Here is a 72,089-nt window from a genome sequence, read left to right as displayed (position 1 = left end):
TGGAACTTTGGGATCTGTTGTGTATAAATGTAGTAAATGATACAAATGGACTTCAAGAGAAAACTTATATGCTCCCTCCAATATGTGCATAAAAGGCCTTTGACAAAATTCAACATACCTTCGTATCAGTCATAGAAGGACTTCATCATTACATATCTTCTGCAAATAGGGATAGTCCAACTGTTTTCCTGACTCGAGCCCCACTTAATTTGTGCCCCCTCTGTTATTACTCTAGATAGTGCTCCAAGTACACTATTGCAAGAGTGGGGAGGGTGACCAGCCTTGTCACTCCTGAGTGTAACAGGATGGCTTCAAGTTCTTCTCCATTTAAGATGATGTTGCTGTGGATTTGTCACATGGGGCCTTTATTTTTGTTGATGTGAGTCTGCTGATGTCCTTCTACAACTTATATTATGAACACTTAGTGAATTTTTGTCAAAGAACTTTTTGGCATTTGTAGAGATGAGCATATGATTTTTGTCTTGACATCTGTATGATTTATTAAATGATCTGAGTTACTTATCAATCCTTGCATCTCCAGGAGAAAGTCAACTTAATAGTGGTGGATGGTTTTTTAAATGCATACCCATATTCAGTTTGCCATTAGTTTGTTGAGGATTTTTGCATCTATGTTCACTGTGGAAACTGGCCTGTAGTTTTCTTTATTGTTATATCTTTGCCTGGTTTGTATATAGAGTAACATTGGCTTTGTAGAAAGATATTAGAAGTGTTACTTCGGTTTCGATTTTAACAAAAATTTAAGAAGTGTTGTGGTAGATCTTTGACAGTCTGGTGCAATTCTGCTGTAATTCTGTCTTGGCCTGGATTATTTTGTTTTGGTCAGTTTTTTATTTGTATATATATTGTTATTGCTGTTTCCATCTCCTTATTTGTTATGGGTCTAGTTTAGTTGTTTATCTTTTCTTGGTTTATGGTTAATGGTTTGGGAGAATCTAGAAATTTGTTTATTTATTTTCTTACATAATGGTGTGTAGATTTTGAAGGTATTCCTTTATGATCTTCTAATCTCTTTGGTGTCTGTTATAATGTTTTCCCTTTCATATCTGTTTCTGTTGAGTCATCTCCCTTCTTTCAGTCCATTGGGCCAGGGTTCTGTCAATCTTTATCTTCTCAGAGCACTACCTCTCAGATTTCTTGATTCTTTGTACTGTTTTATTTATTTCTTCTCTCATATCTAAAATTTTAAGTAAACTAAATTATAAAAATCTTACAAAACAGCTACACACTAAAGTTAACCAGACCCAACATCTAGACAGCTCAATGAACTTTTCCATAGTTAGTCTATCCATTTGGAATGGAAGTTGTATACCTTCATTGGACTTTAAACTTTCACTACTGAATTTTATACACATATCTACCATCAAAATATAAAAATCCATGACAGAGGTGTAACTAAACATTTAACTTCATATCCTATTTCATAACTCATATCCATCACCTGCATTCAGTCCTTCCTCTTCCTTATATTTAGTCATCCTTGTTTTCTTTTCTACTTTGTTTACATCTATGTATATATTGTTGTTAAATTCCAAATATGAGAGGGAATATGCAGTTTTTTTAATCTGAGATTTATGATCTCACTTAAGATTATACATGAGAAGTCCATTCATTATCCTTTTAATTTTGTAAATACATTTTTCTTCAAAGCTGAATAGTGTGCCCATGTAGGTGTGTGTGTGTGTGTGTGTGTGTGTGTGTGTGTGTGTGTGTGTGTGTAGTTGTCTGTACCTCAAATTTGCAATATCTATTCACTGTTGAAATCCAGCAGGAAAAGACTGTGCAATCTACAGAATTAGGTCTGTACATGTAGAAGGCAATGTTGTAGTCTTGTAGTAGACCTGTTTTCTTAAGCCTCCTAAAGTCTCACTGCCCGAGGCAGCCAAAGAGCATTATAGCTGTGTCATATGGTCGATTTCTCTGGCATGTGCCCCAGCATGCACACTCTCTCTCCTCAGGCCCATATGACATCACTGTGTCCTCTTCCACAGATGATTTTATTCATTCCTCAGTTGTGCTATTTTTGTTTTCTTTTGTTGATTTTTTGAGACAGGGTTTCTCTGTGTAACAGTCCTGGCTGTCCTGGAACTCTCTCTGTAGACCAGTCTGGCTTTGAACTCACAGAGATCTGCCTGCCTCTGCCTCCTGGGTCCAGGGATTAACTTCATGCACCATGACTATACACAGATTCTTTGTTTTAGCTCAAAATGTCTTTTGTGACCATGCTTTTAGAATGATTCCTCATTTTTCTATCTCTGCACATGTTGAGTTTCCTGAGGACATTCATTCCCCCATAGTAGTCGTATTTTATTTGCTGTTTGCTCATTATGGCCCATTTGTATTCTCATAAAGTCAGATATCGTAGGTAGTATCTTCTCCCTCGAGCATAGGGACAGGGACTGCATTTTGACTTGAGTGAGCCATTTCTCTAAATCTCTGAAAGAGTGACCTCAGGAGAAAGGACAATTTTCATTATTCATGGGACAGGCCTTGGTAGGGTTCACATAGTGTTCTATACTGGTTCCTCCAACACTGAGAAGGTACTCACAACTTGTTTTTATTTGTTTGCATGTCTTTTTTTTTTAAGCTGGGAAGCCTTTCATCTCTCTGAAGAGTCCAGATCAGAGGACAGCCACTTCTAATTCCGTGCCTTTTAACTGCACCGCTGGCCCTTTTAGCTTTGGGTACTTCAGTGTTACCTGGTTGAAAGACAATCATAAACATCCAGCTTCAGCCTCACAACTGGTGCCTATCAGCAAAGATGTTTACTATGTCACAAGCAAGGCATGGGTGGCATTGGCCAAACAAGATATCTTTTCTCAGATCACCTGTGAAGTCAACCATGTGGACCTCAATGAGCCCCTAAAAATGACCATCAGTGTTTCTCAAGTGCTCCTAGGTGAGTAATCACTGATATATGTGGTGGGGAAACACTGGTAGCATGGAGGTTTTGCAGAGTGCCCCATTTTCCAAATGGGGAATAGAAATTGATCACTGCCAGGTTGAACACATGAATATGGATTAAAAGTATAGGGTCCAGGTGCTAGACAGCTGGGCTTTGATCTTAACTGTATCATTTCATAGGCTACAGAATATTGGCCGCGTGTCTTAAATATTCTTTGCTTAAGTTTCCCTAAAAATTAGAAATAAAACCAACCCCTAATTTGTAAGCTTCCTCTGAAGATTAAACCAGCTGTTCTTCTAGAACAACAAGAACCATGCCTAACAAACTTCAAGTTGTTTATGAATGTTTGTCTTGCTATTGTATAGGCCTAGCATACCTCTCTAAACATATTTGTTCTATTTATATCATTGCTAATGTTTAAAATTTCTAAATATTTATTATTAGCTGGAGCTTGTGATATATAACATGTAATGTCAGCTCCTTGGGGGAACAGGCAGGGATATAACAAGTTCCAGTCCTGTCAGGGTTAAGACTGAGTTCAAGACCGGCCTGGAAAACTTAGTGAAATCAAATAAAATAAGTGAAAAATGGAGCTGAGGATGGACTTCAGTGGTAGAGTGCTTGTCTTCTCTGCATAAAATCCTGAGTTCCGGAAAATCTCCAACATTGTGTAAAATATTATTCACTCAATAAACAATGAACAGTTACTGTCTGCTAGGCACTGTTGTAGGTGTTTTAATTATAAATTTCCTGTTCTTGTGGAGAAATTCATTTTAATAATTCCTATAATTATATGTCATGATGTCATGATATGGAATATTTAACTCTGACCGGATTAGACACCCATGTGTTTCCAGCTGTGTTTAATGAATATTTATACTTGTCCCTATTTGTCTTACATGAAACATATACAAAGTTGTTTATTTTTAAAAGAGAGTGAACTTGTGAACTCTCTTCACTTGTGAACCCACAACACCTGTACAAGAATTGCACAAGATCAAGCCACTTGACATTCCAGCATGAAATGGAGGTCCTCATGGACACCAACCTTCTAGCTGTGACCTCCTGACAGCTTGTAGTATCTGAAGGAATAACAGTGAGGTTTCTTCATGGGCATGGCCCTGGTAGGTCAAGCATGTTCCACTGTCCCTAACCCATGAGTATATAGGCAGCACAAATTTGACTGGCTGGATTATAAGCAAAGAAAGAGGGACAGATGGGATGGCTTAGTGGAGGCAGAAGGATCAGGAACTCAAGGTCATCCCTGGCTACGTAGTGAGTTCAAGGTCATCTTGGAATTTTGGGACCCTGCCAATCAACCACTCAGTTGAATCTTAACAAAATGACTGAGAGACATTGGGACAGGGAAATAAGATAGTACCAATATTTCACCTCTGTTCAATTATTTTTCCTGTCTAGTTATCCCCACACTGAAGATCACAGTGATTCGTGATAAGGCTCATCAAAGAGTGAACCTGACTTGCCATGTAAACCACTTCTATCCCCAAAACATGCAACTCACCTGGACTAAGAATAAGAACAAGATCCTGACTCCTGAGTTTCCTCAAGCCACCAGAAACTCTGATGGGACATACTCTCTAAAGCACACATTGCAGGAAGATGACAAATCAGATGAGAGCATCTTTAGCTGCTGGGTGTTCCAGTATGACCAGCCTCCACTGAGGGTCAACATCACCCTGGGCACACAGGCCTCCCATAAGGGGAATGGTGTGTTTCTCGTCTCCTTTGTATCCTCAAGGCATTGTTGCTGTGGGATGATCCTTCTGTATGCTGTGACTCTGTATTACACCTATTGGTTAATAATATAAAGCTGTTTGTTCAATAGCAGGGCAGGACAATCAAACTGGGGACTGGGATGAAGGAGGGCAGAGTTCAGAGCCAGCAGCCCAAGAAACAAGATGCTAGAGGACCAGTAAAGCTATGGACTATGTGACAATACATAGATAAATAGAAATGGGTTAATTTAAAAGTAAGAGCTAGTTAATAATAAATCTGAGCTACTGGCCAAGTATTTTGTAATTAATATAAGCTTCTGTGTGTTTATTTGGGACCAGGTGGTCAGGACAGAAAAGCTTTCCCTCTGTTTACACATTGTGGCTGAATGGCTAGAGATTCATGGAAACCTTTGGGGGAAATGGAGAAAGGAAGCCCTCCCTTTAGAGAATACTATTGGACCTGCCACTCAGCCCCCTTTTTTCCAGATACTTCCACCAAGAAATGAGTCTCCTTTGATGTACTCATCATTGTAGTGTGATCCTAATTAGTCTTAATAATAATAACCCAGAGTCAGAGATCAGGGTAAAAGCTGAAAGATTAGAGAAAGAAAGGAGCAGCCACAGTCATTCTTACCTCTCCAATTACTCAAACAGAAAAGGGGCAAGCTCCTGTCTCCAACCCATCTTATCATTTCCTCTCTCTGCCCAGCCATATTACTTCCTGTTCCCTGCCTGTACAGACCTCCAGATCTCTATGGTTAACTAGTGGCTAACTTTACCCTCTGATCTTCAGGCAAGCTTTATTTGTCAGAACACAAACAAAATATAACAATGTTTCCCCCTTTTTGTCTAAAATAATATAACTAACATAGAAAAACTATATATAATAAATATAATAACTATATACAAATATTTACAGACAATAATTATATCAACAATGTCTAGTTCATTAACATTGGACAAATTCAGAGAAAATAATCTATTATCTATCCTTTCTTGGTGAGGCCAAATGTTTGTACCTAATTCACCTTCTATTCTAATTTTTTTTTTACCAACCCTAAACTATCTCCTGATGTCTCTCAACTCTATACACTTTACACCTCTTTAGTGAATTTTTTTCCTGAATTTGTTAACAAGGAAAACTATAACTATCTAGTCTTCAACCACATCAGAGACACAAGAAGTAACTAATAATACCTGAATAAGCAGGAAATGCAAGCAAGAGACTTCCAAAGAATTTGAGAAATGATAGAAATAGCTGGCTGCTTGGACAGTCACCCAAGGTTCCTCTGTAACTTTGGGGCATCCATATTTGGCCTACAGGCCTAGAATATCTGCCAGATTTTTTTGTGAAGCAGGATATTCAGAAGGGCTTTCCTACCTTGTCTTGACAAGGTGCAGCAGTCCTTTCCTTTGTGTCCTGCTTGTCGAATTTGGACAGCATATGTCAGCAGTTGAGGCAAGGGCACATTCTTCTTCAGTGGCTGACTTTTGCCACAAAAAGAGTAAATTCCATATGGAGTTTCTTCAATGTCCATCATCTTTTCTGATGTAGATTGGTGCTGCCAGGTACAGACATGTCTCATTACCATAAGAAAGAACCTATGTTATTAAAACATATTAAATGTCATATTCTGTAGATCTCTGAAGTGTTTGAAAACCACCTGTCTACATGAAATGTATCTGTTTGACCTTGAAATCATACCTAATGTGACTATAAGTTTAATTGCAATCGGTTACTAACTACTAACCTGCTTTTCCTTATTACCCTAAATAGTTTGTAATAATAACTTTCAAGGACTAGAAATTTGTATTACATTGTTAAATGAGCTGTATAGGTACAATACCTTGAACAAGAGTAGAAATGTATGTGCAGTATGTTCTAATATAAATAACCCCAAATTTGTATCAATATACAAATTCAATATAAATGAAAATATTTAAAACTAGTTGTTGCTTTTTTGGTTTAAAAGTATATTTAGTAATCTGTCTTTTTATCCTATCATTTCTCTAACATACACACAGTATAACAAAAATAATCTTAATTTTGTATCAATATAAAAAATCAAAGCCAATGTAAAATATTTAAAACTAGTAGTTACTTTTTTGGTTTAAAATTAGATTCAGCCGGGCGGTGGTGTTGCACGCCTTTAATCCCAGCACTCAGGAGGCAGAGGCAGGCGGATCTCTGTGAGTTCGAGGCCAGCCTGGGCTACCAAGTGAGTCCCAGGAAAGGCACAAAGCTACACAGAGAAACACTGTCTCGAAAAACCAAAAAAATAAAATAAAATAAAATAAAATAAAATAAAATAAAATTAGATTCAATAATCAATCCTTTTATTCTTTTTTTGGTTTTTTTCAAGACAGGGTTTCACTGTGTAGCTTTGTGCCTTTCTTGGAACTCACTCTGTAGCCCAGGTTGGCCTCAAACTCACAGAGATCGGCCTGCCTCTGCCTCTCGAGTGCTGGGATTAAAGGTGTGCACCACCACTGCCTGGCTCAATCCTTTTATTCTATCATATCTATTTCCCCTTTTTTCTTTTCAGAATAGATTCAATAATCTACCCTTTTATTTTATCATTTCTATAATCCACTTTTTTTTCTTTTCAAAACAAGAACACTGAATCTAATCTCTTTTCTTCAGCTTTTTTTTCCTGACCATTACCAATTACAACTTGTAACCAATCACTCTAAACAATGACAAATATCTACAATCTACTGAACAGCCAGAAACCACCCAGCCCACCTCTTGGGAATATGCTGGGAGTCGCAGAAATATGAAGCAGGATTTCAGCTGATTATGACAAGCTAATCCCTGGAAGAAGCCAAGGGCCTTCAAGGGGATAAAGCCAAAGCTCAAGGAGTCTTGGTGATATTGGCTCTTGAATATTAGCAGTTTTCCTGCAACAAATTTCTTGCATGTTATCATAGCTTTTCTATTCAATTCTTTTTCTAAGAACAGTATGTTTGATCATTCATTGGGCACAATTTTCCCACTACTATTGGAATATTTGGATAACCTTCTTCCAACTGAGCTAACAACAGACAGTCAAAGCAGTTGCCCAATGAAATCCTGAATGTGTATCTATGGTATGGTGTACATATTTTAATTTTCCAAATTCTACAAAATGAAACACACCCATCTGCCAGAATTCATTTCTTTGAGTACCCTTTGGGTTACTTCCTGAAGGTAAAGGAGTTTGGTTATATAAAGAACAAGTAGGACATTTTCTCATAATTTCCTTGGCTTGTTGCCAAGTGATGGAAAAATCTTTTTTCAAACTTTTGCATTTGACATGTTTTTTTTTATGAAATTCTGAGGCCTCCATCACATTTCCTACCAATAGTTGATCAATTTCATTATTACCTTGTGCTAGAGGGCCTGGTAGACTCGTATGGGATACAATATGTGCTATATATAAGGGATGACTTCTATTTCTGATTGTTTCTTGTAACTGAATAAATAATAATGTCAATTCTGTGACATCTGGTATAAATTCAGCAGTTTCAATATGTAAAACAACTCTTTCTCCATATTGAGAACCAGTAACTATATTAAGAGTTTCTGGAAAATCTAATAATACCATGAGAACAGCATATAATTCTGACTTTCAAACAGAGTCATAAGGCCTTTAAGCTACTTTATTCAAATTTCCTGATTTATAACCTGCCTTTCCTGATTTGTTTGCATCAGTATAGAATGTAAGGGCTCCAGAAATTGGTGTTCCCCATACAGTGTGAGGAAGGATCTAGTTAGTTCTCTATATAAATTGAATTTTCTTGCTTTGGGGGATATTTTTTGTTAATCTCTCCAAAAAAAATTACTACAGGCTCTTTGCCAATGTTCATTTTCTGCCTATAATGAGTCAATTTCAGCATTAGTAAAAGGTACTACAATTTGTGCTGGGTTTATTCCTGCTAACTGATGAAGTCTCAGTTTTCCTTTTAGAATCAACTCAGAAACTTTTTCTACGTAAATTTTAATTTTTTTTACTCTGTTTATGTGGCAAAAATATCCATTCTAAGATAATATCTTCCATCTTCATTAAAATCCCTGTAGGGGAGTGTGTAGAGGATAAAATAACCAGAATGCAACCAAACGTGCATCCACATTTCAGATCCACATGTGCATCCTGTAATTTCTTTTCCACCAAAACAAATGCTCTCTCAGCTTCAGCTGATAATTCTCTTGGACTATTTAAGTCCCTGTCACCTTTCAAGGTTTGAAACAAATTACTCAGCTCTTGAGTTGTTACTCCAATAGTGGACTGTAGATAGATAATGTCTCCCAGCAAGTTTCAAAAGTCATTAAGAGTCCACAATTGATCTCTTCTTATTTGTACCTTTTGGGGTTGAATTTTTGTAAGCCTATTTTATATCCTAGGTAATTAATAGAATCTCTTTTTATATTTTTTTCAGGAGCAATTTGTAATCCCCAACAAGGCAAAATTTTCTTTACTCCTTCAAACATTTTCTCTAAGGTATTTGAACCAGCTAGAAAAATATCATCCATATAATGGTAAACTATAAATTCAAGAAACTGCTTACATATCATTTCCAATGGCTGTTGTACAAAATATTGGCATGGAGTCAGGCTATTTAACATTCCCTGTGGGAGAACCTTCTATTGATATCTCTTAACAGGGTGGGAATTATTATAAGTGCACACTGTGAAGGTAAATTTTTTTCTATCCTTCTCTTGTAAAGTTATAGTGAATGAACAGTCTTTTAAATCAACAACTACAAGAGGCCATTCTTTAAGTAATAGAGAAGGCAAAGGAATTCCAGGTGGTAGAGAACTCATTGGCTGAATCACCATATTAACAGCTCTTAGATCTGTTACCATTCTCCTTTTTCCAGATTTCTTTTTAATAACAAGTACAGGAGAATTCAAAGGGCTGGTTGATTCTTTAATATGCTGAGCATTTAGCTGCTCTTGTACCAGCTCTTCCAAGACCTGTAAATTCTATGATGTCAAGAGCCATTGCTCAACCCATACAGGTTTGTCCATCAACATTTTGAAGGTAGGACTGTTGGTGCTTTTGAAAGATCAGGAGCTGTTGTGCCCTGTTCTTATACAACCTGAATGGTCGGTGACTATTGTTTATAATACCTTTTAATATTTTCCCCAGAAACATATGTTAGTTTACAGTTTGTTTCTGAGACTGGAAAAATATTAATTTGTGTATTCCATTCCTTATCAAATCACATATCTATAAATTCATTGCTATGTTAGCCACACATAGCTTTAATTTTCCTCTCTGTCCTTCTATCTCTATACATTAGAACCATCTTATGCTTTGTTTTACCTGAGATAATGTTCCAGTCCCTAAAAGCTGAACATATACCTCCTGAAGATGCCAATTTTGATGCCATAGTTCTGGTGCAATTATCATTACATCCTCACTTTTGTCTATAAGACTTTCAACGACAATGTCATTTTATTCATATTTTTAACTTTGGTCTTTGATCATTTATAGAAGTTTGCCAAAATATTTGCTTTACAGTTTCTCCTGAAATTTTTGTTTTATCTTTAATAGCTGTTCTAGCATCCAGAGCAGTATGGCTTTTTTTTTTTTTACAGTAGGCATTAGGTTTTTTAATTGCTCTGGGAAGACATTTCCCCCATGGTCACAATAAATGACTGAACCAAATTTGATACGGGGGCCTTTAAGAGGACCCCAAAGTGTTTCCTGATGGTAAAGGGTTACCTTGTCTGTCCTTTGTTGATCTACATTCACTGGTGCAATGTCATCCTTTATCATACCTTGTGCATACTCCAGAAGTGAGAAGCATTCTGTTTGGATTATTCTTAGAAAAAGCACTGTTTCTAGGAATGTCCTGCCTACAATCCCTTTTCAGGTGACCTTGTTTACTACAATTAAAATACCTGACATTTTGATTTTTCAAGTCTCTGGAAATCACCTCTCCTATCCAAGCATCATCATTGTTATGAGATCAATATTGACTGTATCTCAGATCCATACCTCAATGGGAATTGATCTTACCTTTAAAAGGCCCTTTTGCATTGTAAATTAGCATTTTCAAAAGCCAGAGATTCAATTATTATTTGTCTAGCATCTGAATTTGATATCGTTCTATTTACTGCTGAAGTCAATCTTTGTTAAAAAAATAAAAATAAAATAGTGAAGGTTTCTTTTGGGCCTTGTATAACTTTAGTAAATGACTCAGTCCTCTTTCCAACTTCTTCAATTCTGTCTCAAGCATTCAAAGCTGCTGCACAGCATAGAGCCAGGGTGTGATCATCATATAGAGACTGTCTTTGTACATCACCATAATTCCCCTCTACAAGAAGTTGGTCTTGGGAGATTTCAATACCTCTAGCCCTACTTCATTGTTCAATGGTCTTAGCTGCTTCTTTTCACCAGGTCTTCCACTGTAATTGAGGGCCAGGCTCCAATACTGCTGTTAAAGTCTCTCCAGTCTTGTGAGATAATTCTATTACTAGTTGACCATGAATTTAACATCTGCCTCACAAAAGGTGAATACATACCACATGAGACTATCACTTCTTTAAATCTCAAGTCTAACATTTCCACAGGAGTTGATTCAGCTCTTGCATAGCCTTGGGAATACCTGTCATTTGGCAGTTCCTGTAAGATAACTGGACAAATTAAGGTTTGTTGTTTGAAAACCTTAGGCTGTTCCTCTCTAAACTTATAATGCAGTGCTGAGATTGGTTCTCCTTTAAATTCCTCTGTCTGGGTCTCAATATCTCTATGATCTGTTTTAATAAGTTTTTCTAAAATTTGTATCTTGGCACTCACATTAACCAACTTTTTTAGGGATAAAACAAGAATGATGAAACTGATGCTGTTTATAATTGACATTATGTAAATCCCATTTAAGTTAATTATCCTCTCATTTAATTGTTCCATTTTTAAACCATCCATTGTGTAATCATACAGAGACCTAACGCCCTCCACCATAACAGTGATTCCCATTTTTTAATGTGGGAAAACACTCCCCATCATTTTTTTAACTCTTTTTTTTAAAGATTTATTTATTTATTATGTATACAGCATGTATGACTGCAGGTTAGAAGAGGGCACCAGATCTCATTATAGATGGTTGTGAGCCACCATGTGGTTGCTGGGAATTGAACTCAGGACCTCTGGAAGAGCAATCAGTGCTCTTAACCTCTGAGCCATCTCTCCAGCCCTCATTTTTTTTTTTAGCTAATTCTCCCCTTTAAGAAATACCAATTATTGTCTCAGTAAATCTGATGATGATGATGATGGTGAAGATGCAAAGCTGACAGTTGCTATATAGAACAGTAGAAACCCAAGTGGGTTTTCAAGGCAGCTACCTAGTTTGGCAGCAGGCCAAGGAGGGGGTCCAGGGAAAACCCACAACCCAAAGGGAAAGGAAGCCCACTACCTGCAAAGTGCACATGAGATTGTGAGGGAAAAGCACATACAGCAGGAGATGCCTAAAGGCAGAGCTGGCTGGTGGTTAAGTGCTAACTCTGGTAGCATGGAGCCCAAACGCATGTGGAATTTGCTGCAGAGGCTAAAACAGAAAAAATATCAGACTCGCTCAGAGGGCTTGGGGGAATAAAAGGGAAACGTAGCTGGAGGAGCAGTGACTCTGGCCATTTTCAGCTCCAGCCTATGCCAGTGGCTCCAAAGCAACAGGCATGTGGCTTTTTTGTGAATTTCTGCTCCAAAAGTTGGATGCCAGATGATGTGCCTAATTAGTCTTAATAATAATAATAAAAAAAAAAAAAACAGAGTTAGGTATCGGGGCAAAACCTGAAAGATCAGAGAAGTAAAGGAGCATCCACAGTCACCTCTTACCTCTCCAACTCCTCAGACTGAAAAGGGCTGAGCACCTGTCTCTGTCCCACCTTAATACTTCCTCTCTCCACTCAGCCTTATCACTTCCTGTTTCTTGTCTGTACAGACCTCCAAACCTCTATGGCTAACTAGTAGATAGCTCCATCCACTGGTCTTCAGGCAAGCTTTATTTGTCAGAACACAAGCAAAATGTCACAACACATCATATTGTAAGTTTTTGTTCTTAACCCTTAGTTGCAAGAAATTGCCAAGGTTAAGGATAGCTGGGCTCCAAATAATTTCTGGGAAGGAAATTAATCAAGACAGTGAATTCAGCTGGATGTTTCTGGAAAGTACCTTTGAAGAGCTCCAGAACTATTGATTCCCTTAGCTAGAAAAAAGGGTCACACAAAGTGGTTGTAAATTCCTCCCCCCTGTTATTCCCTTCTCTCTGCTCCTTTTACTTTTTTCTATGCACACACATTCCTGATGGTAATTTCTTCCATTTCCTCCCCATTTCACTTTTTCCAGATCATACTATTTCTCCCACAAGGGGGCACTGTGACATTACAAGCCAGAGCTTCCTTGTTTGATCCAGATGTGCTTCATACTCTTGGGAGAAGGAACCACTGTTCTGAGCAGAGGTGTTGGTGCAGAAGCACAGTCACAGAGAGATAGAATAATAGTCGGGCATGGGCAAGCCAGGGGTAAGGCAGCGTGTGGGCTCTCTGCACTGTGTTGCAGGGCAGGTGGCTACCAGGGAAAGAGTGGAGGTGCCAGGCAACCCAACAGCCCGTTCTCACAGCAGGCTTCCACCTTGATTTCTGTCTAGCCCTGTGGCAGAACCAGCCCTTTTCTGGGTGCTGTAAGATTTCTCAAAGGGAACTCTGTCCCAGTTGCTGGCCAGTAGGCAGGGCTCCTGCGGGAAGGCCCCCTTTCACCAAGACCCCTCACCGGACCCTGAAATCTACACACCCTACCCCCATACCCATCTGCCTGAGACCCCAGCCAGTTCCTGAGGCACAAAAACTAAACTGCCAGCTCTCATTGGACCAAGAGTAACTTTCTGAGGCAGGGAAACCAAACTGCCAGCTCTCATTGGACCAAGAGGTGAGTGACTCTGCTCATACCCAGAGAGTCCTGCCCCTAGGACCCATCCCTGGGACACACCTGTCCCCAGGAAACCCCGCCCAACTCTGTCCCAGTTGCCAGCCAGCAGGCAGGGCTCCTGGGGGAAGGCCCCCCCTCACCAAGACCCCTCACTGGACCCTGAAATCTACACACCCTACCCCATACCCATCTGCCTGAGACCCCAGCCACTTCCTAAGGCACAAAAACCAAACTGCCAGCTCTCATTGGACAAAGAGTATCTGAGGCACAGAAACGAAACTGCCAGCTCACATTGGACAAAGAGCTGTCATTGGACCAAGAGTAACCTCCTGAGACAGAGAATCTGCCAGTACTCATTAGACCAAGAGTGGCTTTCTGAGATGTAGAATCTGCCACCTCTCATTGGACCAAGAGAGGCTTCCTGAAACACAGAATCTCAGCTCTGACTAGACCAAGAGCCCTGATAAGACTAAGAGCGACTCCATGAGTCACAGAATCAACTAGCTTGGGTTAACCCAAGAGCAGCTCCCTGAGACACAGAATCTGCCTGCTCCAATTAGACCAAGAGCTAAGATTGGACCCAGAGGGGTCCCCTGAGTCACAGACACAACAAGTTCAGAGTGGACCAATAGCAACTCGCTCAGACACAAACACCTCTTATACCTATTAGAGGAGGAGATGGGCAGACGTCAAGGCAAAAATACATACAACAACATAAAGAGCAATACAGCATCACCAGAACCTAGCCCTCCTCCAACAGCAAGACCTGAATATCACAAGGTAGAAGAAGCAGAAGAAAGCAACCTTAAGAATAGCATCATGTCACTGGCCACACCAGTGGAAGCCCATGAACTGTAGACTAGTGGCTGTGGAGCCCCCATGGGACTGGACTAGGCCCTCTGGATATGGAAGATAGTTGTTTGGCTCAAACTGTTTGGGGGGGGCACCCAGGCAGGGGATGGGGATCTGTCCCTGGTACATGGGACCCCAATGACTGTGGTGTACCTTGGTGCAGTGGGGAGGGGCTTGGACCTGCCTAGGCTCAGTGTGCTGGGCTCTGCTGACTCCCCATGGGAGACCTTAATTTGGGGGATGTGGGGATGTGAAGTAGCTAGGGAAGATGGACTGGAGGGTGGGAGGAGGGAGGAGGGTGGATCTGTGGGTGGTATGTAAAGTGAGTAGAAAATTTCTTAATAAAGAAAAAAAATAACATCATGAAGATGCTAGAGGCCTTTCAAGAAAAAATGAAAAATAAAATTGAGTAAAAGACAAACAAAAAACTGGAAGAAATCAATAAAGAAGTTGAGAAAAAGACAAACAAAAAATTGGAAGAAATCAATAAAGAAATAGAGGAAAAGACAAATAAAAAATTGGAGTAAATCAATAAATCCCTTAAAGAAAACCATGAAAAAGCAATTAAACATGTGAGGGAAATAGTTCAGGACCTGAAAAGGGAAATAGAAACAATGAAGAAGACACAGAGGAAATGCTGGAATTGGAAAATCTGAGTAAATGAACAAGAAACACAGGTGCAAGCATAACCAACAGAATACAAGAGATGGAAGAGAGGATCTCTGGTGTAGAGGATATAATAGAGGAAATAGATTCATCAGTCAAAGAAAATACCAAAGCCAAAACGTCATAACACAAAATGTCCAGGAAATCTAGGACACCATGAAAAGGCCAAACCTAAGAATAATAGAGATAGAAGAAGGAGAAGAATACCAACTCAAAGGCACAGAAAATATATTCAACAAGAACATAGAAGAAAACTTTCCCAACAAAAAGAATGAAATAACTATGAAGATACAAGAAGCCTATAGAACACCAAACAGACTAGACCCCCCCAAAAAAGTTCCCTTGCCACATAATAATTAAACAACTAAACCTACAGCATAAAGAAAGAATATTAAGAGCAGCAAAGGAAAAAGGCCAAGTGACTTATAAAGGGAAACCTATCAGAATAACACCCAATTTCTCAATGAAGACTTTGAAAGCCAGAAGGACCTAAACAGATGTAATGCAGACACTAAGAGACCATGGATGCCAGCCTTAACTAATATACCCAGCAAAACTTTCAATTACCATAGATGGAGTGAACAAGACATTCCAAGAAAAAACCAGATTTAAACAATACCTATCCACAAATCCAGCTCTACAGAAAGCACTAGAAGGAAAATTCCAACCTAAGGAAGTCAGATACACCTATGAAAACACAGGCAATATATAACCCCACAGCAGTAAATCCCAAAGAAGAGAAATACAAACACACTAACACCAAAAGATAACAGGAATTAACAATCACTGTTCATTAATATCCATTAATATCAATGGACTTAATTCACCTATAAAAAGACACAGGCTAACAGAATGGATACGAAAGCAGGACACATCTTTCTGCTGCATATTAGAAACACACCTCAATTTTAAAGGCAGACAACCTCAAAATAAAAGGCTGGGAAAAGTCTTTACAATTAAATGGTCTTAAGAAGCAAGCTGGTATAGCCATCTTAATATCCAGCAAAAGAGACTTCAAACTAAAATCAATCAAAAGAGATCAAGAAGGACATTACACACTCATCACAGGAAAGATCCACCAAGACGAAGTCTCAATTCTGAACATTTATGCCCCAAACACAAGGGCACACACATATGTAAAAGAAACATTACTAAAGCTTAAATCACACATGAAACCCCACACATTAATAGTGGGAGACTTCAACATCTCACTCTCACCACTGGACAGATCTGCCAAATCAAAACTTAGCAGAGAAATAAGGATGTTATGACTCAAATGGACTTAATCGGTTATCTACAGAACATTCCACACTAACCAAAAAGAATATACCTTCTTCTCAGCACCCCATGGAACCTTCTCTAAAATTGACTACATACTCGGTCACAAAGCAAATCTCAGAGATACAAAAAAAATTGGATTAACCTCCTGTATTCTACCAGACCACTATGGTTTAAAGTTAGACTTCAACAACCACAAAAATTACAGGAAGCCTACAATGTCATGGAGACTGAATAATGCTCAACGGAATCACCAATGGGTCAAGGAAGAAATAAAGAAAGAAATTAAAGAATTCCTAGAGATCAATGAAAATGAATAAACTACATACCCAAACTTATGGGACACTATGAAAGCAGTGCTAAGAGGAAAGTTCATAGCACTAAAAGCCCACATAAAGAAGTTGGAGAAATCTCACACTAGTGACTTAACAGCACACCTGAAAGGTCTAGAACAAGAAGAAGCAAAGTCACCCAGGAGGAATCGACAACAGGAAATAATCAAATTGAGAGCTGAAATCAATAAAATAGAAACAAAGAGAACAATACAAGGAACCAATGAAACAAAGAGTTGGTTCTTTGAGAAAATCAACAAGATAGACAAGCCCATATCCAAACTAACCAAAAGGCAGAGAGAGAGCATCCAAATTAGCAAAATCAGAAATGAAAAGGGAGCTATAACAACTAACAGTGAGGAAATCCAGAGAATCATCAGGTCATATTTCAAAAATCTGTACTCCACAAAAATGGAAAATCTCAAAGAAATGGACAATTTTCTGGATAGGTACCACATACCTAAGTTAAATTAAGACCAGATGAACTATTTAAATAGACCTATAACCCCTAAGGAAATAGAAGCAGTCATTAAAAGTCTCCCAACCGAAAAAAGCCCAGGACCAGATGGTTTCAACGCAGTATTCTACCAGATCTTCAAAGAAGAGTTAATACCAATACTCTTTGAATTGTTCCACACAATAGAAACAGAAGGAATGCTACCAAACTCCTTCTATGAGGCTACAGTTACTCTGATTCCCAAGTCAAACAAAGATGCAACAAAGAAAGAGAATTACAGACCAATCTCCCTCATGAACATTGATGCAAAAATACTCAGTGAAATATTGGCACATAGACTCCAAGAACACATCAAAACAATTATCCACCATGATCAAGTAGTCTTCATCCCAGAAATGCAAGGTTGGTTCAACATACGAAAGTTTGCCAATGTAATACACCATATTAAAAAAAACTGAAAGAAGAAAAAACACATGGCCGGGTGGTGGTGGCGCACGCCTTTAATCCCAGCACTCGGGAGGCAGAGCCAGGCGGATCTCTGTGAGTTCGAGGCCAGCCTGGGCTACCAAGTGAGTTCCAGGAAAGGCACAAAGCTACACAGAGAAACCCTGTCTCGAAAAACCAAAAAAAAAAAAAAAAAAAGAAAAAACACATGAACATTTCATTAGATGCTGAAAAGTCCTCTGAAAAAAATCTAACACCCCTTCATAATAAAGGTCTTGGAGAGATCAGGAATACAGAGAACATACCTAAACATAATAAAGGTAATTTACAGCAAGCCAACAGCCAACATCAAAGTAAATGGAGAGAAACTCAAAGCGATTCCATAAAATCAGGAACAAGACAAGGCTGTCCACTCTCCCATATTTATTCAATATAGTACTCGAAGTTCCAACTAGAGCAATAAGACAACAAAAGGAGTTCATGGGAATACAAATTGGAAAGGAAGAAATCAAACTTTTACTATTTGCAGATTACATGATAGTATACATAAGTGACCACAAAAATTCGACCAAGGAACACTTACAGCTGATAAACTCCTTCAGTAAAGTGGCAGGATACAAGATTAACTCAAAAAAAATCAGTAGATCTCCTATATACAAATGAAAAATGGGCTGACAAAGAAATCAGAGAAACATCACCATTTACAATATCCACAAATAATATAAAATACCTTAGAGTAACACTAACTAAGCAAAAGAAAAAGACCTGTAAGACAAGAACTTTAAGTCCCTGAAGAAAAAATTGAAGATATCTGTGGTGGTATTTTACTTGTACTGAAATGTGATTTTAATTTTATGTTAATAAATAAATTTGCCTGGGGGTCAGAGCTATTAGAGCCATAGCAAGTGCGTGACAGTGGTGGCGCACGCCTTTAAGGACCTGGAGGGCGGTACATACAGGCAGTGACAAGGCAATGAGAAGGCAGAACAGCTAGACTATATAAAGACATACACACAGGAAGTAGGTCCCTTTCGGAGAGCTCTCTTGACTGAAGAGGATCACTGAAGCAGGAAGGGTGAGGCTCTTAGCTCTGACCTCTTGTCTTTCTTCTCTGAATCGGCTCTGTGTATCTTATTTAATAAGATGGTTGGTTACATCTACAGATATCAGAAAATGGAAAGATCATCCATGCTCATGGATAGGTAGGATTAACATAGTGAAAATGGCAATCTTACCAAAAGCAATCTACAGATTCAATGCAACCCCCATCAAAATCCCAACACAATTCTTTACAGACCTGGAAAGAACAATACTCAACTTCATATGGAAAAACAAAAAACCCAGGATAGCCAAAAGAATCTTGTACAATAAAACAACCACTGGAAGCATCACGATCCCTGACTTCAAGCTCTACTATAGAGCTACAGTAGTAAAAACAGCTTGGTACTGGCATAAAAACCAACATGTGGACTAATGGAATTGAATTGAAGACTCTAACATTAATCTGCACACTTATGAACATATAATTTTTGACAAAGAAGCCCAAACTGTACAATAGAAAAAAGAAAGCATCTTCAACAAGTGGTGCTGGCATAACTGGATGTCAACATGTAGAAGATTGCAAATACATCCCTATCTGTCACTGTGCACAAAACTTAAGTCCAAGTGGATCAAAGACCTCAACATAAATCCAGTTACTCTGAACCTGATAGAAGAGAAAGTAGGAAGTAGTCTTGAATGCATTGGCACCAGAGATCACTTCCTAAATATAACACCAGTAGCATAGACACTGAGAGCAACAATTAATAAATGGGACCTCTTGAAACTGAGAAGCTTTTGTAGTTCAAAGAACACGGTTAATAAGACAAAATGACAGCCTACAGGGTAGGAAAAGATCTTCACCAACCCCACATCTGACAGAGGGCTGATATCCAGAATATATAAAGAACTCAAGAAACTAGACTTCAAAATACCTAACAGTCCATTTAAAAAATGGGTTACAGAGCTAAACAGAGAATTCTCAACAGAAGAAGTTCAAATGGCTGAAAGACATTTAAGGAATTGCTCAACATCCTTAGTCATCAGGGAAATGCAAATCAAAACAACTCTGAGATACCATCTTACACCAGCCAGAATGGCTAAGATCAAAAACACTGAAGACAGCTTATGTTGGAGAGGATGTGGAGCAAAGGGAAGACTCCTCCACTGTTGGTGGGAGGGCAAACTTGTACAGCCACTTTGGAAATCAGTATGGCGCTTTCTCAGGAAATTGGGAATCAATCTCTCTCAAGACACAGCTATACCACTCTTGGGCATATACCCAAGGAATGCTCAATCATACCATAAGGACACATGCTCAGCTATGTTCATAGCAGCCTTATTTTTAATAGCCAGAACCTGGAAACAACCTAGATGCCCTTCAACTAAAGAATGGATAAAGAAAATGTGGTACATATACACAATGGAGTACTATTCAGCAGAGAAAAACAATGACATCATGAGGTTTGCAGGCAAATGGATGGAACTAGAAAATATCATCCTGAGTGAGGTAACCCAGACTCAGAAAGACAAACATGGTTTGTACTAACTCATAAGTGGATACTAGATGTAAAGCAAAGAATAAACAGACTGCAACTCACAGCTCCAGTGAGACTAGCTAGTAAAGAGGACCCTATGAAAGACACAGGGATCACCCAACAACAGAGAAATGGATGAGATCTACATGAGCAAACTGGGGGTGAGGGGTGGGTAATGGAGGACAAGGGTCGAGGTAAAGAGAGCTTAGGGGAGCAGGAGGTCCTAGCTGGATCAGGAACAGATTGGGAGAACAAGGAAAGAGATACCATGATAAGTGAAGACACCATGGGAATAGGAAGAAGCAGAGTGCTAAAGAGGCCCCCAGGAATCCACAAAGATGACTCCACTATAGACTACTGGCAATGGTCGAGAGAGTGCCTGAGCTGACCTACTCTGGTGATCAGATGGCTGAACACCCTAATTGTCATGATAGAACTCTCATCCAGTGACTGATGGAAGCAGATGCAGTGACCCATGGTCAAGCCCCAGGAGTCCAATCGACGAGAGAGAGGAGGGATTATATAAACAAGAGATATTGAGACCATGATTGGAAAAAGTACAGAGACAACTAGCCAAACTAGTGGAAACACATGAACTGTGGACCAAGAGCTGAGGAGCCCCATTGGAACTGGACTAGGCCCTCTGGATAAGTGAGACAGTTGTTTAGCTTGAACTGTTTAGGAGGCCCCCAGGCAGTGGGACCAGGACCTGTCCTTGGTGCACGAGCTGGCTTTTTGGAACCTAATGCCTATGCTGAGACACTTTGCTCAGCCTTAGTGCAAGGAGGAGGGGATTGTATCTGCCTCAACTGAATGTACCAGGCTCTGCTGACTCACCATGGGAGACCTTGCCTTGGAGGAGGTGGGAATGGGGGGTGGGTTGTGGGGAAGGCTGGGGGTGTGAGGAGGGAGGACAGGGGAATCCCTGGTTGATATGTAAAACAAATAGAAAAATCTCTTAATAAAAAGAAAAAGAAAGAATTCTCAAAGGTAATCATCCCACAAACCTTCAAATATCCTTGGGTCCTAATTTAGTTGACAAGTAGAAATAAGAAAAATATCCCCCTAGTGGGATGTCCAGATCTGGGGGACAAACTCCAAAATAATGCTTTTTATGGGAAGCAAGTTGTATCATTTCTTGAAACTTTTTTTAAAAATTTATTACTATTTTGAGATTTATATACAGGACTACTGCATTTACGTTATTTCCACTCCACACTTTCCCCCAAACTGCTCCCAAGACCCCCATTCCCTCTCAGCTTCACAATCTCTTTATTAATGTCATATATGTATGTATGTATACTTACATAAATACGACCTGTTAATAACTCATACTAGGTTTTTCTTTCTGTCTTATTTTCCTCCTACACCTGCATTTAGTATATCTGACCCCCCACTGAAAGATAAACCCATGGCAGCATCACATTGATAGTTCCAGACACCACAGGGTCTACTGTGGTAGTTTACTCTCTTGACACTGAGGCCCCTTCTATTTGGTTCTAGCACATCTTTGTAGCTGTACCTTCCCAAGCCTTCCCAGATCCCTTTCCTCAGAGCCCTGACTCCAGTGCACATCTACTCACACACCTGTTCTGTGTAGTTGGTGCCCTCAGAGCACTCACTACATGTCACCTACAGAGCACTAACTGAACATCACCCACAGAGCACTTCCTGCACAGCACTGTTCCCACTGACTCCTGTCTCACACTTGAGAGCTGGAAGGCAGCAGACAGAGTAAGACATGAGTGACCGTCACAGCACTAGGCTTACAATGCAGCTGTCACATCACAAACCAACTGTGGCGTTTCTGTGATTCTCTTCTTTGTCACCTGAGAATACAGACCTTAGGTTTGTCACAGAACACTTCTCAGATCCTGTTGGAATGTATTTACTTTTCTGGAAATGTCACATCTGTCTATGCCATTCAGCTCCCTCAATCACGTATTTAAACTTCAGTGATGTCTGAGAGCCCAGGCCTGTGACTTTATCATGTATGTCCCTCTCTGCATGTCCCCTCCCCAGTTCTTGGAGCTTATGTGTGAACTTTGTAGTTGAATGGACCAGTGTCATACTGAGTATCAGTGTGGCCCATGGTTCTCTGTGTGACCCCAGGTAAACAATTCCCCTTTTAATTTGTTTCATTGATCAATGAGAGATGCAAGGCTCCTTGGCTCCTGCATGGCATCTGAACACTGGGACACAGTTGAGCTTCTGTAATGATTACTCCAAGTTTACATGGTGCCTGTCCCAGAGCTGGGCTAAAAGCAAGACAATATGAAAATCAGAGACGTGGAGGCAGCTTTCTTTGTTGTTATGGGTATATAAGGTTTTTTTTTTTTTGTAAGTTGATCTTGTATTCTGTCATTTTGCTGAAACTGCTGAAAATTTCTAGAAGGTTCCTGATGAAATTTTGGAATCTGTTATGTATAAATGTATAAATCATATAAATGGACTTCAAGACAAAACTTGTATGCTCATCCCAATATGTACAGAAAAGGCCTTTGACAAAATTCAACATACCTTCGTATCAGTCATAGAAGGACTTCATCATTACATATCTTCTGCAAACAGGGATAGTCAACTGTTTTCCTGACTTGAGCCCCACTTAATTTGTGCCCCCTCTGTTATTACTCTAGCTAGTGCTCCAAGCACACTATTGCAAGAGTGGGGAGGGTGACCAGCCTTGTCACTCCTGATTGTAACAGGATGGCTTCAAGTTCTTCTCCATTTAAGATGATGTTGCTGTGGGTTTGTCACATGGGACCTTTATTTTTGTTGATGTGAGTCTGCTGATGTCCTTCTACAACTTATATTGTGAACACTTAGTGAATTTTTGCCAAAGAACTTTTTGGCATCTATAGAGATGAGCATATGATTTTTGTCTTGATGTCCATATGATTAATTAAATACATTGAGTTACTAATTAATCCTTGTGTCTCCAGGAGATAGACAACTTGATAGTGGTGGATGGTTTTTTAAATGCATACCCGTATTCAGTTAGCAATTAGTTTTTTGAGGATTTTTGCATCTATCTTCACCATGCATATTAGCCTATAGTTTTCTTTATTATTATATCTTTGCCTGATTTGTATACAGAGTAACAATGGCTTTGTGGAAAGAGATTGGAAATATTACTTCTCTTTCTATTTTTAAAAAATAATTGAGGAAGTTTTGTGGTAGATCTTTGACAGTCTGGTACTGTTGTGAGTCTGTATTTGGCCTGGATTGTTTTGTTTTGGTCAGTTTTTTTATTTTTATTTCTACTTCCATCTCCTTATTTGTTATGGGTCTAGTTAAGCTGTTGGTCTCTTCTTGGTTTATCTTTGGTGGTTTGAGAGAATACAAAATTTTGTTTACTTATTTTCTAACATAATGGAGCATAAATTTTGAAGGTATTCCTTTACAATCTTTTAAATCTTTTTGGTGTCTATTATAATGTTTTTCCGTTCATATATGGTTCTTTTGAGTTATCTCCACTCTTTCAGTTAATTGGCTACGGGTCTGTCAATCTTTATCTTCTCAAAGTACTACCTCTCAGATTTTTTGATTCTTTGTACTGTTTTATTTATTTCTTCCTTTATATCTAAATTTTTAAAGTAAACTTTATTATAAAACTTACAAAAAAACACACACCAAAGTTGTCCAGACCCAACCTCTAGACAGTTCAATGAACTTTTGTATAGAGTTAGACTATTAATTTTGAATAGAAGTTGTATACCTTCAGTGGACTTTACAGTTTCACTACTGAATACATTTTATACAATTATCTACCATCAAAATAAAAAAATACATGGCAGAGGTGGAACTAAAACAATTAACTTTATATCCTATTTCATAACTCATATCCATCACCTGCATTCAGTCTTTCCTCTTCCTTATATTTAGCCTTTCTTGTTCTCTTTTCTACTTTGTTTACATATATGCATATATTATTGTTAGACTCAACATATGAGAGAGATATGCAGTTTTTTTCTATCTGAGATTTTTGTGATCTCACTAAAGATTATACATGAGAAGTCCACTCATTTTCCTTCAAATTTTGTGAATACATTTTTCTTCAAAGCTGAATAGTGCATCCATATAGGGTTTGTGTGTGTGTGTGTGTGTGTGTGTGTGTGTGTGTGTGTGTGTGTGTATCCCAAATTTTCATTATCCATTCACTATTGATGTACAACTAGGTTGATTTCCATTCTTTGCTATAGTGAATAAACCAGCAATAATCCATGAGTGCAAAAAACTCTTTGGGAGGGTGTGATGTTGTCTGGTATATACCCAGGAGTGGAATACCTAGGTCATACGGTAGTTCTATTTGTAATTTTTTTTTGAGAAATCTCAAAATTAATTTGTATCTCTGTCAACAGTGACTAGGGTCCTTTCTTTCACATCCCCTCCAACATTTGTTGTCAGGTTTGTTGATGACAGCCACTGTCACTGGAGCGAGGCGGTGTCTCCAAGTAGTTTTAATTTACATTTTACTAATGGCTAGAAATAGTAAAACTTTAATAAATAGTTATTGGCCATTTGTGTCTCTTTTGTTAAAAACTTTCTACTTAGTTCTTTTGCCCATTTGTTGGTTGGCAGTTTTGTTTCCTTGGTACATAAATTTTGCAGTTCTTTATAAATCTGGATCTTTGTCCAGAGTCTGAAGTACAGCTGGTAAAGATTTTCTTCCACTCTTTGGGCTGTTGGACTGCTGACTGTTGCCTTTGCTGTAGAAAACCCTATGTTTGTGCAGTCCCAACTGTTGACACTTGGGGTTGGTTCTTGTGTGGTTGGTGGTCTACTCAACAAGTTCTTGTCTCTCCAGGATCTCCAATATGTTTTCTTCTGGAAATTTCAGTCTCAGGTTTTAAATTAAGGTGTTTGGTGTATTTTGATTTGATCTTTCTACAAGATAAAAGATAAGAATCTAATTCTTCTACAGGTAGAAATCACGTTTTGCCAGCATCATTTATTGAATAGGCTACCTTTTCCAATGTACAATTTTGCTTCCTTTGTCAAAAATTAAGTAGGCACAGCTATTACTTTTTATCCCCGGGCCTTCTATTCCTCTCTATTGATCTCTCTTCTATTTTTATGCCAGTACTAGGCTATCTTTATCACAATAGCTATGTGCTATAGTCTGAGATCAGAAATTATAATGTATTCAGTGGTGTTTTTACTCCTTATTTGTTGTTTTCCTTATTTTTCCACAAATTGTAAAAGGTTTTATATACAAAGTCACCAAACCTGTCCCTCTCACAACTGGTGAATTAAGATAATCAAATGCATTTGTCTCCTTAAGTTTATAAATTAGTTCACAACATGGGCATTTAGATAGATAGATAGATAGATAGATAGATAGATAGATAGATAGATAGATAGATAGATAGATAGATGGATGGATGGATGGATGGATGGATGGATGGATGGATGGATAGATAGATAGATAGATAGACCGACAGATATGAATGGATGGATGGATAGTTATATGATACACACACACACACACACACACACACACACACACACACACACACATTCTATCTACCAACAGAAGGTTCAAGAATCCAGTAATTGTTCAGTCCACGAGCTAGATGCCTCAGCTGGTCTTCATTATGTGCTGGAATTCTGAAGAAGTAGGCTCCAAGCCAGTGAAGGAATGGACTTGCCAGGTGATAACTTTTAGGCTTTCTGAAGGCCTCTCTGCTGACACAGCAAACTGAATCAGACCAAATTGGAAAGACCAGGTTTAATGGGTAAAGAAGCACTCCTGGGCGATTCCCTGGCCTGCAGAGAGGAGACAAGGACGCGAGACTGGAAGAACCATGTGTCTATTTTATGCAATGACGCTTATATGCCCTGTGGAATTGGTCTTGAGCCTCTCTGGGGGAGGAGTTCTGTTTGGTGGCTTTGAAATGGAGGGTTTGGGGAGGAGCTGTGTTTGGCAGGCTTTGAAGGGGCAGGTTAAGGGAAAGAGATGGAGAGGGGAGTTGAGGTGGATCTTCCACCAGAATAGTTCCAGACATCCCACACAAACACTACTGAGAACAAGGAAGCAAAGAGAGCAAGCTTCCTTCTTCCATATCTTTATAGAGGCTGCCAGCAGAAGGTATGGCCAAGATCAAAGGTGGATCTTCTCACATCAAAAGATCTGGATTAAAAGATGGTCTTCCCACTTCCAATTACTTAATTAAGGAAAACCCCTCACAAGTGAATTCAGTCACTTGGGTTTAAGTAAATTCCAGATGTATTCAAGTTGACAATCAAGAATAACCATCACAAGTCCACCCCTTGTCAAGTTGACACATAATCTATCTCCTTATGTCATGCTTAATTTCTAAATGATAACAATAACCAGACAATAATTATGACTAATATGGTTTAACTATCCCATGTGCAATAAGATAAGCATTATACATTTTACTGGGTCATAATTATGTCTAATATAACTATCCCTCATACAATCACAAACACTATAAATTTTAGAATGGGGGAATGTCTCTTGAGAGACATTCTTTGAGTATCTCAAACTTAAACATGAGAACCACTGATATTCTCTTAATTGATGTTACATTACATGATAAAGAAATTGAAAGAAAACACAAATAACTGTACAAATACATTCCTAGCAAAATATGGCAGAAACACTCATGTCAATTATAATCTTCAAGTCTGCAGCTGATCAAGTGGTCTTAGCCTGTATTTATAATTTCCTTTCTCTACTACCCATTCTGCATTTCCTCCACTCCCAGCAAGCACCTTAGCCAGTCTTGGCTCTTTTCCTGGAGATGTGACTGATACCCTCATCCCTAAAGGATCTGTGTCCTTTGTCATCCTGCCTGGATTAGGTTATCTGACTCAGCTCCTCTGCTCCAACCTTGGAATCCAAGCTGAATCTTTGCTTCTGGGACCTCTTGTGGGGAGCCAGTACCCCAGAATATGTTCTTCCTTTACACAGGCTTCTCCACCTCCCTCCCCCTCACTCCCCCTCACTCTGCCCTGAGGAAGCAGGCTGTTCTCTTTCCATTGTATTTCCCCACTAGGTTGCCTCTTCTCACTTCCTCCTTTCTCTCCCTGATCAACAGGGCAGGAAGATACAGTCCAATAAACCTGTACCAGAAGAGAGAACCCACTTCTTCCTCCTGAGAGCACCTGGGTCTCTGGGAGTTCTCTTTCTTGGAGTGCCCAGCTTAGTTGAGTGGTGGTAGTTGGAAGAAAGGGAGAAACTTCCATAAAGGTTTCCCTCTCAGGCTGATAATTCCACTCAGTCCCCTCCCACATTAGCTGAGTGGACACTGGGGGGGGGGGGCGAGTGGGATGTGATATGAGAGGGGACAGAAGGAGGGCCTGCTTCATCATCACTTCTGAGGACACACCTGACACCAAGGGTCTCCTTAATATTATGACATTTCTTCTGTGCACCCAGGATATTCAGTGTCTTTCATGTCAAATTATTTTTCATAGGGAAAGAAGATAAAATCAGTTAAGGTTGGTGTTGTATCTCGGTAATAGCATAATTACTTAATACGCATAAAATCATTACATCAGTTCCTACTACGACAAACGAACCAAACCAAAGCCATCAAAACAACAAACCAGACCATATGTCCAAGTGAACAACTGAGAAGTCAAACACAGCAGAGTAAGGGATGGTGAGAAACCCAGGGGAGAGGTTTTCCCATCAGTCAGAGAAACAGGCTGCTATGTCTTGGGTTCATTTTTCTGTAGCTTTGTGACAGGAAATGACTAGGCAACATTTATGAGCCCAGTTGAGTGGAGACCAAGGGGTGGGTTTTAAAGTATGTGTTCTATCTTCCTCGTGTCTGGTTGTACTCACAAGGTTCACTGTACCTGCCTTTCTGGGACTCAGCATCCATTCTACATTTCCAGAAGTTGTCCTAGGGCTGTAATAGAGTAGACTCTGAGTGGCAGTGATGTCTGTTGGACGTGTTGGTCCCTCCAGGAAGGGACAATCTAAGGCTCAGTGCATTAGAGACCAGCCCTGTGGCTAGATGCTGGGGGTGAGCTCAATCCCTCCCTAGTCTGGCTTATTGGGTTCCAGAAAATCAGCACCCAGGCAACATGGTAAACTTTCTGTGGCTGTGGTCTTGGGGGATGGACAGAGATATTAGCCACAATGACCACTTCCCTCACTGTGGCTCAAATTTCTGCCCAGGTTCTGCTAAGTGTGGGCAACAAAGATATACAAGACAGCCGAGGTTGGGAAGAGACCAGCCAGAGGCTCCTGGGCTCATGAAGAGCTTCATCCAGGCTTGTCACCCAGCACGTTCTTACCATGGCTTCTACACTTTGGAAGGCTCTGGTCCTGGGGCCTGTTCTGCCAACACTTCTGTTGGCATTTACAGGTGAGTCTTGGCCATGGAGACCCTCAGAACACACAGGGCAGCACTCAGAGGTGGCAAGATCCTGTTCTAGACAGGAGCTGAGTCCCAGGGAACTTTCCTGGGCTGTGGCACCTTTTCCATACTGTAGACCCTTTTAGGGACAGGGAGGTAGTGGGATTCAGGGACCAGAGGAAGAACATGTGACATAGAGGTGGGGGGCTGGGTGCCTGGTGGTAAGGAAGGAGTCTGGGTTCTGTGATGTCAGCTCTGGACCTCATGGCTATCAGGTCTAGAAGTATGAAATATATATATGAAGAGAGAGAGAGCCGGGCAGTGGTGGTACATGCCTTTAATCCCAGCACTCGGGAGGCAGAGCCAGGTGGATCTCTGTGAGTTTGAGGCCAACCTGGTCTACAGAGCGAGATCCAGGACAGGCACCAAAACTACGCAGGGAAATCCTGGAGAGAGAGAGAGAGAGAGAGAGAGAGAGAGAGAGAGAGAGAGAGAGCGATATGAGGGAAGGGAGAAGGAGGGAGGATAGAAGGACAAGGACAGAGGGATAGTGATAGATAGGGGAGAGAAAGAGACAGAAAAAGAAAGAAAGAGAGGGAGAGGGAGAGAGAGAGAGAAAGAGAGAGAGAGAGAGAGAGAGAGAGAGAGAGAGAGAGAGAGAGAGAGAGAGGAATTAACCCGAGTAATGAATCCTGGATCCAATGTCAGGTGAACCTGCTAAACCTTCCTCAGTCACTGACAGACTATGTGACTTGGACCAAGTTCCTAAAGCTCTCTGAGTCTCTGCTCCCCCGGAAAGCAGAGGCAACAATCCTCTCCTCCCAGAGTTGGGTTGTGGGTGAAATGAGCCCCTGAACCTGGCCATGATTTCTAACCCATCAGGCGCCATGGGGAAGGCATCAGAGCCCGGGGACTGCTCTCTACCATCTGTCTTCCTGTGTCACTGCAGGACTACTCATCTTCCTCTTACAACTTGACTTTGAAAAGAGGGTTCTTGTCGCTGGAACCCTAGAATACAACTCACAGTCTGAGCACAGTAGGGGTGCACACAGCATGACAAGAAAACCACTGCTCAGAATCTCCAAAACTGTCCCCAGGAGAAGGGCAACCTTCTTACTCCAGGGGAAAGACCCTATGTTAGGAGTAGTGAGTGCTTTGTCACAGGTCTGGCTGCATGAGGCTGAATGAAACATCCTTGGATGGAATGTGCTCCTCACTTTAGGTTGTTCTCAGCTCCTAACTATGGGACTAGAGCAAAACTGAACCTGGTTGAGCACGTATCTGTGGGGCAGGATGTTGAATCCATTGGGCATATGCCAAAGAGCTTGTCATAGAGAGTATTTATTTTTAGCTTCTTGAGAATTCCCCCACAAGGTTTTTTTTTTTCTCCTCTGATTTTGAGGGACAACAAAGTTTGCAATTCCATCAACAGTGACTGAGCATTTCCCTTTCCCCATGTCCTCACCTGCCTTTGTTGTCAGTTCTTTTCCTGATCTTAGCTGTCTGGTCCTGAGAAGGGGTAATTGTGGGGTCACTTGTCCTCTTTCTATAGTCATGTGATGGTGCTTTTTCCTCTTCTGTTGAAATCTTGCTCCCAGTATTCTCAGGGGCCGTTTTGATGAACATCAATTATTTTAGCTTGTTTCGTGTTGGAGAGGCTTTCTTTCCACTGCAGGTAGAGGGTACAGATGCCAATCTAGATTGGCATTTGTCGTCCTTTAGAAGCTGAAGAGCATTGCTTCAGGCTTTTGAATTTTCTGCTGAGAAATGAGCAGTTAATATGATGGGGTTTCCTTCATACATGAGTCGGGAATGTTTCTCTTTCTGCTTTTTGTACCCTCTCTTTGTTCAGTATATTTAATGTTTTAACTATAACACATATGAAGAGGTTTTTTTTTCTGGGTCCTGTCTATTTGCTGGACTGTGTGTTCTTGTATCTATGTGGTTAAACCTTTCCTTAGTTTGGGGCAGTTTTCTCCTATGATATTGTTGACGATGTAGTCTTTGCCAGTGACTTGGGATTCTTCTTCATCTGTTTCCATAATTAGAACAGTTGGTCTTTTTTATGTTGTTCCTTAGTTTCTGAATGTTCCTTTATGTATTTTAAATTTTTATAATTATTATTTGATTGAGTGTTCTAATTTTTCTACTTTACCTCCAAAACATGATATTTTATCTTCTACTTGATCCATCCTTTTTGTTTTTTTGTTGTTTTTTTTATTTTGCAATACAATTCAGTTCTACATATCAGCCACGGATTCCCTTGTTCTCCCCCCTCCCACCCCCCTCACCTTCCCCCCAGCCCACTCCCCATTACCACCTCCTCCAGAGCAAAGCCTCCCCCACGGACTGAGATCAACCTGGTAGACTCAGTCCAGGCAGGTCCAGTCCCCTCCTCCCAGGCCGAGCCAAGCGACCCTGCATAGGCCCCAGGTTTCAAACAGCCAACTCATGCAATGAGCACAGGACCCAGTCCCACTGCCTGGATGCCTCCCAAACAGATCAAGCCAATCAACTGTCTCACCCATTCAGAGGGCCTGATCCAGTTGGGGACCCCTCAGCCATTGGTTTATAGTTCATGTGTTTCCATTCGTTTGGCTATTTGTCCCTGTGCTTTATCCAACCTTGGTCTCAACAATTCTCGCTCATATCAACCCTCCTCTTTCTCACTAATTGGACTCCCAGAGTTCCACCCGGGGCCTAGCCATGGATCTCTGCATCCAGTTCCCTCAGTCGTTGGATGGGGTTTCTAGCACGACAATTAGGGTGTTTGGCCATCCCATCACTAGAGTAGGTCAGTTCGGGCTGTCTCTCGACAATTGCCAGCAGTCTGTTGTGGGGGGTATCTTTGTGGATTTCTGTGGGCCTCTCTAGCACTTTGCTTCTTCCTATTCTCATGCGGTCTTCATTTACCATGGTCTCCTATTCCTTGTTCTCCCTCTCTGTTGTCGATCCAGCTGGATCCATCCTATTTGTAAGGCTTTCCCCGAGTTTTCTAGTTGTGTTATTGATTATTCAATTCTATCTTTGTTACAGTCTGAGTTCTCTTCAATATTTCTTTACTGAATTCTGGGTTTCTTCCTCATTTCATTTAGCTACAGATATTTTCTTGTGCATTTATTGTTTTCCTCTTCAAATTCATTGAGTTGTGGTTTGGGGTCTTCCTTAAGTTTCATGATTTATTTGATAAAGTTTATGATTGTTCTTTTAAGTTCTGTGTTCTGGGATTCAACTATGTGATTCACCCTGGAGAGCATTTATGTGGGGCTGGTGGGTTTGGAGAGGGGCATACTTTCTTGTCCTTTCATATTTTTACGTGTTTTTGCGATGTATCCTGGGCATGTGGACTTGTTTCTTTGGTGTGTGTCTGTTGTGAGATTCTAGGTTGCATTAGATTGGGTCAGTGCAGGGACTGAATAAATGGAGGTACGATGGGAATATCTGGTGTATGATCAGCTCATGTAGAATTAGGTTTGGGAATGTGGAGAGGATGCAGGGTCAGTGTGGGTCAGGGGAACTCAGTATGCAGTGGCTGTATGTGAGGTAAGTGTCCAGACACATGCCTGTGAGTATAGACATAATACTGGTGCAGGTGAGGGTCAGAGGATGCCCTAGACAAAAGGGTATGTAAGATGTATTCCTGAAGCTAGTGTTCAGTGTGTGGCGTGTGTGAGGAATTGAGTCTGCAAAGGTGATGCACAGGCTGTATATCCAGAACAAAGCCTGTGAGAATGGACACAATGCAGGAGTAAGTGTGAATCAGAAAAACCCAGGAGTAAAAGACTGCACAAGCTACAGAATTAGACCTCTACATGTGGATAGCAATGTTGTAGTCTTGTAGTAGACCTGTTTTCTTAAGCCTCCTAAAGTCTCACTGCCTGAGGCAGCCAAAGAGCATTACAGCTGGGTCATATGGGCGATTTCTCTGGCATGTGCCCCAGCATGTGCACTCTCTCTCCTCAGGCCCATATGACATCACTGTGTCCTCTTCCACAGATGATTTTATTCATTCCTCAGTTGTGCTATTTTTGTCTCCTTTTGTTGGTTTTTTTGAGACAGGGTTTCTCTGTGTAACAGTCCTGCCTGTCCTGGAACTCTCTCTGTAGACCAGGCTGGCCTTGAACTCACTGAGATCTGCCTGCCTCTGCCTCCTGGGTTAACTTCATGCACAATGACTATACACAGATTCTTTGTTTTAGCTCAAAATGTCCTTTTTGACCACCCTTTTAGAATGATTCCTCATTTTTCTATCTCTGCACATGTTGAGTTTCCTGAGGACATTCATTCCCCCATAGTAGTCATATTTTATTTGCTATTTGTTCATTATGGCCCATTTGCATTCTCCTCAAAGTCAGATATCATGGGTAGTATCTTCTCCCTTGAGCATAGGGACAGGGGACTGCATTTTGACTTGAGTGAACCATTGCTCTAAATCTCTGAAAGAGGTGACCTCAGGAGAAAGGACAATTTTCATTACTCATGGGACAGGTCTTTGTAGGATTCACATACTGTTGTATATTGGTTCCTCCAACACTGAGAAGGTATTCACAACTGGTTTTTATTTGTTTGTTTGTTTTTGTTTTTATAGGTGGGAAGCCTTTCATCTCTCTGAAGGGCCCAGAGCAGAGGACAGCCACTTTAAATTCAGTACCTTTTACCTGCACCGCTGGCCTTTTCCGCTCCAGGAACCTCAGTGTTAACTGGTTTAAGGACAATAATAGACATCCAGCTTCGGCCCCACAACTGGTGCCTATCAGCAAAGATGTTTACTATGTCACGAGCAAGGCATGGGTGGCATTGGCTAAACAAGATATCTTTTCTCAGATCACATGTGAAGTCACCCATGCAGACCTCAATGAGCCCCTAAAAATGACCATCAATCTTTCTCAAGTGCTCCTAGGTGAGTGATCACTGATATATGTGGTGGGGCCACACTGGGAGCATGAGTTTTTGCAAAAGGCCCCATTTTAAAAATGGGGAACAGAAATTGATCACTGCCAGCCCTGAACACATGAATATGGATTAAAAGTACAGGTTCCCTGGCTGGACAGCTGGGCTTTGATCTTAACTGAATCATTTGATAGGCGGCTTAATATTGGCCATGTGTCTTAAATATTCTGTGTCTCAGTTTCTCTAAAAATTCAGAATAAAACCAACACCTATTTTTTAAGTTTCCTCTCACAATTAAACCAGGGTTCTTCTAGAACACCAAGAAGCATGCCTAAAACACTGTAAGTTGTTTATGAATGTTTGACTTGTTGTTGTATGGACATAGCATATCTCTCTAAACATATTTGTCCTATTTATATCATTGCTAATGTTTAAGACTTTCTAAATATTATTATTATCTGGAGCCTTTGATATACAGCATGTAACTAACCTCAGCTCCTTGAGGAACAGATAGGGATATAATTAGTTCCAGTCTTGTCAGGGTTAAGATTGAGATCAAGGCCAGGCTGGACAACTTAGTGAAATCAAATAAAATAAGTGAAAAATGGGGCTGAGGACGTACTTCAGTCTTGGAGTACTTGTCTTCTATGCATAGGATCCAGAGTTCTAGGAAATCTCTAGCATTGTGTAAAATATTATTCGCCCAATAAACAATGAACAGCTACTGTGTGCCAGGCACTGTTGTAGGGGTTGTGATTATAGAGTCCATGTTCTTGTGCTACAATTAACTTCAATAACTCCTATAATTATATGTCATGATGTCACGATATGGAATATTTCACTCTGACCAGATTAGATACCTATGTGTTTCCAGCTACATTTCATGAACATTTATACATGTCCCTATTTGTCTTACATATAACGTATACAAAGTTGTTTATTTAAAAAGAGAGTAAACTTGTGACTCTCTTCACTTGTGAACTCACAACACCTGTACAAGAATTGCACAAGATCAAGCCACTTGACATTCCAGCATGAAAGGGAGGTCCTCATGGACCCCTGCCTTCTAGCTGTGGACCTCCTGACAGGTTATAGTTTCTGAAGAAATGAGAGTGAGGTTTCCCCAAGGGTGTGGCTGTGGTAGGTCAAGCATGCTCCACTGTCCCAAACCCATGAGTATATGGGCAGCACAAATTCAACTGGCTGGATGATAAGAAAAGAAAAGAAGGGCTGAAGGGATGGCTTAGTGGAGGCAGAAGGATCAGGACCTCAAGGTCATCCCTGGCTATCTAGTGAGTTCAAGGTCATCTTGGAATTCTTGGAACCCTGCCACAAGTTAGTTGAATCTTAACTAAATGACTGAGAGACCTTGGGACAGGGAAATAAGACAGTACCAAGATTTCATCTCTGTTCATTTATTGTTCCTGACTAGTTATCCCCACAATGAAGATCACCACGGAGCCTCTGGAGATCCGGGATCATGGGCACCAAAGAGGGAACCTGACTTGCCATGTAAACCACTTCTACCCCGAAAACGTGCAACTCACCTGGGCTAAGAATGGGCACAACATCCTGACTCCTAAGCTCTCTCAGGCCACCAGAAACTCTGATGGGACATACTCTCTAAAGCACACATTGCAGGTAGAAGCCATATCGGATGAGAGCATCTTTAGCTGCTTGATGTACCAGTATGATCAGCATCCACAGAGCATCAGCATCACCCTGGGAGCACAGGCCTCCAGTAAGGGCAGAGGTATGTACCTTGTCTCCTTTGTATCCCAAGGGCATTGTTGCTGTGGATTGATCCTTCTGTATGCTGTGAATATATATTATTCTCATTGGTTAATAATAAAGCTATTAGGCCAATAGCAAGGCAGGATAAAATTAGGCAGGACAATCAATTGGGTACTGCAATGAAGGAAGGCAGAGTCCAAGGAGACATGAGCCAGTTGCCCAAGAAGCAAGATGCCAGAGAATGGTAAAGCCATGGACCATGTGGCAATACATAGATTAATAGATATGGGTTAATTTAAAAGAAAGAACTACTTAATAATAAGCATGAACATCTGACTGAGCATTTAGTAATTAATATAAGCTTCTGTGTGTTTATTTGGGACCAGGCAGTTGGTAGAGAAAAGCTCCAAGTCTGTTTACACATTGTGGCTGAATAACTAAAGACTCAGGGAAACTCTTGGAGAAAGTAGAGAAAGGAAGCCCTCCCTAGTAAGAAATCTATTGCATAGCCATGCCCAACTGCACCCCCTTCTTCCAGATACTTCCACAAAGAAATGAGTCTCCTTTGCTGTACTCATCATATTGCAAGTTTTTCTTCTTAACCCTTGGTTGCAAGAAATTGCCAAGGATAAGGATAGCCAGGATCCAAATAATTTCTGGGAAAGCAATTAATCAAGACAATGAATTCAGCTGGATGTTTCTGGAAAGCAGCTTTGAATTGCTCCAGAATTATTGACTCCCTTAGCTAGAAAAAAGGGTCAGACAAAGTGGATGTAAATCTCTGTCACTCCCCTCTCTCTGCTCCTTTTACTTTTTTTCTATGCACACACACTCCTGCTGGTATTTTTTTCTATTTTTTCCCCATTTCACTCTTTCCAGATCATACTATTTCTCCCACAAAGGGGCACTGTGACATTACAAGCCAGAGCTTCCTTGTTTGATCCAGATGTGTTTCATACTCTAGGGAGAAGGAACCACTGTTCTGAGCAGAGGTGTTGGTGCAGAAGCACAGTCACAGAGAGATAGAGTAATAGCCCGGCATGGGCAAGCCAGGGGTAAGGCAGTGTGTGGGCTCTATGCAGTGTATAGTAGGGCAGGTGGCTAACAGGGAAAGAGTTGAGGTACCAGGCAACCCAACAGCCCGTTCTCACAGCAGGCTTCCACCTTAATTTCTGTCTAGCCTTGTGGCAGAACTGTGGTGGTATTTTGTTCCCCCAAAATATTGTGCACCCTAATAAACTTATCTGGGGTCAGAGACAGAACAGCCACTAGATACAAAGTCTAGAAAATGGTGGCACTCACATTTTTAATCCTAGCACTCTAGAGGTAGAAATCCCTCTGGATCTCTGTGAGTTCAAGGTCACATTGGAAACGGCCAGGCATGATGACACACGCCTTTAATCCCAGGGAGTGGTGGTAGAAAGCAGAAAGGTATATAAGGCATGAGGATCAGAAACTAGAAGCATTTTAGCTAGTTAAGCATTCAGGCTTTCGAGCAGCAGTTCAGCTGAGAGCCATTCGGATATGAGGACAGAGAGGCTTCCAGTCTGAGGAAACACGATCAGCTGAGAAGTTGGCCAGGTGAGGTTAGCTGTGGCTTGTTCTGTCTCTCTGACCATCTAGTATTTCACCCCAATAACTGGCCCCAGGTTTGATTTTATTAATAAGATCTTTTAAGATTCGTGCTACACAGAACCAGTCCTTTTCTGGTTGCCATAAGAATTCCCAAAGGTAATGATCCCACAAACCTTCAAATTTCTTTGGGTTCTATTTTCATTGCCCAGTAAGAATGAGAGTAATATTCACCTAGTGGGATGTAAAGATCTGGGTGACAAACTCCAAAATCATGCTTTTTCATGAGAAACAAGTTGCATCATTTTTATTAAAGTTTTTCTATTATAATACTGTTCTGAGAATTGTACACACAACTAGTGTTTACATCAATTCTACTCCACACTTTCCCCTCAACTCCTCCAATGTCCCCCATTCCCTCACAGTCTTCATTATTGTGTATGTATAACTCATACTAGGTTTTTCTTTCTGTCTTATTTTCCTCCTACACCTACATTTAGTATATCTGACCCCCATTGAAGGATCAGCCCATGGCAGCATCACATTGATAGTTCCAGACACCACAGGGTCTACTGTGGTAGTTTACTCTCTTGACACTGAGGCCCCTTCTATTTGGTTCTAGCACATCTTTGTAGCTGTACCTTCCCAAGCTTTCCCCGATCCCTTTCCTCAGAGCCCTGACTCCAGTGCACATCTACTCACACACCTGTTCTGTGTAGTTGGTGCCCTCAGAGCACTCACTACATGTCACCTACAGAGCACTAACCGAACATCACCCACAGAGCACTTCCTGCACAACACTGTTCCCGCTGACTCCTGTCTCACACTTGAGAGCTGGAAGGCAGCAGACAGAGTAAGACATGAGTGACAGTCAGAGCTCTAGGCTTACAATGCAGCTGTCACATCACAAACTAACTGTGGTGTTTCTGTGATTCTCTTCTTTGTCACCTGAGAATACAGACCTTAGGTTTGTCACAGAACACTTCTCAAATCCTGTTGGAAGGTATTTACTTTTCTGGAATGTCTCATCGGTCTATGCCATTCAGCTCCCTCAATCAAGTACTTAAATTTCAGTGATGTCTGAGAGCCCAGGCCTGTGACTTTATCATGTATGTCCCTCTCTGCATGTCCCCTCCCCAGCTCTTGGAGCTTATGTGTGAACTTTGTAGTTGAATGGACCAGTGTTATACTGCAGGATTAGTGTGGCTAGTGCCTCTCTGTGTGACCCCAGGTAAACAATTCCCTTTTTATTTTGTTTCATCTATGCCAAGGCTTCTCTTCCTTGGCTCCTGCATGGCATCTGAACACTGGGCACAGTTGAGCTTCTGCAGTGATTACTCCAAGTTTACATGGTGCCTTTCCCAGAGTTGGGCTGAAAGCAAGACAATATGAAAAGCAGAGATGGAGAGGCAGCTTTCTTTGTTGTTATGGGTATATAGATTTTTTTGTAAGTTGATGTTGTATTCTGTCATTTTGCTGAAATTGCTGACAATTTCTATAAGGTTCCTGATGGAACTTTAGAATCTGTTATGTAATAATGTATAAATCATATAAATAGACTTCAAGACAAAACTTGTATGCTCATCTCAATAGGTGTAGAGAAGGCCTTTGACAAAATTAAGTATGTCCTTTTATCAGTCATAGAAGGACTTCATCATTACATATCTTCTGCAAATAGGGATAGTCCAACTGTTTTCCTGACTCGAGCCCCACTTAATTTGTGCCCCCTCTTTTATTACTCTAACTAGTGCTCCAAGCACACTATTGCAAGAGTGGGGAGGGTGACCAGCCTTGTCACTCCTGAGTGTAACAAGATGGCTTCAAGTTCTTCTCCATTTAAGATGATGTTGCTGTGGGTTTGTCACATGGGGCCTTTATTTTTGTTGATGTGAGTCTGCTGATGTCCTTCTACAACTTATATTATGAAGACTTAGTGAATTTTTGCCAAAGAACTTTTTGGCATCTATAGAGATGAGCATATGGTTTTTGTCTTAATGTGCACGTGATTTATTAAATGCATTGAGTTACTTATCAATCCTTGCATCTCCAAGAGAAAGCCAACTTGATAGTGGTGGATGGTTTTTTAAATGCATACCCATATTCAGTTAGCCATTAGTTTTTTGAGGATTTCTGCATCTATGTTCACCATGCATATTAGCCTATAGTTTTCTTTATTATTGTATCTTTGCCTGGTTTGTATACAGAGTAACACTGGCTTTGTAGAAAGAGATTGGAAGTGTTACTTCCTTCTCTATTTTGGAAAAATAATTGAGGAAGTTTTATAGATCTTTGACAGTCTAGTACAATTCTGTTGTGAATCTGTCTTGGCCCGAATTGTTTTGTTTTGGTCAGTTTTTTGTTTTTATTGTTATTTCTGCTTCCATATCCTTATTTTTATGGGTCTAGTTAAGTTGTTGATCTTTCCTTGGTTTATCGTTGGTGGTTTGGGAGAATCTGGAAATTTGTTTTCTTACATAATGGAGTATAGATTTTGAAGGTATTCCTTTATGATCTTCTAAATCTCTTTGGTGTCTGTTATAATGTTATCCCGTTCATATCTAGTTCTGTCATCTCCTTTCTTTCAGCTCACTAGGCTGGGAGTCTGTCTTCTCAGAGCACTACCTCTCAGATTTTTTGATTCTTTGTTCTGTTTTATTTATTTCTTCTTTGATATCTAAAAATTTTAAGTAAACTATATTATAAAAATCTTACAAAAAAAACCCCACACACCAAAGTTTACCAGACCCGACATCTAGAGAGCTCAGTGAACTTTTCTATAGTTAGACTATCCATTTGGAATGGAAGTTGTGTAGCTTCAGGAGACTTTACACTTTCACTACTGAATATATTTTATACACTTATCTACCATCAAAATAAAAAATCCTTGAAAGAGGTGGATGTAAAACAATTAACTTTATATCCTATTTCATAACTCATATCCATCACCCCCATTCAGTCCTTTCTCTTCCTAATATTTAACCTTTCTTGTTCTCTTTTCTACTTTGTTTACATATATGCATATATTGTTGTTAGACTCCAGGTATTATAGGGGATATGCAGTTTTTCTATCTGAGACTTGTGATCTCACTTAAGATTATACATGAGAAGTCCATTCATTATCCTTTAAATTTTGTGAATTACATTTTTCTTCAAAGCTGAATAGCTCTTCCTTGTAGAATGTGTGTGTGTGTGTGTGTGTGTGTGTATGTATGTATTTATGTATGTATGTACGTGTCTGTAGCTCAAATTTGCATTATCTATTCACTGTTGAAACCCAGCACGAAAAGACTATGCAAGCTACAGAATTAGGTCTGCACATGTAGAAAGCAATGTTGTAGTCTTGTAGTAGACCTGTTTTCTTAAGCCTCCTAAAGTCTTGCTGCCCGAGGCAGCCAAAGAACATTACAGCTGTGTCATATGGTCGATTTCTCTGGCATGTGCCCCAGCATGTGCACTCTCTCTCCTCAGGCCCATATGACATCACTGTGTCCTCTTCCACAGATTATTTTATTCAGTCCTCAGTTGTCCTATTTTTGATTCTTTTTGTTGGTTTGTTTGAGACAGGGTTTCTCTGTGTAACAGTCCTGGCTATCCTGGAACTCTCTCTGTAGACCAGGCTGGCCTTGAACTCACAGAGATCTGCCTGCCTCTATCTCCTGGGTTAACTTCATGCACCATGATTATACACAGATTTTTTTTGTTTTAGCTCAAAATGTCCTTTTTGACCACCCTTTTAGAATGACTCCTCATTTTTCTATCTCTGCACATGTTGAGTTTCCTGAGGACATTCATTCCCCCATAGTAGTCATATTTTATTTACTGATTGTTCATTATGGCCCATTTGCATTCTCCTCAAAGTCAGATATCATGGGTAGTATCTTCTCCGTTGAGCATGGGGGCAGGGTCTGTGTTTTGACTTCAGTAAGTCATTGCTCTAAATCTCTAAAAGAGAAAGGACAATTTTCATTATTCATGGGACAGGCCTTGGTAGGGTTCACATAGTGTTCTATCCTGGTTCTTCCAACACTGAGAAGGTACTCACAACTGGTTTTTGTTTATTGTCTGCTTGTTTTTAGTTGTTGTAGTTGGGAAGCCTTTCATCTCTCTGAAGGGCCCAGAGCAGAGGACAGCCACTTCAAATTCCGTGCCTTTTACCTGCACCGCCGGCCCTTTGAGCTCCAGGAACCTCAGTGTTAACTGGTTTAAGGACAATGATGAACTTCCAGCCTCAGCCCCACAGCGGCTGCCTATCAGCAAAGATGTTTACTCTGTCACAAGCAAGGCATGGGTGGCATTGGCCAAACAAGACATCTTTTCTCAGATCACCTGTGAAGTCAACCATGGGGACCTCAATGAGCCCCTAAAAATGACCATCAATCTTTCTCAAGTGCTCCTAGGTGAGTGATCACTGATATATGTGGTGGGGCCACACTGGGAGCATGGAGATTTTGCCACAAGCCCAATTTTACAAATGGGGAATAGAAATTGATCACTGCCAGCCTTAAACACGTGAATATGGATTAAAAATAAGGGTTCCACAGGCGGGCCAGCTGGGCTTGATCTTAGCTGTATCATTTCATAGGGTACAGAATATTGGCCATGTGTCTTAAATATTCTGTATCCCAGTTTCCATAAAAATGGAATAAAACCAACACCTACTTTGTAAGTTTCCTCTCATGATTTAAACCAGCTGTTCTTCTAGAACAACAAGAACCACGCCTAAAACACTGTAATTTAATTACGAATGTTTGACCTTGCTATTGTATGGACGTAGCATTCCTCTCTAAACATATTTGTCCTATTTATATCATTGCTAATGTTTAAAATTTCTAAATATTTACTATTAGCTGGAACTTGTGGCATAAGGCATGTAATCTCAGCTCCTTGGGGAACAGGCAGGGATATAAAAAGTTCCACTCCTGTAAGGGTTAAGATTGAGTTCAAGGCCATCCTGGACAATTAGTGAAATCAAATAAAAACAGTGAAAGACGGGGCTGAGGATGTACATCAGCCTTGGATTGTTTGTCTTCTATGCATAAAATCCTGAGTTTTGGGAAATCTCTAGCACTGTGTAAAATATTATTCGTTCTATAAACAATGAACAGCTACTGTGTGCCAGGCAAGGTTGTAGGTGTTGTGATTATAGAGTCCCTGTTCCTGTGGGGTAATTCATTTTAATAATTCTTATAATTATATGTCATGAAGTCACGATATGGAATATTTCACTCTGACCAGATTAGATACCCATGTGTTTCCAGCTACGTTTCATGAATATTTATACATGTCCCTCTTTGTCTTACATGAAACGTATACAAAGTTGTTTATTTAAAAGAGAGTGAACTTGTGAACTCTCTTCACTTGTGAACTCACAATACCTGTACAATAATTACACAAGATCAAGCCACTTGACATTCTAGCATGAAATGGAGGTCCTCATGGCCCCTTGCCCTCTAGCTGTGACCTCCTGACAGCTTGTATTCTCAGAAAGAAAGAGTGAGGTTGTTTTATGCGTGTGGCCGTGGTAGGTCAAGCATGCTCCACTGTCCCCAAACCCATGAGTATATAGGCAGCACAAATTCAACTGACTGGATTATAAGAAAAGAAAAGAGGGGCAGAAGGGATGGCTTAGTGGAGGCAGAAGGATCAGGACCTCAAGATACCTGCCTATGTAGTGAATTCAGTGTCTTCTTGGAATCTTGGGGACCTCACCAATCAACAACATAATCGATATTTAACAAAATGACTGAGAGACCTTGGGGAGGGAAATAAGACAGTACCAAGATTTCACCTCTATTCACTTAATATTCCTGTCTAGTTATCCCCACACTGAAGATCACCATGATCCGTGATAAGGCTCATCAAAGAGTAAACCTGACTTGCCATATAAACCACTTCTACCCCCAAAACGTGCAACTCACCTGGACTAAGAATAACAACAAGATCCTGACTCCTGAGCTCCCTCAAGTCACCAGAAACTCTGATGGGACATACTCTGTAAAGCACACATTGCAGGAAGATGCCATATCAGATGAGAGCACCTTTAGCTGCTGGGTGTTCCAGTATGACCAGCCTCCACTGTGGGTCAACATCACCTTGGGAGCACATGCCTCCCATAAGAACAAAGGTATGTGCCTTGTCTCCTTCATATCCTCAGGGCATTGTGGCTGAATGGCTAGAGACTCAGGGAAACCCTGGGTGAAAGTGGAGAAAGGAAGCCCTCCCTAGTGAAAACGCTATTGCATACCCATGCCCAACTGCACCCCATTTCCTTCAGATACTTCCACAAAGAAATGAGTCTCCTTTGCTGCACTCATCATATTGCAAGTTTTTCTTCTTAACCCTTCCTTGCAAGAAATTGCCAAGGATAAGGATAGCCAGGATCCAAATAATTTCTGGGAAGGCAATTAATCAAGACAGTGAATTCAGCTGGATGTTTCTGGAAATCAGCTTTGAAGAGCTCCAGAATTATTGACTCCCTTAGCTAGGAAAAGGGTCACACAAAGTGGGTGTAAATCTCCTCTGTCACTCCCCTCTCTCTGCTCCTTTTTTTCTATGCATACACACTCCTGATGTTAATTTCTTCTATTTCTTCCCCATTTCACTCTTTCCAGATCAAACTATTTCTCCCACAAGGGGGCACTGTGATGTTACAAGCCAGAGCTTCCTTGTTTGATCCAGATGTGCTTCATACTCTAGGGAGAAGGAACCACTGTTCTGAGCAGAGGTGTTGGTGCAGAAGCACAGTCAGAGAGAGACAGAATAATAGTCGGGCATGGGCAAGCCAGGGGTAAGGCAGCGTGTGGGCTCTCTGCACTGTGTTGCAGGGCAGGTGGCTACCAGGGAAAGAGTGGAGGTGCCAGGCAACCCAACAGCCCGTTCTCACAGCAGGCTTCCACCTTGATTTCTGTCTAGCCCTGTTACAGAACCAGCCCTTTTCTGGGTGCTGTAAGAATTCTCAAAGGTAATGATCCCACAAACCTTCAAATTTCTTTGAGTCCTATTTTTGTTGCCCAGTAGAAATAAGAACAATATTTACCCAGTGGGATGTCCAGATCTGGGGGACAAACTCCAAAATAATGCTTTTTCACGGGAAGCAAGTTGTATCATTTCTTGAAACTTTTTTTTTAATTTTATTACTATTTTGAGATTTGTATACAGGACTACTGCATTTACATTATTTCCACTCCACACTTTCCCCCAAACTGCTCCCAAGACCCCCATTCCCTCTCAGCTTCACAATCTCTTTATTATTGCCATATATGTATGTATGTATACTTAAATAAATACGACCTGTTAATAACTCATACTAGGTTTTTCTTTCTGTCTTATTTTCCTCCTACAACTGCATTTATTATATCTGACCCCCCACTGAAAGATGAACCCGCCGGGCGGTGGTGGTGCATGCCTTTAATCCCAGCACTCGGGAGGCAGAGCCAGGCGGATCTCTGTGAGTTCGAGGCCAGCCTGGGCTACCAAGTGAGTTCCAGGAAAGGCGCAAAGCTACACAGAGAAACCCTGTCTCAAAAAACCAAAAAAAAAAAAAAAAAAAAAAAAGAAAAAAAGAAAGATAAACCCATGGCAGCATCACATTGATAGTTCCAGACACCACAGGGTCTACTGTGGTAGTTTACTCTCTTGACACTGAGGCCCCTTCTATTTGGTTCTAGCACATCTTTGTAGCTGTACCTTCACAGATTTCCCCAATCCCTTTCCTCAGAGCCCTGACTCCTGTGCACATCTACTCACACACCTGTTCTGTGTGGTTAGTGCCCTCAGAGCACTCACTACATGTCACCTACAGAGCACTAACCGAACATCACCCACAGAGCACTTCCTGCACAACATTGTTCCCACTGACTCCTGTCTCACACTTGAGAGCTGGAAGGCAGCAGACAGAGTAAGACATGAGTGACAGTCACAGCACTAGGCTTACAATGCAGCTGTCACATCACAAACCAACTGTGGTGTTTCTGTGTTTCTCTTCTTTGTCACCTGAGAATACAGACCTTAGGTTTGTCACAGAACACTTCTCAAATCCTGTTGGAAGGTATTTACTTTTCTGGAATGTCTCATCTGTCTATGCCATTCAGCTCTCACAATCAAGTACTTAAACTTCAGTGATGTCTGAGAGCCCAGGCCTGTGACTTTATCATGTATGTCCCTCCTCTGCATGTCCCTCCCCAGCTTTTGGAGCTTATGTGTGAACTTTGCAGTTGAATGGACCAGTGTCATACTGCAGGACCAGTGTGGCCAATGGCTCTCTGTGTGACCCCAGGTAAACAGTTCTCTTTTTAATTTGTTTCATCTATGCCAAGGCTTCCCTTCCTTGGCCCCTGCATGGCATCTGAACACTGGGCACAGTTGAGCTTCTGCAGTGATTACTCCAAGTTTACATGGTGCCTGTCCCAGAGTTGGGCTGAAAGCAAGACAATATGAAAATCAGAGATGTGGAGGCAGCTTTCTTTGTTGTTATGGGTATATAGAAAGGCATATATAGATTTTGTAAGTTGATCTTGTGTTCTGTCACTTTGCCGAAATTGCTGACAATTTCTAGAAGCTTGCTGATGGAACTTTGGAATCTGTTATTTATAAATGTAATAAACTATATAAATGGACTTCAAGAGAAAATTCACATGCTCATCTCAATAGATGCAGAGAAGGCCTTTGACAAAATTAAGTATACCCTTGTATTAGTCATAGAAAGACTTCATCATTACATATCTTCTGCAAATAGGGATAGTCCAACTGATTTCCTGACTCGAGCCCCACTTAATTTGTGCCCCCTCTGTTATTACTCTAGCTAGTGCTCCAAGCACACTATTGCAAGAGTGGGGAGGGTGACCAGCCTTGTCACTCCTGAGTGTAACAGGATGGCTTCAAGTTCTTCTCCATTTAAGATGATGTTGCTGTGGGTTTGTCACATGGGGCCTTTATTTTTGTTGATGTAAGTCTGCTGATGTCCTTCTACAACTTATATTATGAAGACTTAGTGAATTTTTGTCAAAGAACTTTTTGGCATCTATAGAGATGAGCATATGATTTTTGTCTTGATGTCCATATGATTAATTAAATACATTGAGTTACTAATTAATCCTTGTGTCTCCAGGAGATAGACAACTTGATAGTGGTGGATGATTTTTTAAATGCATACCCGTATTCAGTTAGCAATTAGTTTGTTGAGGATTTTTGCATCTATGTTCACTGTGAAAACTGGCCTGTAGTTTTCTTTATTGTTATATCTTTGCCTGATTTGTATATAGTGTAAAACTGGCTTTGTAGAAAGACTGGAAGAGTTACTTCTGTTTCTATTTTTAACAATAATTTAGAAGCCGGGTGGTGATGGTGCATTCCCAGAACTTGAGGGGCAGAGGCAGGTGAATCTCTGTGAGTTCAAGGCCTGCCTGGTCTACAAAGTGAATTCCAGGATAGGCTCCAATGCTAACCAGAGAAACCTTGTCTCAAAAAACAAAAACCAAAATCAAGCAAACAAAAAAACCACAATAATTTGGACGTATTGTGGTAGATCTTGACAGCCTGGTACAATTCTGCTGTGATTCTGTCTTGGCCTGGATTTTTTGGTTTTGATCAGTTTTTTATTTTTTTATTATTTCTGCTTCCATCTCCTTATTTGTTAGGTGTCTAGTTAAGTTGTTTATCTTTTCTTGGTTTATCGTTGGTGGTTTGGGAGAATCTAGAAGTTTGTTTATTTATTTTTTTATATAATGGTGTATAGATTTTGAAGGTATTCCTTTATGATCTTCTAAATCTCTTTGGTGTCTATTATAATGTTTTCCTGTTCGTATCTGGTTTTGTGGAGTTATTTCCTTTCTTTTAGTTTGTTGGGCTAGGGGTCTGTCAATCTTTATCTTCTCAAAGAACTACCTCTCAGATTTGTGGATTCTTTGTACTGTTTAATTTATTTCTTCTTTGATATCTAAAAATTTTAAGTAAACTTTATTATTAAAAACTTACAAAAACCACACCCCAAAGTTTACCAGACCCAACATCTAGAGAGCTCAATGAACTTTTCTATAGTTAGACTTTGCATTTGGAATGGAAGTTGTGTAGCTTCAGGGGACTTTACACTTTCACTACTGAATATATTTTATACAATTATCTACCATCAAAATAAAAAAATCCATGACAGAGATGGATGTAAAACAATTAACTTTATATCCTATTTCATAACTCATATCCACCACCTGCATTCAGTCCTTTCTCTTCCTTATATTTAACCTTTCTTGTTCTCTTTTCTACTTTGTTTACATATATGCATATATTATTGTTAGACTCAACATATGAGAGAGATATGCAGTTTTTTTCTATCTGAGATTTTTGTGATCTCACTAAAGATTATACATGAGAAGTCCATTCATTTTCCTTAAAATTTTGTGAATATATTTTTCTTCAAAGCTGAAAATTGTGCATGTGTATGTGTCTGTATGCCAAATTTTCATTTTCCATTCACTGTTAATGCACACCTAGATTGATTCCAATTCTACCAGCAATAACTCATTGGTGCAAATATCTCTTTGGGAGGGTGTGATGTTGTCTGGTATATACCCAGGAGTTAAATACCTAGGTCATACTGTAGTTCTATTTGTAATTTTTTTTGAGAAATCTCAAAATAAATTTGTGTCTCTGCCAACAGTGACTAGGGTCCTTTCTCTCACATCCCTTCCAACATTTGTTGTCAGGTTTGTTGACGACAGCCACTCTCACTGGAGTGAGGTGGTGTCTCCAAGTAGTTTTAATTTACATTTCACTAATGGCTAGAAATTGTAACACTTTAATAAATAGGTATTGGCCATTTGTGTCTCTTTTGTTGAAAACTTTCTACTTAGTTCTTTTGCCCATTTGTTGATTGGCAGTTTTGTTTCCTTGATATTTAAATTAAGCAGTTCTTTATAAATCTGGATCTTTGTCCAGAGTCTGAAGTACAGCTGGTAAAGATTTTCTTCTACTCTTTGGGCTGTTGGACTGCTGACTGTTGCCTTTGCTGTAGAAAACCCTATGTTCGTGCAGTCCCAACTGTTGACACTTGGGGTTGGTTCTTGTGTGGTGAGCGGTCTACTCAACAAGTTCTTGTCTCTCCAGGATCTTGAATATATTTTCTTCTGGAAATTTCAGTCTAAAGTTTTAAATTAAGGTGTTTGGTGTATTTTGATTTGATTTTTCTACAAGATAAAAGATAAGAATCTAATTCTTCTACAGGTAGAAATCAAGTTTTGCCAGCATGATTTATTGAATAGACCACCTTTTTCCAGTGTGTGATTTTGCTTCCTTTGTCAAAAATTAAGTACATATAGCTTTTACTTTTTATTCCCAGGCCTCCTATTTTCTATTGATCTCCTTGTCTATTTTTATGCCAATATTAAGCTATCTTTATCATTATAGCTATGTACTATAGTTTGAGGTCTGATTTTATAGTGCATTCAGTGGTATTGTTACTCCTTAATGTTGCTTTGGCTATTCATGGTTGTTTGTGATTCTATATTAATTCCTTGCATTGTTTTTTCTAAATCTGTGAAATATGACATCAGAATTTTGATATGTATTGTGTTAAGTCTGTAATTAATTTTGGCAATTTAGCCATTTTTCACAACATTAATTCTACCAATCTAGGAGCATGGAATTCGTCTTTCTATTATCTAGTATTTTCTGTGATTTTCTTTTTCAATATCTTGAAGTTTTCATTTTTCCTTCTTTGTTTAGATGTATTCCTAAGCACTAAATATTTTTGGAGTTAGTTTGAATTGGAATAATTTTCTGTTTTCTTTCTTTTCAAAATTATTTATTTTAGTTTTTGAGATCATAATATAATTGTATCATTTCCTCTTCCCTTTCCTCCCCCCAAACCCTCCCATATAATCCTTTTCCTCTCTCAAATTCATGGCCTCTTTTTTCTTAGTTATTGTTATATGTGGTATTAGCCAAGGCTCTCTAGAGGAACAGAACTTATATAATGAATATATATACATATATACATATATGTATGTATAGCTATATGTGGTCCACCTATCCCAACAATGGCTGTCTATCATCAGTCCAAAAATCCAGTAGTTGTTTAGTCCATGAGGCCAGATATCTCAGCTGGTCTTCAGTATACACCAGAATCCCAGAGCAGTAGGCTCTAATTCTAGTTAAGGAATGGACTTGTTAACAAGTGGGAGCAAGCAAGCAAAGAAAGAGAGCAGGCTTCTTTCTTCCATATTCTTTATGTAGACTTCCAGCAGAAGGTGTGACCCACCTTAAAGGTGGATCTTACCACTTCCAAGATCCAGATCAGAAGTGGGTCTTCCCATTTTAAATGACTTAATTAAGAAAAAATCCTTCACAGATGTGCCCAGTCACTTGGGTTTTAGTTAATTTCACATGTAGTCAAGTTGAAAACCAAGAATAGTTGTGACAACCATCACTTATTCATATATATACATAAATACACACACAACCTGTTCAGTCTGTGTAATGTTACTGGTAGGTACATTTTCAGGACTGACCATTTGGTACTAGGTAATCAACAATACTCCCTCCAAGACTCAAAGGCCATCTAACAAATACCTAAATATCAGACATGAAAAGCCTCCTTTTGAGGCTTATTCAAGACACTCCCAAAACATACTGGCTAGTTCTATTGCCTTTGGTTGACCCCCAGAGGTGAAAGGTAATTTATTACTGCTGAACATTGTATTCTTCAGACACAATGACCAGAGGCCCCTGAACTGAAACTGACCAGGATATCTCTTCCCTGAGGACTAGCTGCTTTCCTGGTACCAGAAAGTGCCATACAAACTTCCAAAGGACAGTGGCAAGCAGTAGTTCTACCCAGCTAGGATGCCTATGAAGCACAGTGACCAACATGGCAGGATGATCCTAAGGGTGCAGTGGTGGTATGCACACCTTGACAGTAACCATCGCTCTCTAAATAGACTTACGACACATTCAACAAGAGGGACATTATGCGTGGTGCTGGAAATCTAGCCAGCTACCCAGGGCTACTGAAGTCGTAGATCTTGGTGAACCTAAAACCATACTTTTCTAAAGCAGCAGAACCCATAACTACATTTTAAATATTTGTCCTTATACACACAGGTAAGTGTAACCCTCACCCCTCATCAAGGAAACTTCTCTGCAATGAATGGAGACCATTAAGAAAATTAGCTTTTAAAATAGAGTGGTGGAGTCCAGTGCCAATGGCTACATCTGCAAAACAACTCCTGAACATGAGGCCTGGGGAACATTGTGGAAGAGGGAGTGGAAGGATCATAATAGCCAGAGGATCAGGGAGTTTGCTCTGAGATTTGTCTCCTAAGAATGACAGATGTTACACTCATATTTCACCAACACGACTGACTAAACATGATCTAACAAAGATAATGACAATAGAAACGCTAAAGTGGATGAGGAAAGGACCATGAGGCTCAACCCTACACAAAGAACTACAAGTAACTAAAGAATGCTGAGAGTGTAAGAAGTAGTTTTCCCAAGGACAGAGCATCCCAATGTTATATAATGTTTTCTGAGAGTACTTTTGGTATGAATGAAGACTACTTTTTTATATTAATTTTTGTGTTCTGAAACATTACATTAAACTTTTATTAGGTCCAAGAGTTTTCTAGTAGACTTAATAGAGTCTTTAAAGAATCATACCATCATTGTTTTCTTGCAGGAGACAGAAAGGGAGGGGAGATGGGGAGGAACTGGGAGGACTAGGGGGAGGGAAACGCATAATCAGGATATATTGTATGAAAAGAAAATCTATTTTCAATAAAAGAAAAAAAGAATCACGTCACCTGCAAATAGGGATAATTTGACCTTATCCCTTTCTGTTTTATCAATTAATTTTGTGTCTTTCTCCTATCTGAAAGCTACAGCTAGAACTTGGAGCATGACATCAAATAAGAGAGGGGAGAGTGGGTGTCCTCATCTCTTCCTTGATTTTGGAAGAGACGCTCTCAGTTTGTCCCCATCTAACAATATGTTGGCTATAGATTTGTTGTACATAGCCTTTATTATTTTGAGATATGTTCCAGAACTTTTACCACAAAGACACTTACATTCTTCTAGAACTTGAAGTACACTGTTCCAGGCTCCTTTGGCTTTTAATATTTCCATTGTGAAGTCAGATTTTATTCTGATGGGTTCTCCTTTATCTGTGATTTGTGGTTTTTCTCTTGAAGCTTGTATTTCATGTTTTAATTCTAATATGCCTTGGGGGATTTCATTACTGGTCCCACTTGGTGTTCTGTGTGCTTCTTGTATCTGTATGAGGATGGCTTTCCTTAATTTGGGGATGATTCTGTTGAAGATCTGGTCTATGCCATTGATCTGGGACCCTTCTTCATTTATGACTATAATTCAAATTTTTTCATGGCATTCCATAATTCCTGAATGGTACTTTCATGTTTTTTTTTTAATATTTGTTCATGTTATTTGCTTGAGTGGTCCAATTTCTCTGCTTTATCTTCAAATCCTGATAATCTAACTTCTATTTTGTCATCCTCCTTGTGATTCTTTTCCTGACTTTTATAATCGGGTTGTTTAGTTTTTCAGTCCCATCTTTATTTCAGCTTGAGTTTTCTTTAACATTTTTATTACTTTACTGAATTTAGTTGTCCAATTCTGAAGTTTCTTTTTTGTTTTGTCCATCCTTATATTTGCCTTTTCTTGAGCATCTTTGAGGCATTTACTGATATATTCTTTAAGTTCATTGGGCTGTCTGTGTCTTCTTTAAACTCTTTGAATTCTTCAATGATGTTTATAATTTTTCATTTACATTTTTATCTCATGGCTCATCTGGGTAACCTTCAGTGGGGAATGTTTCTATAGAACTAGTGATTGTTGAGGCAGGACATAGCATCTTGGTCATTCATAGTTGTTTTTGCAATGTGACTTAGGCATGTAGATTTCTTTCCCTGGTTGTGTGTTTGAAGTGTGATTCTTGCCTGCTTCATGCTGGGATGGTATAAGAACTGTGTGACCAGAGGTAGGCTTGGGATCAGAGATGGAATGGTTAGTTTTGGTTCTGGGTAAACTTACTAGGAAGATTCACTGTGAAAGCTGTACTTCTGGAGCTAAAAGTGTGCAGATGGGCTTGTGGGAACTCATCAGGAAACTCCAATGGGTGACTTTTACTCCCAGAACTAGACCTGAGAGTGTAGGGATGTCACTTGCAGAGTTGTGGGACTCTTTGTGGAAAACCAATGCATGAGCTACCTGTGTTTATTTTTTTAAAGATAATAACAGCCCCTCAGGTGGTCCTTTGAGATTTTAATGTTGTAGTTGACACTTGTAAAGTGACTATCACACATCATACATTCAACATCAGCTTCCTTGTTAACCCCAAGAAATAAGACTCACCCCACTTTACTAATGAGGAGGCAGAGGCATGGAAAGTTAAGTTGCTGGGGCTCGTGTGTGTGTGTGTGTGTGTGTGTGTGTGTGTGTGTGTGTGTGTGTGTGATTCAGATGTAGTTTGAATTGACCCCAAAGTCTATGCTGCCAATCTTTCCGTGGGCATTAAGAGATTGTCCTTTAGCAGTGACTGAAGGAAAGTCTGAGTATAATGTCACAGGCCCAGACCCTGGGACTAGACTACCTGGACTTGGACATGTTCTCCCATCCATTGTTGCCTTCTTTTTCTTGTTGTAAAATGAGGATAGTAACAGCTACATGTAGAGTCGTCGGGGGGATTTGATAAATTCTAGAAGAGCCTGAGAGCATGGTATTGTTTACTATGAGTGTTTTCTATGTGGTGTTGGTCTTCTGAGCTGCATGCTCTTTGGTCTTATTGTTTGCCATCTGCTAGCAGCTTTAGAATCCTCCTACCAGAAGGAAGTATCCAAGTCTCTATGAAAGAGGAAGTAATGGGACTTTGCAAGGGGGGTTCCAGGAAACTGTTCACACTAGAATTTGATGTGATGTGGAGCATCTCTTCTTGCAGGAAGGAAAGACTACTCTAACCACCTTGAAGGCCCCCTGCATCGGTCTTCAGCTGGCACAAGCATCCAATTGAAGTACGCCTCCTCTGAATTACCCACACATCAGGTTACTGTGACCTGGCTCAAAAACAACCATAGCTCTCTCCAGACACAGACCAATGTCTTCTCCAGTGGAAATACCTACAATGTGACTAGCAGTGTGCTTGTCCCCCTGGAGAGTGATGACATATTTTCTTCAGTTCTCTGTCGGGTTGAGTACAAGTTATCAGTGATTTTCCTGAAGGTCATCAACTTGGACCAGTACCTCCGTGGTAAGACTTTTTTTTCTCTTTCTGGCTGAGGTAATGCTGAGATAGGCTGTGGGCTTCCCTTGGTGCCAGTTACTCACTGAGGAATGGCCTTACTTGGTGGTAACACTAGAAACAGAATCTGTAAAGTACTTAGCATCATGCTCTGCTCAGAATGACTATGCAGAGTGGCCTAAGTTGCTGTTTTAACTATTCATATTAACATTCAGAACTCACTTCCTTCATCTGAAAAACAGGGTATCTACTCTTTGGGGTTTGGTCTTAGTATTGCTGTTCTATAGAAACAATATTTGAAGGGTTTTGTGAGCTTCTAAATTGTAGGGACTATGTTGTCCTGAGATCATTACTCCTATCTGGATTTGAGTCAGTTTTTTTCTTTTTGTTGTTGTTGATTTTCACAGGATGCACCAATGCTTGGTAGATCTGTAAAATCAGGGAAATCATGATGTCTCATACCGAGGAATAAATTTAAAGTAAATAAATTTATTAAAATAAATAAATTTAAAATCCAAAACTGACCAATAAATAAACTACCTAAAGCATATAAGACTTTTAAAATTTACAAAACATTTTCCTCCTCATTTTTTGTCTCTGCATAATAGAAAGAATATACTATCATCGTGAAAGCAAGCTCATCATTTTACATGGACAAAAATACTAATATCACCACCTCCAGTAAGCATAGTTTACAACCGATAAAGCACATTATGGGGGGTGGTCTGCCTTACTTAATTGGTACAGGTATCTTGTACTCTTTGTCTTATTCTAAAAGGCAACAGATTCAGACATGAAAGCACCCAGTATTGAAAAGCTGATGAGCAAGTGGGTGATCTTTGTCCATCTCTACTATTTATGTATTCAGGTTGCTTGTGTTATCAGTCTCAGTATGTTTGGATATCAAATAGGAAAGAGCAGTTCAGGGAGGCTTCTTTTTTCTTTAATATTTATTTACTTATTACTAATTTATTTATTTTACATCCCAACCACAGTTTCCCTTCCCTCCTTTCCTCTAAGTCCCTGCTCCACAACCCCCTCTCTCCCCACCACCCACTCCTCCTCCATTTCTATTTAGAAAAGAGCAGACCTTCTTTAGATATTGACAAAACATAGCATATCAAGTTACAGTAAGACTAAGCACCTTGCCTTCTATTAAGGCTGGGCAAGGTGACCCAGTATGGGGAGTAGGGTCCCAAAAGCCAGCAGAAGAGTGAGACAGACCTGTTTCCACTGTTAGGGGTCCCACAAGAAGACCAAGCTACACAACTGTAATATATATGCAGAAGGCCTAGGTCAGTCCCATGTAGGCTCCCCGGTTGTCAGTTCAGTCTCTGTGAGCTCCTATGAGCCCAGATTAGTTGGTTCTGTGGGTTTCCTTGTGATAGCCTTGACCTCTCTGGCTCCTACAATCCTTCCTCCCTCCCTTTAGTAGGATTCCCTGAGCTCAGCCTAATGTTTGGCTGTGGGTCTGCATCTGTTTCCCTCAGTCATTGAATGAAGCCTCTCTGATGACAATTGGGCTAGGTACCATTCTATGAGAATAGCAGAATATTGTTAGGCATCATTACATTGACATTTTCCCCCAAGTCATGTTTGGTTCTATCCTAGGTCTCTGGGTCATCCAACCTCTGGGTTCTGGCACTCTAGGCAGTGTCAGAGGTGAGCTCACTCTTGTGGCATGGGTTTCAGGCTGGACCAGTCATTGGTTGGCCACTTCCACAATCTCTGTGTCACCCATACCCCAGCACACCCCCTAGGCTAGACAGACTGTAGGTCAAAGGTTATATGGCTGGCTTGGTGTCCCAGTGCCTCTACTGATAGTCTTGCCTGGTCACAGGAAGTGGCCAGTTCAGGGTACGCATCCTCTTCTGTTAGGAGTTTTAGCTGGGGTCACCCTTGTAGATTCCTGGGAGTTTCCCTTGTACCAGGTTTCTATCAGATCCTGAAATGTCTCCCTCTCCAGTTGGCTCTTTCAGAGCTCTCCCCCACCCCACCCCCACCTGATCCCTCATGTTCCCATTCCCACCCAACCCCAGTCCACCCACAAAATCTCTTCTATTTCTCAGGGAGGCCTCTTTACCCAAGTATTTCTTACATAATTCCCTGGAACTAGGACAATTGTTTAAGAAAGAAAAGTCATAGAACATAGAAATGTTCACAAATGAACTGATTACTTATCAAATTAGCTGTGGTTCCAACCTTTCCTTGCTCAGCACATGTATCTCCAGCTAGGTTTCTCTGTAGTAGAAATGTCTTTGTTTGGTCTAAAAGCAGGACTTAAGGGGTCAAACCCTAAGTTCCTTCAAGTTGTAACACATAAGGAGTTACATTATCTACACTAGAGCTGAAATCTGTCTAATTTAGACATCAGTGAGCTGATTTGGCCTTAGAAATATCTTAATTTCAAAGTCTCAGAAACAGAGCAAAAACAGCTTACAAAAAGTCTGGTTGGCTTTGATGTCGGTGTAGAGACCAGAATCTAGACCACCTAGCCTTCAGTTTAGTATGATGTTTCTACCATGCTGCTACTTCACATGAAGACATTGTAAGGGTCTTAATGGGATTTCCAACCCCATGACCATTGTCTGCCATTGTAAACACATTGTATTGTATGCTGACAGCTCCAATGGAATCCCTTCTAGAAGCCATCAGGTCCTAATTTCAGAAGACTTATGGTTTGGTTGTCACTGTAATATAGTGTACACACACTGTCTCTGCTGTAACCCCAAGATTTTCCACTTGAGACATTGGACAAATTATTTAACTTCTCCAAACTGAAGGGGTTTTTTTTCTATGTAAAAATCTTAGTATCTTGGTCTCTAACACTTAGTGTCTGTGAATCTTCAAATCTTGGAATTATTTAGTCATAGAGTAAGCTGACTGATTTGTAGTTTGCTAAATGGATTTGATACATTTTCTATAGCTCAAAATGAAGAGAAGAAATATTGGGATATCTCTTATCAACCCATCTTTCCATCTATCTATCCAAACCTGAATTCTGACTCTCATCCCACTGTGCATTTCTCTATTCATATCCCTATCAACCAATACTCAAATTCTTATTTGTGGCAGGCACTAGCTTGGTCCCTAGCAGAGGATCCTCAAAGGACTTCCAGTAGATTTCCTGCAGCAATTATTTGCTTTATATGGATTTTTGTCTCAGTTCCTCCTACAGTGAGAGTGTCCCAGTCTTCAGCTGTCTCCAGTGTGGTTGTTACTTGCCATGTGGAGAGATTCTATCCACAGGATGTATATCTCACCTGGCTAGAGGATTGCCATGTGCTCAAGAGATTGGAGCAGCCTACACCTAAGAGGAATGGGGATGGGTCCTACACTCTGGAAATTTCGAAGCCAATAAACACATCAGTGCAGAAGCCTGATCGAGTACTCACTTGCAAGGTAGAACATGAGGCCCAGCCTCCCATCCAGGCCAGCATTATATTGTCTACAGCATCCTATATCACATCCAAAACCATTGGGATCCTAAGTAAGTTCACCTCTTTTCTCTTGGGCATATTGGGGTCACCTTGGTTTCCTCATTGCATTACAGAAGATACTAGGAAGATAAAGAGTTTCATGATAATTGATGTCTTGTCCAAATTGGGAGTCTGTGGTTTCTTAAATAGACAGAATGGTCTTCAGCCAGTGGCTTCCTTTAGAGTGACCACCCAATATGGTTCTTCCATTTCTATTGGGAGAATGTTCTACCAGTTCATGTTTGAAAATGCCCTAGAGAAAGTTTAGTTTAGTGTTGATCCACTAGTGACCATGAGATACTTATCACTAAGACTCTGGTTTAAAGTAGTCTCCGGAGTAGGGAGTAAGCTTACCTGTACACTGTTCTATAAGACATACTTAAAAAGTCATATCTGGGGACAGCCTTTTGCACACTCTAATGATAATTATTTCTACTTAGTTATTTATTAAACATAATATCCTCTGTTCACCAGTCTACATACCTGTAATAGGGTGTAAGTCAGGTTCCTAATTTATAGAATCCTCTTGAGGATTAAATATTAATATACAATGGATATAGAATTGATATGTTTTCTATACTAAATATCAGCTGCTATTATTATTTGAATTTATGTAAAATTGTTCTCAAATTAATTTTCAATAGTTACAGTTGTGTAAGTTTAGGCAACACAGTCAACCATGACTCAGAGACCCATTTCTTTATCTGTAAGATGTTACTGACAATGCCAATGTTCTAAGATTACAACAAAGGTTACATTAAGTGACCACTAGATCTTGGAAACAAGGCATTGATTATATTCATGTTGGCACATTGACTGATGAATGTCAGATCTTTAGGCAGTGTTTGTTGGGAAAAAATTGCAGGTAAACTTCACAGGTCTCTTACTTCTGAGACTAACTGTACAGCAATAAGCCCAAGAATGGATCAGAATTGGGAAATACTAGGAACTCCCTGGCTACCAACCTTAGATAGGTCATTTCAACTCACATGTCCCCATTTGTTGGCCCCTTTGTCCTGTGTATTTTAGGTTCAGAGAAATATATCCATATTTTTGTGGCTTCCCTCCTGTGCCTCAAGGGACTTCTGGTGCTGATTGTACTATCTATCTACATGTATAGGCGATGGAACTGGTGATGGGTGAGTCTGAAAATGGACCTTAGTCCTAAGAGGGTGAACTCACAGCCATGGCCATAGGTAGCAAGAGGACATCACAGTAAACATACAGTGTTCACAGGATACACCTTCAAAGATTCCCACAAATGTTATCTAGCCTCAGGAGGAGACTGTGAATACTCTCTTTTCCCCAAAATATCATTTGGAACTCTTAGAGGCTCCCAACCCTGTGAATTATGTGGAGTCCTGGAGTTGGAAAATTTTCTAGTTATGTTCCTTGGGATTCTGAGTGTAGAAGTTGAAGGTGTGAAAATAGAGTAATATTCAAGACCTAAACTCCAGAGAGTCTGCTCACATATTGTTAAATTTTGCTATGATGTCAACCAATAATACATATCCATAAAAATGAACATTCTAGCTTGTGGAAAAGATGGATGTGCATATGGAAGGGGGGCCAGGACTCAGAAAGAGGTGTGAGGTGTATAAAGAGAGGCTTCATTTCTATTTTTCCTTTAATAAGGAATTCAGAAAAAAAGAGAACTGGCAACTTAGTGTGTATTCAACAGATAATAGTGGAATTAATACATGAATGAAGAAACCAATGAGCAAATGATTTGTCCTACTTCTCTATGGCCTGTCATACATTGTCTCCTACCCTCTCTAAGGAGCTCCAATGGAGAGAAGATGCAAGGACCTGCTGGTGGTGATCCAAGACTCCTGCTCTTCCCCCTTCTCCATGGATGTGCTTCCTCTGTACCTGTCGGAGACGGACTTGCATTTCTTAGATGTTCCAGCCTCGAAATGCTGAACTTCAGATGAGCTCTGCTTACATCCAAAGGCAATTCAGTGCCAAGGAAAACATGTTCACTCCGTCTCTGATTGCAGTCAACCCTTAATTTTCCAGTTTTCACTACTACGTAGAATTTCTGCAAGTATGATTTAATTTTAGCAGATGCAAAACGTAAAATTACTAGAATGTTGAAGAACATTTTCCTATCTTGAAATGTATAAAAACAATATAAGATATCTCTGGACTCACTATAACATTTTGCAAAATATTAACATTTTACCCATATCTTCTTCAAGTTTCTTTTAAAAATTGCCCTGCGTTTGTTGGTTTTCTTTCTCAATCATGGTTTTATACTGTTATGACATATGCATAACCTTTAAGCATCATATAATATTTTTGCTTTTATTTTTTCACGTCTATTATATTGCATATAGCATTTTGAAACTTTATTTCATTTTTATACTTAGTACACCTTGTGAATTTATTAATGCTGAAACATGTAGCTGTTTTATTCATTTTACATTGCTCTGTGGTTTTCTATTGTAACAATATTTCATTAATCCATCTCATAATGGACATAGAACCTTTATTCAATGCTCTTGTTATTACAGTTTTGTGACATCCTTTTCTTAACCTCTAAGCCCATGGGAGAATCTTTCTTGTTCCTTAAATAGGGCCCACAAAGCAGCAGTGTAGGTAACATTTATATGTTTTGTTAACTCAAAAATAAATTTTCAATTTTTAAACATATGTTCTCATTTTGTTACACACACACACACACACACACACACACACACACACACACACACACACACATTCTTCTTCCTGATTATGGTGGTGGTATATGTATAATAGGTGGCAGAGACCTTTTATTGCCTACAAGGTTAAGTGATCCAACATACACTGATACTTGCTTCCTCCTTTACTACATATTAAATTTCTATAATCTGGAGCTGTGTTGATAAATACTTTATTCCATTAATCTACATGTCTATCTCTGTCAAGACTATGCTGCCTTAGTTAAAATAGTTTTATAATTTTTATTTTCCCTTCTAGAAAAATTATCCTACTTTTTCTCATTCAAAATTGTTATGTTATTTCTTTTTTATTCTGTTTTTTTGTGACTGTGCTTTTATATTTTTAAGGAAATTAATCATTGCATGAGCATTCTGGAAATGGCATCAAGCATTCTCCTAAAATATCAGCAGGATCAGTGTGGCTTAAATGTCATTATAAAATTTTCTTTCATATTAAAACACTCACAGTTGAAACGAGGTAATCTAAGTAAAGCTAACCAGGTGCATAAATCAGAGAGAAATGAATGTTACTTCTTGTGGGCACATTTATCTTTTTCCTGATTTCTGTTTTTTGTTCCTTGAGAATCACTCTCTCTTCCACTAAAACCTACTGTGTTTTGAGTGAGAAATGTTCATCATTGTATAGGCAGGTTTAGGAGGTGTGGCCTTTTTGGAGAAAATATACTACTAGAGGCAGTCTTGGAGAGTTTAAGCCCCATGATGCTTCCAGTTGCTTTCTTTGCTTCTTGCTTACATTTCAAGATGTGAGCTCTCGGGTTTCTATTCCTGATGCTATGCGTGAAGCTGTGACTATGCCTTGCAGTGGTCACTGTCATGATAGACCGTAACTATCTGGAACCGTAAGCCAAAATAAACTCTTTCTTGCTTTGGTCATGGTATTTAATCATAAAAATCATAAAATTGGTGTGCTGGTTAGTTTTCTATTAACCCGACACAGGTTGGGTCATTTGGGAAGAGGTAACCTCAAGTGAGAAAATGCCTCCATCAGACTGGCCTGTGGTTAAGTCTGTAGGGGCAATTTTTTGATTAATGATTGATGTGGGTGGGCCTATCTTACTATGAGAGGTACCACCCTTGGGCAGGTTGCCTTGGGCTGTATAAGAAATGTAGCTGAGCAAACCCTGGTAGCAAGCCAGTAAACATGCTGCCTCCCTGTCCCCTGCTTCAGTTCCTGCCTTGAGGCCCTGCCCTGGTCTTTCTCAAAGATGGATCTTCACATGGAATTGTAATCCAAATAAACCCTTTCCTTTTAGTCATGATGTTTTATCAGAGCAACAGAAAGTAAGGTAGGACAAGTAACAGGCAGAAATTGGTACCAGAGAGTTGGTGTTACTGTGAAGAACCTGACTGTGACTTTGGAGGAATGTGGAAGACTTTGGAATAGAAAAAAAAATGAAAGCTATAAGACGAAGTTAAAGAAACATTATAATAGGAGCCTAGAAGACTACAAGTGATGTAGTCAGTAGTGGCCTAGCTCAAGAGGTTTCAGATGAGAATGATGTTAGCAACTAGGCTACAGACCATTCCTGAGATAATTTGACAAAGAATATGGCTGCCTTCTGCCCATGTCTTGAGTAAATTGACTGAAGCTAACCTTAAAAATACTAGACTGGGGCTGGAGAGATGACTCAGCATTTGAGGCACTGGCTACTCTTCCAGAGAATCCAGGTTTGATTCCCAGCACTCACATGGTCGCTTACAACCCTCTGTAACTCCAGTTCTGGAGGATCCCATGCCCTCTATGGTCTCCATGGGCACCAGTCATGTATGTGATATACAGGAATATATGCAGGCAAAACACTTATACACATTTTAAAAAAATAATTGATTAGTTTATTCAGTGGAGGAGATTTCAAGACTGCATAATGTTGAATGTGTGGTGTGGTTATTATTGGTGATGCTTATATGCAGGTCTACGATGAAAATGTGCAAGTAGGAAAGAACTACAAAATGTTCAGTTTTGGAGAGAAAAAGAGCACCAGAAAACAATGTTACAGCCAAGGCAACTGCTGGGAGAGAGGCTGCAATTGTATTGTTAAGTAGCTCCATCAAGGAGAGACCTGTTTTATACTATGTGCTAGCTAGTTTTATGTCAACTTGATACAGACAAGAATGTCTGAAAGGTGGGAACCTCATTAGGGAAAACGCCTCCATAAGATCCAGCTGTAACAGAGACAAATAGCCAAACGAACGGAAACACATGAAATATGAACCAATGGCTGAGGGGTCACCAACTGGATCAGGCCCTCTGAATGGGTGAGACAGTTGATTGGCCTGATCTGTTTGGGAGGCACCCAGGCACTGGCACTGGGTCCTGTGCTCATTGCATGAGTCGGCTGTTTGAAACCTGGGGCCTATGCAGGGTCGCTTGGCTCGGCCTGGGAGGAGGGGACTGGACCTACCTGGACTGAGTCCACCAGGTTGATCTCAGTCTGTGGGGAAGGCTTTGCCCTGGAGGAGAGTGGAATGGGAGGCGGGCTGGGGGGAAGGTGAGGGGGGCGGGAGGGGGGAGAACAAGGGAATCTGTGCCTGTATGTAGAACTTAATTGTATTGCAAAATAAAAATTAAAAAAAAAAAAGATACGGAGGGGAGGACCAAAGGTCATATGTGACATGAAAGTGAAAAGGAAGTGGAGAACATAATGGTGGGAGGGAAGATGAAGAAGAAGTGTGGAGGGAACAACAAAAATCAATTTGATTTGAAACTTTTCATAAACTCATTGTGACTCTTTCTACACTAATAATTATGTAATGGATAGGATATACAACTAATATATAGAAAATGCTCTCCTATAATTAGGAGAAATCTTAGTAACATGAAATGTCATATTATTATTTCAAATAGCTGACAGTTGATATCACATTGTTTTGAATAATAAACCACAATCTAGTACCATATGTTTCTATTTTACTGGTAGTAATTAAAAATATTATATATCTACATACAAAAAAAAAAAAAGATCCAGCTGTAAATCATTTTCCTAATTGGTGATTGATGAGACCCAGCCCATTGTGGGTGCTACCATCCATGGACTGGTGGTCCTGGGTTCTGTAAGAGAAAGAATCAGGGTGTGAGAGATTTGCCAGCCAGACATGGAGAAAGTTGGACATACAGTACTGAGGAGAGGTAACAAGCCACGTGACAGAACATAGATGAATATAAATGGGTTAATTTAAGTTTTGAGAGTTAGTTGGGAACAAGCCTAAGCTAAGGCCAAGCTTTAATAATCAATAAAGCCTGTCATTACTCAGGAACTGGCAGTCCAAAACAGACCTTGCTAGAAAACCACATGTGTGTGAATGGGCGTGTCCATGCTGACATGTGACCATGCTCAGAAATCACATACATATGAACATGCACACACATTCTGATGAGTGATCATGCTTGGAAACTACATGCAAGTAACACCAACAAGTGGCCACACTTGGAAACTGCCTGCATGTGAATATGCACACACATGCTGACCATGATCAGGCATTGCTTGTGTGCAAACATGTGTGGACATAATGACATGTGACCATGCTCTGAGGCTACATGCATGTGAACATTTACACACATGTCAACATGTGACTGTTGCATGTGTACGAACATACATGTACACATTGACATGTGACCATATGACAATATATATACATGCACACACATACACACACACCAACATGTGACCATATTTGGAAAAAGCATTTGTGTGAACATGCACACACACACAAAGAGACTTGTGATTATGCTCAGAAACTTCATGCATGTGCAATTAATGTTAGAGCTAATGCTAGAGTTAGAATTAGAGCTAGGGTCAGGGTTAGAGCTGGGATTAGAGTTAGAGGTGAGGTCAAGGTCAGTTAGAGTAAAACTTGAGTAGGGTTAGCATTATGGTTAGGGTTACAGTTAGGGTTAGGTTAGAGTTAGACCTAGGATTATGTTTAGGTTAAGGATTGTCTTACAGTTAGGGTCAGTGTCAGGGTCAGGGTTAGGGTTGTGGTTAAGGTTGAATATAGTGATAGGGTTATGTATTACCCTAGGGCTATGTTTAGGGTTATGCTGATTATTAGATCAGGGTTAGTGTCAACATGCATGTACATATTGATAAGTGATATGGTTATGGTTATTCCTGAGGTTTAGTTTTAGAGGTAGGATTGGACTCTTAGGTTTATGACCACAGTTTGGTTTTGTTTAGGCTTAGGACTTGGGCTAGGATTAGAGTTAGTGTCCTAGTTTGGGTGTTTAATGCTGCAAAGAGACACTATGACCACAGCAACTCTTATAAAGAAAACATTTCATTGAGGGGGCTCACTTACAGTTTCAAAGGTTTAGTCAGTTATCGTCATGGCAGGGGCCATGGCAGCGTGCAGGCAGAGGTGGTGATGGAGCTGAGCCTGCTACATCTTGCAGGCAAGAGGAAATCAACTGACACACTGGGCGGCATCCTGAGTATACGAAACCTCAAAACCTGCCTCCACAGTGCTCCAACAAGGCTATACCACTCCAACAAAGCCACACCTCCTATTAGTGTCACTTCCTGTAAGATTATGGGATTATGGGATCATGGGGCCCATTAGTTCAAACTACCACGGTTAGGATGGGGTTTGGGTTACTGCTGTGGTCACTAACATTAAGTTTATGGTAAAGCTATGGTTATGGTTTGAGTTGTGTTTACAATTAGGGTTTCAAGAAAGATAACAGTATTTTAAGTGTTAAGATTAGGGTAAAGTTTAGAATTAGATTTAGAGGAAGATTTATAGCAGTGTTTGGGGAATTATGATTAGAGTCAAGGCTAGTTTCAGGATTATTGTTATGACTAGGGTTAGGGTTAAATTTAGAGTTTGGCTTATGGTTAGGGCTAGGACAGGGATAAGATTAGAGCTAAGGTTAGGGATATGTTCAGATCTAGCTTGGGTTTAGGGTTATGGTCAGTGTTTGCTTTAATACTAGGGTCAGTATTTTGCTTGGGCATAGTTTTATGATTATTCCTGAGGTTTAGTTTTAGAGGTAGAATTAGACTTAGGTTTATGGCCATAATTTGGTTTTGTTTAGTGTTTAGGGTTAGAGTAATGATCAGAGATAATGTTTTTATTAGGGTTAAGTTTGGACTACTGTTATTTATAGCACCACTGAAGGTTAGTGTTAACATTAGAGTCAAGGTTACTGTTAAGGTTAATTTTAGAGATTGATTGGGGTTATTGATGTTGTTAGGGTGGGCAGTGTGAGGGTTGTGGTTAGAGGTAGATTTGGGATTAGGCTTAGGGTTAGTGTTAGGGTTAAATGTGAGAGCCAGGTAGCTCTATTATTACAGCTAGATTTGGCATTTGTATGAGGCCTAGAGTTAGCGATTGGTTTCATATTAATGTTGTGGTTGGTTTTAGGGTAAGAGCTAGGGGAAATGATCAACTGTGACCTAGTTTTATCATTCTCATTACAGATAAGCTTGGTGACAGGCAGAAGGTAAGTGCTAGATTTGGTATATAGGCTACGGGTTAGGGTTGGGGCTCAGGATGGGGCTTGTTTTAGTGTTAGAGGTAGGGTCTTGATTTAGAGATTGGGGTAGGAATAGGATTATGGTTAGGGTCAGGGTTAGGCAGGGGACAGTAGGGATGGAACAGGGAAAGTGAAGAAACCATTTACCACGATAATGTGGTTCAGTGGCAAAGATGGTTCCTGGGCCAGGTCTGGAGCTAGGCTTGTGGGTGTTTTGATGGTGGTGGGCAGTGGGAAATTGGTGCAATAAGAAACAATTTACTCTCAAAGGTGGCTTGTGAACAAGGAGGATTTGTGGAACACATTTGAAGCAAGCTTCTCTAGCCCAAACCTTAATCTCAACCTGTGCTTGCTCAAGACCTGACCTAATTCTAAACAACCATACCCAATCTGAATCCTAGCTCAAACCTCAAATCTAATCTTTCCTCTAAACACAGTCCTAACACTAACCTTAGTACTAAACTATGTCTTACCCTAACTGTAAGAATATTCCAAGCCCAATTCTAAACCTAGCTCAAAGTCTAACCATGATCCTAATATTAACCATAACCTCAACCCCAACACGAACCTAGCATCAACCCCTTACCCTTACCTTTGGTATAATCTTGACTATATCCATAACCCTTTCTCTAAAACTAACCCTAAGCCTAGCCTTAAATTTAACCGTAAATGTAGCCACAACCCTAACCTTGATACATGCATAGCTCCAATCCTACCATAATCTAGTAATATACATAACTCTATCCTTAGATATAACCGATAATCTTTCACTAAACGTGTCCCTAACCCTAGCCTTAAACATAAATCTAACCATAGCTCTAAAGATAAAACTAACACTAGCCACCAGCTTTAGTTATCTTATACCAAGACCTTATCTAAACTTAAGCCTAACCTAAACCCTCACCATAGCTTTAACCCCATGACTAACCCAGGATACCTCCCACCTTGATGTAGGAGAAAACCCATGTACACGCTGTACCAGCGCACCTATGTGTGCTGAAGCTCAGAAGTTTGGTGTCTGTACTAGCAGATCCATATGTGCTATTTTAGGAACATTAGTGCACTGTTGTATAATACATGCATGTGCTCTCCTGTCCTAGTACAATCATGTGCAGTGCCATACTACATCAGGGCACACTGCAGTACCAGCACATCCATGCGAATTGCCTGACTAGTACATGCATGTGGGCTGCTGTACTGGTGCATTTGTGTGTAGTGTTGTACTTGCTCATTCATATACACTGCTGTATTAGTTGATCCATGTGTGCAAAATACTGTGTGCTGCTGTACTAGGATATCCGTGTCCAGTAGGTGTGTCCTGCTGCACTAGTCCACCCATGTGTACTGCTGTAGGTTCATGTGCAGTAATGTGCTAGTAAATCAGTATCACTAATGTCTATTGCATATTTGTGTGCAGCTAGTAAACCTGTTCACACCACTGTATTAGTAGATCCAAGTGGACCTCTGTACTAGTACATCACTGCAAGCTGCCGTACTAGTCAGTCCATGTGTGCTTCTCTTCTGGTAATCCAGTCTCAGTGCTGTAGTAATACACCCATGTACCCTGCTCCATTAGTACATCCATGTTCATGGCTGGACAAGGACATGTGTGCACTGATGTGCAGAGGAATTCTAGTAGAAGCATTGTATCCAGGGTAAACACCAGAATGGATAGTTGCTTTTCACTGTATCCAGGGTGAACATCAGAATGAAGTGGTTGCTTTTCGCTGTATCCAGGGTGAACATCAGAATGAATAGTTGCTTTTCACTGTATCCAGGGTGAACATCAGAATGAATAGTTGCTTTTCACTGTATCCAGGGTGAACATCAGAATGAAGTGGTTGCTTTTCGTTGTATCCAGGGTGAACATTAGAATGAAGTGGTTGCTTTTCACTGTATCCAGGGTGAACATCAGAATGAAGTGGTTGCTTTTCACTGTATCCAGGGTGAACATCAGAATGAAGTGATTGCTTTTCACTGTATCCAGGGTGAACACCAGAATGAAGTGGTTGCTTTTCACTGTATCCACGGTAAACACTAGAATGAAAAGCTGTTTTCTACAAGTGCTTTGACCTTGAAGAAATCATTGCAGAAAACAGCAGTTGTTTTCTGTTGTCTATAGATCTGTTTTTCTGAAGGAACTTCACAGCCTTTGCATGACTTTGGTCACAAGATGGTCCTGGCGCACCTGGAATGTCTTGCATTATTGAATACTGCAAACAGTGCACAATAAGGACTAAAGTTGCAGAAGAGTGATGTGTCCTTTCATGAAACATATGAATTAGATCAGGGGCTTTGGTATGAGGAACTTATTTTACCCAAAAACAACTTTCGTGTAACAATTAATAAATATGCTTCTGCACGGCTGTTCTAGGTTCAGTTCATCGAGGCTGAACCTCCCGCTGCCACAGAGCCTGGATTACATTCTAGAGGGGCCCTCTTTTTTTGATCATCCTACCTAAGTCAGAACACTGACACTGCTGTCCTGGGATATCCATGCACACTATTGTACTGATATCCTGTACTGTATTACTACATTGTACGTGTATTGCTGTAACATTACTTCCATGTTGACCACTGTAACAGTTCATCGGTGTGCGGGGCTGTACCAGTGCACCAATGCATCTCTGTACTACTACATCCATTAGTGCTGCTGTTCTATACATCCACGTGTACTAGTGCATTCCTGTGTGCAGGTATACCAGTACATTATGTGCACAGCTGTACCAGGATAAATAGGTACACTGCTATTCTAGTAATCTATGCTGTTGTTCTAGTACATCCATGTGTGCTGTATTAGTTCATCCATGTGCTCTGCTTTACTACTGTGTCTGTGTGTCCTACTGGGCTACTCGGTCCGTGTAGAGTATGGTACCTTTACATTTATTGGTAGTGATGAACTAATACACACACATGCATTGCTGTTCTAGCACAGCTGTGTTCACTGTTATCTACTGCACCATGCGCCCTGTGATATTGTACTAGATCATCTATTTTTGCTACCATCCTAGCAAATCCCAATGTGCTGCTGCAGGGGAGCAGCCCTAAGCACTGCTGTGCTGGGACACTGTGTATGCCGCTGCAGTGGGGCAGCCTGGGCACTGCTGTGCTGGGACACCGTGTGTGAGCGGCAGCCTGGGCACTGCTGTGTTGGGACACCGTGTGTGCCACGGCAGGGGAGCAGCCCTGGGCACTGCTGTGCTGGGACACCGTGTATGCCGCTGCAGTGGGGCAGCCTGGGCACTGCTGTGCTGGGACACCGTGTGTGCCACGGCAGTGGGGCAGCCTGGGCACTGCTGTGCTGGGACACTGTGTATGCCGCTGCAGTGGGGCAGCCCTGGGCACTGCTGTGCTGGGACACTGTGTATGCCGCTGCAGTGGAGCAGCCTGGGCACTGCTGTGCTGGGACACCGTGTGTGCTGCTGCAGTGGGGCAGCCTGGGCACTGCTGTGCTGGGACACCGTGTGTGCGCTGCAGTGGAGCAGCCTGGGCACTGCTGTGCTGGGACACCGTGTGTGCTGCTGTTCTGTCTTTTTGTCTTTATCTGTGATTTTCCTCCTTTTTTTCTTTCTATCCTTTTTGTCCTTTCTTCATCTCTTTCGGTCTTTTTTCGTTCCTCCTTCCTATAGACCCTCCTTTCACTGTTTCCGTCCTTTATCCTTTTCTTTCAGGTTTTCTTCTTTCTGTCATTCTTTCCTGTTTGTTTCTTCCTTTCTTTTTCCTTTACTTTCTTTTATCTTTTTCTTTCTTCCTTTCACTCTGCCTTTTTTGTTTTTCTTCATTTCCACCTTTCTTTTTTCCACATTTCTTTGTTCCTTTCTTTTTTTTCTCTTGCTTCCTTTCTTTCTGAATGTCTTCTTTCCTTTGTTTCATCTTTCTTTTAGGCATTTTTCTTTATTTTTTTATTTGTTTTTGAGATTGTAATTTCTGCCTTCAAACGCTCCCATGTTCTCTCCACCTGCCTTTTTTTATATTTCCTCATTTCTTCCTTCCATTCCTTCTGCCTTTTCTTTCAGAGCTCTTTCTTTCATTTCTTCCTCCCTTTGTTTCTTTCTCCCCATCATTCTGTCTTTGCTTCCTTCATTTCTATCTTCCATTTTCCTTTCTTCTTTCTTCCTTGATCTCCTTCTTGTCTTTTCTCTTGTTTTCATTCATTCATCTTTCATCCTTTGTTTTCCTTCCTTTTTGTTCGCTTTCCCTTTGCTGCCTTTGTTTTCTTTCTTTTCTTTTCCTTTCTTTCCATCTTAAATTTTCCTTTCTGTCCCTTATTTCTTCTTTTATTTCTCTGTTCTCCTGTCTTTTGTTTCTCTTTGTTCTATTCATCTTCCTGTTTTTCATTCTTCCCTCCTGCCTGTCTCTTCCTTCCTGCCTGTCTCTTCCTTCCTGTCTCTCTCTTCAGTTCTGGCTTACTCTCTACCTTTTCTACCTTTCTTAATTTCCTTTCTACCTTTTTTCTTTATCGAATTCTTTGTTTTTCTTCATTTTCTCCTTTTTACTTTCTGTCTTTTCTCTTTCTGTCTTCTGTTTCTACCCACCCTTCTTCATCTCTTTCTTTGGTTTTTCCTTTTTGTAGCATCATTTCCTTCTTTCTATTTTTTCTTTCTTTTTTTCTGTTTTTATTTCTATCTTTGTTCCTTTTTGACTCTCTTCCTTTTAACCTGTCTTTTCATTCTTTATTCATTTCTTTCCAACTTCCTTTCTTCATTTTTTCCTCTCTATTTCTCTGTCTTTTTTGTCTTTTATTTTGTCTTTCTATATTCCTATCTTTATTGTTTTTGTATTTTGTTCTGTCTTCCTTCCTTCCTTTCAGTTTGTATTTTGTTTGTCTTTCTTTCTTTTGCTCTTTCATCCTTTCCTGAATTCCTCTTTCCTACATTTTTCTGTCCTTTCTTCCTGTTTGTTTCTTTCTTGTCTTATCTTTTGTTTGTTGTTGTTTGTATCTTCTTATTTTTCACTCTTTCTTTTTGTCTTTTTCTTTCTTGGTATCTTCCAACCTTTCTTTTTATTTTCGTTCTTTCTCTTTCCTTGAATTCTCATATTTTTCTTACCATTTTTTGCCTTTTTCTGTCTTTCATTTTTTTCTTTCAGTCTTCTTCAAGTCTTTCTTTTTCTTTCTTTCTTTTTTCCATCTTTCATTCTCTCTTTTCTCCTTTCTTTGGATTTTTGCCTTTTATTTCTTTGTTTCTTTTGACTTTTTTCTTCCTTCTATTTGCCTTTCCTCTTTTCTTTTTTTCTGTCATTTTCCAATTTTTCTTTGTTTTTCTTTTTTAATTCATCTTCTCCTTTCTTTGTTTTTACTTCCTTCCTTTCTTTTTTCCTTCTTTCTTTCTGCTTTTCTTTTTCTTTTCTATTTATTTTTCCCTTTTGCCTTTCTTCTTTATTCTATTATTTCTTTCTGTTTTACCTTTTCTTTTTCTGTTTCTGTCTTTATTTTTGTCTTTGCTTTCTCTATTCTTGTTTTTACCTTCTTTATTTCTGTCTGGTTTATTTTCTTTCTGAATTTCTTGGCCTTTTCCTTTTTTCATTCTTTTCTCTCTTCCTGTCTCTTTTGTTCTCTTTCTGTCTCCATTTTCTTCAATCTTGGTCTTTTGTTCTTCTTTTCTTCCTTTCATGGCTTCTATCTTTTGCTCATCCTTTTTCTTTTTCTCTTTTTTGCTTTGTTTTACATTTTCTTGGCTGTCTTTCTATATTTCTTCCTGTCTTTTTCTTCTTTCTGTACTTCTTTCCTCTTTTCTGTCTTTTTGCTTTCTTATTTATTTTTTCATATTCTGTTCTTTCATTCTTTTTATTTCTTCCTTTTTTCTTTCTTTCTTCATCTTTGTTTCTTCCTTTTTTACTTTATGTCTCTTTTATCTTGCTTTCTCTTTTTTCCCTTTTCTGTCTCCTTTCTTTCTGCCTTCCCTTCTTTGTTTCTCCATTTCTTTGTCTTTCTTTCTGTTTTATTTCTGTTTTCCTTTGTTCCTTTTCTTTCTGTCTGTTTCTTTCTTTTTTGTCTTTTATTTCTTTTTCTTTCTTTCTGTCTTTTATTCATTCTTTTTTCTGCCTTCCTTTCTTTCTTTCTATGTCTTTTTTTCTTTTGTTGCCTTGATTTCATCCTTTATATTCTGTCTTCATTTCTTTTTTCTTCCTTTTTTCTTTTTTACTTCCCTCTTTCCTTTTTTCTGTGTTTCATTCTCTCTTCCATTTTTCTTTCTTTTCTCCTTTCTTCCTTTTTTCTGTCCACCTGTCTTTGTCTTTCTTAATTATTTTCTATCTTTTTTTCAGTGTTTCTTTTCTCTTCCTTCCTTTGTCTTCATTTCTTCTTTTGTTCTTTCTGTTTATTTTTTCTTTCTTCCTTTCTTTCTGTCAATTTTCTTTTTTTCTGTGTTTGCTGTTGTACTAGACTACACATGAATGCTGATCTACTACTACATCTGTGTGCCTTGCTATACTAATTCATCCAAGTGCACCACTTTCCTACCACCTTGTGTCTACATTCATGCACACTTCTCCAGTAGTACATCTCTGTGCACTTCTGTACTACTACATCCTTGTGTACCACTCTTCTTGTACAATAATACATTTGCAGTGTTGTAAGAGTAGATATAGATGTGTGTTACTTGAACATCCATGTGCAGTGCTATACTACTGCATCTGTGTGTTTTGCTGTATTAGTACATGCATGTTCTCTCATGCTGCTATAGAAATGCTATACTTGTCATAACCTATATGTATCTGTGTTACACAGATGTGTAGCTATAGCTTGTGGCTAAAGCTCATAGTCTGTCAGCATCTGTGTTATTTTCTGCCTATTATTCCTCATGTATTGGCATATTTTTACACACTGCCTGAAACTCATGGTCTATAAATCACCTGTGTTATAATCTGCCTGTAGCTTAGCTCCTGTTGTTTAAGTATCTGTGTCAAACTCTTCCTGTACCTTGTGATATGTGTGTGTGTCAATCTCACTTCCACACTGAGATCACACACAGTCTGATGTATATACATGATATATAATGGTTTAGCTTGTTCTTTGTCCTTATTTACTTACTGAACGAGAATTAAGGCTTTAAATGACTTGGAGACTGATCACCCTTAGCACCTGAACTCCACATTCATTCAAAAATTACTCTTCTCTTACTTCCCCTCTGAAGATTCTCCTACTCCATCTCCTTGACTGCATTAGTCTTTCTACAACCCCCCCTCAAACCCCCAGTTCAGAAAAGATAGGAAAACTTCTGTAGGTCTCTAGAGGTTGGAATGAGAACATCCTCAATAAGCTCATGTATTTAAATGTTTGGTCCCCAGTTGGTGAAACTCTTTGGGAAGGCTAAAGGTGTGGCCTTGTTGGTGTGGAGTTTTTAGAGGTTTGTCACCAGGGGTAGTCTTCGAGATTTCAAAAGCATACACTAGTTCAGTCATGCTCTCTCTGTCTGTTGTCTGTAGATTGGGATGTAAGCTCTCAGCTACTGCTCCAGAGCCAT

At 40.0% G+C, this 72,089-nt stretch overlaps 1 protein-coding gene across 1 annotated transcript; it reads left to right on the top strand.

Moving 5' to 3' along the window:
* Nucleotides 1-34,845: 34,845 nt before the first annotated feature.
* Nucleotides 34,846-58,574, top strand: LOC131907863 (signal-regulatory protein beta-1-like). Its single transcript, XM_059258938.1, has 7 exons — nt 34,846-35,155; nt 40,785-41,105; nt 42,524-42,832; nt 52,652-52,960; nt 56,118-56,441; nt 57,460-57,527; nt 58,211-58,574. Exons 1-7 carry the CDS (start codon nt 34,846-34,848, stop codon nt 58,250-58,252), a joined length of 1,683 nt encoding a protein of 560 aa, XP_059114921.1. The 3' UTR covers nt 58,253-58,574.
* The last annotated feature ends 13,515 nt before the right edge of the window (nt 58,575-72,089 follow it).

Source organism: Peromyscus eremicus, chromosome 4, assembly GCF_949786415.1.
Source record: "Peromyscus eremicus chromosome 4, PerEre_H2_v1, whole genome shotgun sequence".
Lineage (NCBI taxonomy): Eukaryota > Metazoa > Chordata > Mammalia > Rodentia > Cricetidae > Peromyscus > Peromyscus eremicus.
The sequence above is the reverse complement of the archived record's forward strand: the minus strand, read 5'-3'. Positions and strand labels throughout refer to the sequence as shown.

Excerpts from the sequence above, each read along its gene's own strand:
- LOC131907863 (XM_059258938.1), top strand. The coding sequence starts at position 34,846 with ATGAAGATCACCACGGAGCCTCTGGAGATCCGGGATCATGGGCACCAA. Across the intron at positions 42,833-52,651 it reads TGCCTCCCATAAGAACAAAG|GAAGGAAAGACTACTCTAAC; the intron begins GTATGTGCCTTG and ends CTCTTCTTGCAG. Across the intron at positions 52,961-56,117 it reads CTTGGACCAGTACCTCCGTG|TTCCTCCTACAGTGAGAGTG; the intron begins GTAAGACTTTTT and ends TTTTTGTCTCAG.